The following is a 72,089-nucleotide window of genomic DNA, read 5'->3' on the forward strand; positions in this document are numbered from 1 at the left end:
CATCCAGGAGTTGCGGACGCAGCCGCCGGTCAGTCTTTACTCTCAACAATGCCCATAACAACCACAACGACATAACCCCCAAACCCAACACACATTCAAAACATATCAACCTTAGCATCATACTCGAGCTGTCCACGAGGAACGCGGCCCGGCAAACTCGTGGCCAGTTAACACGCGGCTCAGCTCGAGACACAACACAGAGCTCCGGTTTCAACAGTAACGGTATACTTAGGACAGTATTCGGCAGGTCTGTTAATCAGACAGCGACCCGACCCTGCTTCCACCCATCTTGGTAAATCTTGCTTTCTCTCCCATGTACAATATACCACAGCAAAGCCTCCACACTAGTGTCAATACTATCAATACAATCTTCCTGATTCTAAGCACAGCATTAGTTGAAAAGTTCGTGCACATGCAGCACCAGATCAGGGGTTGTGCACACAGAGCACCGGATCACACAAAGTCACAGACCCTTACGGAATTTACACAGATTGGTGCTCTTTATCTTTCTATGTGCCTTTGGTCCCGACTGGATTCTGTTTCTTTGTATGTGTTCCTGATACATACAGCTTTTTTTGTTTTCTCTGGCAGAACAGTTCCGTTATGGCTGGGCGAGTCCAGTCTCCTCTTATGATATTCTCGCACAGAAGCACGTTCTTGGCCAAAAAGTATCTGGTGCACAGGAACAAAGGCACCGATGACTGTTCAAACAGTCATCATCGTCTAGGGGTTAACTGGATGCAGAAAGCAGCATCTCATAATCAGTTTGCCCTCAGGGAAATACATCCCATCCTCGTCGCCACTTTTAAATGTCACAGACACGATATTTCAAGAAGGAATTTTATTGAAGTTCATAGGAACAACCCCTAGACACGTCCTGTCTCCAGCAACTGTCTCCTCCTCTCCCAGGTCCAGCTCTAGAACTCCGGGATGCTGGTAACCATGGAAGAATGCAGGACATGTTGCTAGGATATATTACTAGAATACAACAGGGATGATCAGTTCCATTTCTCATCCAGAAAACACACTTGGACTGTCTTTTTTGTGGTAAACATTTAAGACTCTTTGCAAAGCCCGTTTGTATCCCACAGAGCTTGACCTTGTGGAAATGCTAAAAAAACATTTCCTGGACTCACCTCCTCTCCTTCCCACATTCCACCCCTTTTTCGTATCAGTTCCAATCCTTACCTAAACAGAAACATCTGCTAGGTAGGAATGATTTGCCACTTCCTGCAAATCCTTCATTTGTGAATTTGTATGCGCATAGATAAACTGGCAGGTACAAACTCCAACTGTGGATCAGACACCATGGCTCTGAATATGATTGGGTCAGTGTTTTCTGACGTACACACAAACTCCTGTTTGTGTGGGGTTGGAATTATGAGTTGGGTGGTATTTACTGCATCAGATAATTAACAGGTGCTTTAAATATCTCACCTTGCTTATATTTCAGCAGGTCAAACCTGACACAATTTAATAGGGGGAAAGTTTACAGTATTTATTTTTACCAAGTGGATGTTGATGCAGTAAGCATTAAAGTATGCATGCTATAGCCCAGAAACCCGTAATAGGTGATATTTATTGTACTCGATAAATAACATATTTCCAGTATATTGTTATTTATCTGGTGCAACAAAAGGCACCTGGATACCGACAAACTTGAAATCAGGGTCTATCTGTGCCAAAAACTGAAATGAAAGAAATGGCTAGCTTCCAAAGCTTCCACTAGACCAATTTTACTCCTTTGGTACCCCTCAAAGAAGCGAAACACCCACATTCATAGTAATCACTACCTATAATTATTTTGGCAATGGTACTAGGCCAGGGCAGAATTTTACTTCCATTTGCTGAATTGACAGAATTTGGAAACTTCGCGTTACTCTTGTAATGCAAAGTTCATGACAAATTCCCCCAATTGCCCTGTAGCAGAATTTTACTCCCATTCAAGCAACGTGATGACAAGGGAAAAAACGCAAGACCCCATCAAGCTAGCTAGCAAACGCAAGAAAGATTTTGCCAGACCCTGACGTAATTTATGGTCACCAGAGAGCCGTCCAGTGCCATTTCTTTAACGTGGGTAGTCGTGAGCAGTCAGGGCTGCTTCTCTGGTAGATTTTGCACTTGAGAAGCAGCTAAATCAACATGAACATACCTTCCTGGGTGAATCTGCTGCCTGAAAGGATGGTTCAAGTGGTTTCTTTAGTGTGAAACACCCTTTATTTATTAACTTTACTTTATTTTAAAAGGAAGGAAGTGACACAGATACTCTAACTTCCTCTTCCTGTCCAGAAAGCTCCTCCCAGGACTTTGACATCCCCTGGTCCCTTTTCATTTTGATTCTGAGGTGAAAGGATCGCTTTCTTTGTCCGCAATTCCTGCTGCATATGCCATTGGAATTTAAGGACTTTGGTTCTGTGTCATAACAATCAAGTACGTTAAAAAAACATTTGTTTAAGGATGTTGTTTGATAGAGGGCATGCACCAGTATATATTTGTAGCTTTTTAGTTTTTTTATTCAATTTGTATATTTGATTGTGGCTGGCTTGGAGTTGCAATAGGGGCTATTTTTGCATTCACCTCTTCAGTTTTTATAAGAGAAATGGTTGCATAGTTAAGTACTTTTTCTCCATATTTGTGAAATTTGCACTGTTCGTGTCCGATGTGGCCTAGTCTGCCCATGGACCATCCAGCCAGAACTAGGAACTGGATATATAAAACAACTGTATCTATTGTATATGCTGTTTTAAAACATCTATGATTTAGGGATGGCCTTGGAGGAAATGCAAAATGTGTTTGTTTTGTAGTTCACATTTTTCTACAGTGTTAAAGTTGATTTTTGTTTGGCCAGTGTAAGTTCGTGTTTGTGGGTGTGTATGTGTGTTTTCCATAGGCCACCATTTTGTATTTGTTCTCCATGCCCTGTGGCCGCAGCCATTTTGTGTATTCACTGTTCACAGGCCTGCATGGGTACTTTGTTGTCCATGCCACTTTGCCTGTTGTTTCAACATGTGTCTGGTGGCCATTTTGTGCAGTAGTCAGTGTGCTTTTCACTTTAGGCCTACATGTGTACTTTGTTGTCCATTCCCTCTTACGTGTTGCTGTTTGATAATGTGTCTGGCAGCCATTTTGTACTACTCAGTGTGCTTTTGCAATTGACCTGCATGTGTTCTTTGTTGTTAATGCCTCCTTGCTTGTTGTTTGTAGCTGCCTACCATTTTATGTAGTAGTCAGTATGCTTTTACCATAGGCCTGCATGATTTATTTGTTGTCCATGCCTTCTTGCTTGTTGTTGTTTGCACATGTGGCCGGCAGCCATTTTACAGAGTAGTCAGTGTGCTTTTGACTGAGGCCTGCATGTGTTATTTGTTGTCCATGCATTTTTGGTTGTTGGTATTTGAACATGTGGCCAGTGACCATTTTGTGTAGCCAGCAAGTATTTTAAACCCTTTTCTTACAGTTTTCAAAACCATTTTTGGGGGAAATTGATAAAAGAGGGCTATGCCATTTTCTTATTTGCTTGAGGATGATTGTAGTTTGTATGTGCAATGTTTACATATAACATGCTTTTTTAACATATTTGCCTACACCTCCTTGCATCCCATAGGATTTCTCCTAGTCCCTAGTGAGACACCAGTCATTTTTCTTTTACATAATTTGATTTTTCCCTGCACTCCCTGCCTGCCATAATTCTCTTAGGCCATAGGTGCCCACCATTAATAATTTCTTTAAGGATTATGTCATTTTCCAATGCACCCCCTAACTGCTACACATGCACATCAGCGTTAACTTTTTAAGGATTATTCCATTTTCCCATGCAACCCCTGCCTGCCATACGGGCACACCCAGCATTAAATGTTTTAAGGATTATTCAGTTTTTTTCGGCACTCCCTGCCTGCCATAGGCACACACCAGCGGAGCACACCAGCAATAATTCTTTTATGGATTATTCCATTTTCTCCTGGACCCCTCACCTACTGAGTGTCTCGTAGGCCTTAAAGGCACATAAAGTAAACCTTTAAATCTGTATGTTATTGAAATACTATGTTATGGTTTGGATCGGAATGGATACACTAATGTAAATTATTTGTGATGCCCTCACTAAATTACATTGTCCATATGTACATTCAATCTGTAAATGCCATGTTTTACTGAATGTTTTTCTTATTTGTTTGATTTTAGGTATTCAAGAGACATCACACAGAGTACTGTCAGACATAAGTCAGGCGCCTACTGCCATCACTTGAGTCCTTGTGCAGCTATGGGCTAATTGCCATAGCTAAGAACTTGAAGATTGCCCCAAAGAAAGGTGTTCCTGCCAAAATGTAGCTAGTGAGGAGGATAAGATGGAGATTGCCACCATTGGAGTGTCACCCTCCACCTTTTCAGGAAATGTGGTGTGCCTCCCACACCCTCTTTCAGGCATCAAAACGGTGGGAGGACCACTCCTGCATCACCGTCCCAACCCCACCTAAGCTCAAGCCCATGTCTCTCAGTGAGGCAGCCACTGTAGTCATGACAATGAGCCTTGAGCCTGAATTGGATTTGTCTCAGCCAAATTGTTGCAGGAAACTTGGCAAAGTAGACAACAGGAACCACAACCAGCAACAGTTCTTCTTAAAGTAGGAGCAGAACAGAGGTTGAGTTTTCTGCTGAGCAAGATGTATCTATTGGTTTTATGATCTCCAGCAAGAAAAAGAAAGGTTACTCCACCATCTTTTCCAAGCCCCTCTTCTGAGGATAGGGACATGAATAGGACCCCGGATAAGTCCAAGATCCGCCATGAGACACAATTGGAAACGAAAAGTTACAATTATGGAAAGTTACAGAGATGACAAGCCAGGGATTGTTGTCAGTATGGAGATGACTCAGGGATACCAAAATTACACCTCCTATTCAGCCTGCTCAGAGGGATTTGGTTCCACCACAACCACCGCCAGCTTCCATATTTGTAAGGCCCTCACTTAAACCGGCATTCACCACTACCTCAGTTGAAGTATGCACCGCAGAGAGGCAGATGACGCATCCACCTACCTCCAGTTCATCAGGCACTGGCAGTGGCACACTAAAAAAGTTATCCTCCCCTGTTTGGGACTTCTTTACAGTTAGCAAGTGGTACAATAGCAGAAGGGTAACATTGCAATATGCTCCCATTGCCAAACTAGTGTTCATAAAGGTAAGCTGGGTTCCCATTGTGGTACTGGAAAGAAAATGTCTCGTATGAAAAAACAACACATAATCCGGTGGGAAGAGCACCTTACAAAGACAGTTACCGATATGGGTAGTAATATTCAGAATATAAACTTTGTATCCTGTAGGAACTAATCACATAACCAGCTTTAGCCACAATGAACTATTCAGTTTGACACTGGGTTATTAGGCTTATTCAAAACAGACAGTTTATTTACTTACATATGATAGTCCTTGTAGTGATTACCACTTCACATACAAGTCCCTCGAGCTCCTTTAAAATCACAGATATATTTTCAAACCCACCACCAATAAACAAAACTACAAAATCAGAGCTAAAATATTTTTTCAAATATGGCACCTTTCTTCCTTATATTTTAAGTGGTTGCACCATTTAGTCAGTGTGCAATCCACATGGAGGTAGTCATAACACAAATCACGTTTGTGGGCAGAAGCTCCCTCTCCTTTTTTAGAAGTCTGCATAATTCTTTCACTCCTTAGACTTTTACAAGTGAAAATTAATCAGCACTATGAGCTTATTGTCCTTCTTTTAGGTCTACGCCCTTCAGAAGTTAGTTTTGTGGACCATTTCCTGTGTTTATAGGCAGGGCTCATTAGAGTAGTTTAGAGGGAAAAGAAATGCAGGTGGCACTCACTTCTGTCAGCAGTGCTAGTCTGCTTCTAAACAAAGTGTGATCGCTGGTTGCCTCATGGGAAAAATATAACCTTTATGATAAGCTACAATGTGGACATGCAGCAGCTGGAGTGCTATTCTAGTGAACCCAAGATGCAGAGGCTAGCTTGGCACTGACATAGGAGTTGAAAGTTTAGAAGAATGCTGCAGAGTCATGATGGGACCCGGGCAACGAGCGTGTGGCCCGGTGGGGTGGAGGAGGCATGACGGAGACCAAGGTGAATTTGCGAGAGGACCAGTCTTTGAATTAACCTCATCATCATCAGAGTTCCGCCTCTGCCCCATGGAGTGAAGTGTTACCTCTCATGCGAGCCTCAGAGCCCCTCTTAGATTGGGTTAACACTTTACAGCTAGTAGAGGTTCAATCTAGGGTCCGGCAGACAAAATATATATTTATATTTTATTCTTATTTCTTTCTTGTAGAACTTGTAGTTTGTTTAGGTACTTGTTCACACATGACAGATTGATTTTTAAGAGTGATAAGACTAAAAATAACATATGCAAGATTTATCTGATGGGAAATATGCAAATACTAAGAAATAAGAGTTAATTCACACAGTAATTCGGTTGCTCTCATGAAAAAGCTGACTCTGACAAACAAAATATACAAGAATGGAAAACAGATGATTTATCTTCCATGTCTGGTGTAGCAGATCAAAGAAATGGCTAAATATTATTTGATTAGTCAAGGCTCCATTTAAAGAAGCTGAAAAAAGAGATAAAGTGATAGTTCGGGAAATAAGGTACGATACCTGTAACGATACAACTAAGGATTCATTAGTGCTGACACTCAATGAGCGGGATATGTAGTTTATTTTTTATATTGTATACATATGAACCTGGTGACATCTATATATAAAGTATTGTTTTCTTGCCTCATTTAAGTTGGAGGCATCAAGTTAAGAGAACTGTGCAATAAGAGAGGAGATGGCCTAATGGCTAGGGCGGTCGACCTCGAATCTGGGAAACTGGGTTCGAGTCTCCCCAGTGACGTTGAACATCCTGTGATTCTGGGCAAATCACTTTATCTTCCTGTGCCTAACAAAAATGTATGTGTCCTCATATAATGCAACTAGTGCTATGTAAAGCGCTCTGATACCCGGCTCGGGTCAAGTTTGCTCTATATAAAACTCTGTAAAAAGAAATAATAATAAAGAGTAGGAATAAGCATAAAAAAGGCGAGCAATGGTAATTTTGTCTCAAATTCAAGAAGCAAACATAGGAGCATGTGATAGCAATTATATATAAATTCATATTAAAAACCATAGGTTTCAGGGACGTTATAGCATTTAAAAAACCTTAGAAATTCACTGAAAAAACAACAGGTTTCAGGGACGTTATAGTTAGTTGGACATTTCACTTGTACAAAACCAAAGAAATTCGGCTGTTACAGTTAGTTCAACTAACTATAACGTGTGCCCCCTCAATGCATTGCTGATGATGTCACTTATTACATAATTCATGACATGGAAAGTGACATCACTGATGACATCACTGATGACATTTCAAATGACATCACTGATTTCATCACCCAGTGACTGTGTGTTTCTATAAAGTTTAAATATGTTTTTTATATATGCCAAGGTGTAATGAATAATGAGTGGGTGTATACGTGGCTGAATGGATAATTTAGTAGGTGCGTGACTGACTGTATAAGTGAGTGATTAAATGTATCTTACTGAATGCATGGGTTAGTGACTGATAGAGACATTCACACAGTTTAGTTTGTCAGTTGGTGTGTAAACGGGTGCATGGGTTGGTGAGTAGCTAAATGAGGATCTATATGGGTTATTGATTGGTTGTCTGAGTATCTGTATGGGTGCCTGTCTGTATGGGTGGGACTCTGTGCATAGATGTGTGAGTGGATGATTCACTGTGTGTATGGGTTCAAGAGTGCATCTGTGAATGGCTGCATGGGTGGGTGAGTCTGTGTATGGGTGTGTTAGGGAGTGAATTGATGCCTCAGTGGTACATGCATATGTGAAAGGCAGTATATATGAGTGTTGGAGTGTATAAATGACTATATGTGAGAGTGAGTGATTGTGAGAAAGGCTGTATGGATCAGTGTGTGCTTGTATCAGTTATTGTTTAAGAGTGTAAGTATGTGTTAGTATATGTTTGAATAAGTGAAGTGGTGTGTGTATAACTGAATAGGTGAGTAAATGGGAGTGTGATTGATTCTTTGCATGACTGACTAGGTGTGTGAGTAACTGTATGGATGAGTGGCGGTGTGTGAGTGTCTGTATAGCTATGTGAGTGCATAGGATAGTGCTGTATTGATGGTTGACTGCATGTATGAGTGACTGTATGGGTGAATGAGTGGATGTGTATGTAGACATAGGAATTAGTGAGTGGGTATGTACAAACTGGTATTGGTGTGTCTACGGTTTCGAAAATGGTAGTCTGTATTTCAGAGTGGATGTATCAAAGGTTTTATTAGGGTATGAGGAGGTGCATCAGATTATCAGGTGGATGATGTCATCAGGGATGTCATTTGAGATGTCATCAGTGATGTCATGAATGATGTAATATGTGAAGCAAGAGATGTGCAGAAAGAACCAACAGAAGAACCGAAAGTCCTCCTGTGCCCCCAACTTTTTGCTGATGGGTACTGGTGGTAACTGACCCTTTCTAACCAGGTCTAGAGCCAGTGTTATACTAAAATACACTTAGAATACAGTGAAAACACCTACACACACACACAAGAGGACACTATGTGTTGGGATACCCTTGTGATTAGCATGACCTCCTCTGTATTTGCCATGAGTTAATGCCTGGGTCATTGCATTAGTACATGAGTAGTGACCAGATGATTAGAGTGCTACAAGAAGAGTGCATGGTGATTTTATAGGTGCTTGGATTTTGGAAGAGTGATGGGATAAGTACATGGTGATGGCTTGGTGATTGGAAGACTGCAGGGCAGTGCACAGGTAATTGTACCACTGCATGTGTTAGTGCCTGGGCCATTGCATGAGTACATGGGTAGTGACAAGATAATTAGAGTACTGCAAGGAGAGTGCATGGTGAATTTATAAGTGCTTGGGTTTTGGCAGAGTGATTGTATAAGTACCCCATGTGTCACATCAGGCCCCACCCCCTCCCTTCACCACTCTGTAAACACACCACCTGGAGGGTTTTACGTTGGAGGATTAATTCCCCTTGAATCCTGAGGGCCCCTGGGTCCCAACTAGCCCACCAGGTATTTCCAGTAACCACCACAGAGCTGCATTGCAGAGAAGTGGTCCAAGGCCATGCCCCTTTTTACACCTCTCTACAACGCAACATGTGGCATTTACTGGACATACCTTCATGGGCAAGTTGGCCCCCAGGTACCCTCAGGATTCAAGGGAACTTAATGCATTTAAGGTGGGGGATTAATTTCCCTTCAGTCCTGAAGGTTCCTGGGAGCCAACTAGCCCACCAGGTACCTCTGGTAAGTGCCACAGGGCTGTGTTGCAGAGAGGTGGTCCGAGGCCATGCCCCTTTATATACCTCTCAGCTCTGAGATGATGAGGACAGAAGGGAGTGGTGTTCTACTGGGCAGCAGTGAACCGGTTGCAGGCAGTGCCAGAAATTATGTGACCAGTATGGACGGTGGCCAGGCTGGTGGCCCAAAGAAATGGAGGCATGTGCCTTCTCCTCCTCCAATGCCACCAGCTGACGGTATTCAGCCACAAGGGTGTCCAGCCCCTGCAAGGATGGGTGACCTCCAGCAGCAGGAAAGTAACCTCTGGCAGTAGAAGTAGCTATATTAAGAAAGAAAAACTGAACAGGCACATGTGTGTGTTATGAATTATCTCTCATTAATGAGTAAGACATATATGCTGAACAATATATTGTATAGTTGACTATAGTAATGTGCAGCATTAATGGAGGAATGTGGTGGGTCTGCTACTCTGCAGCATGTTTTTGGGGCAACTGTAATGACATGATAATGTATTACCCTTCTTATAACAAATTTCAAGTGCCCTGCTGCTCCCCAACTGTCTCTACAATTCTACCCTGACTCCAAACTTAGGTACAGATTGGACACTTTTTCACACACATGACATATAACAGATATAGCATCTGCAAAATTTAGACAGTGCACAGATTCTTATAAATGATGCACTATAGTACAGCGAATAGGATATATTTTATTAGGCACGTTTGTCAGAGAGGGTCTAATTACATGTCTGGTGGTTTGAGGTCTGCCAGCCCAGTGGTGGTGCAGCAGTGGCTGTCCAGGCAGTCTGACTGACTTATTACAATTTGGGTGGTCGGACCATAATTGGACCAGTGGCTGGATGGCTGGGGCTATGTAATATGCAGGTAGTGCCGCTGTCGCTCCACTATATATATTACAAATTTCAGGACTACCAGCAGTTTCATGGAGGTCTTTAATACAGGGCCCCCTGTGCCCCCACAGTCTGGGGATGCATGCAAGGGGGTACAACATATGCCCCTCTTTGTGCATGCAACCAGGTTCCTTTATAGCATGGTCTTTTGACTCCATGCCGTGCAGGAACTCTGTGGGGTGTTCCCATTGTGGTGCCTTTTTCAAAGGCACTGCCACCTTTGAAATGGTGCACCGGAGCGGGACCGCCACACCGCTTGCCTATCAGACCACAAAATTGATTGTAATCTGCTATAGGGCACCAGCGATCTTCAGCAGAGCTGTTGCACAGCGGTGGGCCCCGCCTTGCTATGGCCCTGCTAAAAGTCATAATTAGTTCCAGAGTATCCCATCCACCAAACTCTAAATTGGGAACACATTGCATTCTAGCCCCGACCATAAATTATTTTCAACAAATACTTTCACTTGGCAGTAGAGAAAGTAACTCTACAGAAAGGTAAATTAGAGGGATTAAGCTAGTTAGAGGTTTAGCTACAGAATGCTAAGGTATCACTGATCATGTGCTATGCTTTTGCTTAGTCACATTGGTTGACGAATGACAACTTAATGGAAGGCAAAAATTGGAACAGGGGTAAAGTCGCCGTGAAAGCCATGAAATATAAGTCACTTGGGCAGAAAAATGTGGTAGATGCTGAGATGAAATTTACAATTTTTGGTAGGCTGGGACACAAGGAAAGAATGATGAAGTGAAGTACTAGTAATAGGTGATTGAGTGGGCACTGAGAAATACACCTTGTTTTGGGTTTGTAATGTATTGTATACTTTGCAATGCCATGCCGGCCTGGGCCTCATCCATCCCTGCCTTCCCACTAACGCAGTCTGCAGTACTGGTAGTCTGTACACCTAGAAAACGAACATTGTTTGCTCATTTTAGATACCAGATTAGCCACTTAAGTAATTACTTCTCACAAAGTACATCAATACCTCACTACAGTTCGGCTAGCAATATTGTCTATCAAAACTATCACTTTTGGATGGTTGGTGGTTGACAACATGTTAAAAAAAGCCAGGTAGTCAAGTCAACCAAAAATATTTTTCCCCTAATGGAGTGATAAGTCTAAGAAATAATTACAATAAAGCTCAATGAATGGGGGAAGGTAATGGTGAATGAAGGAGATATGGTATTGGTTGGCAATGGATCCAATTCCTCTGCTGCCATGCTGCCCTGTGAAGGAAACTGCTAGTGTACTGTATAAATAAGACATTTTTGGGGTCCATGACCAGGCCACACTATTTCTCTGTCCCTGCACCTTTTGATTGTTTGATCAAGAAAGCCTTCTCAAACAAAATGCTTGGTGAATAGTTTACTTGGGCAAAGGATCCTCTTCACAGTACTAAAATCTATTGTCTTAACCGTACTACACAAGATATATATAACAAAGAGACGATAGAAAGATTACTAAAAAAGAATCCAGAAGAAATCTACAGACAGGGGAAGGTCCGCTGCAGAAAAATGAAATCTAGAAAATCAGGGTAATGCAGGGATAACAAAAAAGTAGACAGTGGAAATACATAAGTGTGGAGATGTAAAAATAAGAAATAATATTAAAGATGACTTACTGGTGCCAGCAGAACTGTCTGCTTCGGGACTGGTGGTGGTGTTAGTCCCCCCGTCGCCGTGATGGTGGTAGAAGCTGCTTGGCCCTTGGATGCCCTCTTGCCCTTGGTTACCTATGAAAGGAATAAAGAAGATTAAAAAAATGATCAGTGGCACAGCATTGTACTATCTAAATCAGATAGCTTATTCCTAGTTTCCTAAACCTAAAATTACATGTTTATCTACTCATGCATTGCAAAGAATGGTCTTTGCTTCTCTGCCCCTTTGATGGGTCAAGTCAGTCTCCCTTTGCAATGCATACAACACATCAGGCAGATTGGAACTGTAGGAGCTAACTAAAGGCACAGAGGAGAATACTAACACCTTGATTTACTACTATCTTAATAGTGCCAGGACAGGAGTCTGCATCCCTGGAACAGTGTTTTGCACACCCATAGTTTTCACCCAATAGAGAAGGCTCTTTTCTTGACAAAAAGAAAAGTGAGAGGAACAATGATCATGTCTTCATTACCACCAACAACATAGCACACATGAAAGTGAAGGGTTGCTTTCAGTAGCCACTGGTATCTCACAAGGAATGGCTTATCATTGGTCAAAAAGTATCTAGACATCCATTTATAAGTTTTAGATAGGTCAAATCAGTGATGGACCATCTAATCAAAAGAGATTATAGGTCATAAAGAAAGAAAACATGGCCCACCCTATGGAAGGATTTGTGAAATGTTATAGGTGTAAGGCGTGCCAACATGGGGTTAATATTATTCATCTCAAGACACCTTTTGACAACAACATACAAGTAAGTGGGAGGCTTAATTGTAAAAGTAGGTTTACTGTGTACATATTAAATTGCCCCCTACCCGAAAGTATATGTAGGCTGCACTGCATTACAGGTGCATAAAAGAATCCTCCAGCACATTAGGGAGATCAAGAATTATGACTGGAGTTATCCAGAGGCTAGACATGTTGATAAATATCATGAAGTGCATGACGCCTTGTGAGTTATAGCTGAAATCCACAAATTCTGAAAGATGTAAGAGGAGATCGAAAGGGAGTATTGAGGAAACTGTAGACCAGGTTGATTCTGGAGATGGATAGCAAAGAACCACATGGTTTAAACGTGGATGAGGAATTGTACACATGTTTAGATTAACTGACAGTAAGAGTCTAGGTACACCCTGTGGTGCGTTTTAAGTTGGGGAAATAATTCTTCTTCAATCCTGAGGCCCCCTGGGGGACAACTAGCCCACCAGGTACCTGCAGTAACCGCCACGGAGCTGTGTTGCAGAGTGTTGTTAAAAGGGGTGTAATTAATTACCACCAACAGAGGCTGTCCAATACCCCTGAACCAGGGACAATTGATAATAACACCAAACAAGAGGTTCAGGTACCAAAATTAGATAACAAAATACAGATTTACATGAAAGGAAATTCATAGAGCCAAAGAAGGAAAGTAAAGAAAGAAGCCTATATTCCCAAATTAGTTTCAGAAAAATGCTCTTAATTTATTAAACATGTAAATTCAGATAAAACGCATTGCAGATAAAACAAACGCTCAAAGAAAAGTGTTGGCAAAAAACAAAGACAATCAACTCATATTACCAAACACGTGGCTATCATACAAACATTACATGTACAAAAGGAACAACAGCAACACATATAGTATGTCCTTCACAAATTATGGCCACAAGAAGCGTCGACGGCGTTTCAACAGCTGGTTAACTATGCGGTCATCATCAGGACGAACAGTGATTGGAGCGTTTTGGATAACAGCATAAGAAGCAGCCCATTCAGAATTTGAACGGCATGTGCAATACGTTAAAATTAAATAAGTAAGTCAACTGTCCTCATATCTGGGGTTCGAGGAATAATATAACGTTTTTTTTCGGATTATCTCGGCACGAAAGGAAAGTCAGTGAAGACCATTTAATTGTGGCCCAACGATAGCTAAATCAATCAGCATGAATCCGTTGGTTATGCCAGGAAAATTCGCAGCACTGCTAGACTCGGCGCACAAAAGGGGTGTGGCCTCTGAACACCTCTCTGCAAGGCAGCTCCCTGGCGCATATTGGAGGTACCTGGTGGGCTAGTTGGGCCCCAGGGGACCTCAGGATTGAAGAGGAATTAATTTAAAATGCCCCACAGGGTGTGTTTGCAGACATATCACCTCAGGCCATGCCCCCTTCCTTCACCATTGTGCAAACGCACCCTGTGGTTCGTTTTAAGTTGAGGAATTAATTCCTCTTCATTCTTGAGGGTCCCTGGGGCGACTAGCCCACCAGGTAACAGTATGCGCCGGGAGCTGCGTTGCAGAGAGGTGTTCAGAGGCCACACCCCTTTTTACACCTCTTTGCAATGCAGCTCTGTGGCACTTACTGGAGGTACCTAGTGGGCTAGTTGGACCCTAGGAACCCTCAGGATTCAAGGGGACTTAATCTCCCAACTTAGAACGACCACAGGGCACCTTTCAACAGTGGTGAAGGGAGGGGACGGGGCAACAGGTGACGTGTGCAAACACGCCCTGCGGTGCGTTTTAAGTTGGGGAAAAAATTCACCTTCAATTCTGAGGGACCCTGGGGGGCAATTAGCCCACCAGGTGCTTCCAGTAAGCACAACTGTGCTGCATTGCAGAGAGGTGGTCTAGGCCATGTCCCTTTTAACATCTCTCTGCTACGCAGCTCTGTGGCACTTACTGGAGGTACTTAGTGGACTAGTTGGACCCTTGGGACCCTCAGGATTGAAGGGGAATTATTTCCCCAACTTAAAACGTGCCGCAGGGCATGTTTGCACAGTGGTGAAGGGAGGGGATGGTGTAAGAAAGTGGCTCTTTATATACTGGACCGAAGTAAAATCAGCCGAAATACGAATTCCGATTTACTCACCTGTTATCAGGAGAGACTTCAGTGCTGCATCTTTGAGCGCAGTACTGATCCTGAAAAGTAATTCTAACCGTACTTACCAGTAACTTGAATTTTCTTCCTTAGGCTAACATTAACTGGTTTGACATTGGAAATTCTTCTAAGCGTGGAGTTTTGGAACTTTAAAATATTCCTCCAAATCAGCCGAACTACGAATTCCAATTTACTCACCTGCTATCAGGAGAGATCTCAGGGCTGCATCTTTGAGCCCAGTACTGACCCTGAAAAGTAATTCTAACCGTACTTATCAGTAACTTGAATTTCCTTCCATAGGCTTACATTGAATGGCTTCACTTGGAAATTCTTCTAAGTGTGGAGTTTTGGAAGTTTAAAATATTTCTATAAAATCAGCCGAACTACGAATTTCGATTTACTCACCTGTTATCAGGAGAGACCTCAGTGCTACATCTTTGAACCCAGTACTGATCCTGAAAAGTAATTCTAACTGTACTTACCAGTAACTTGAATTTCCTTCCATTTGCTAACATTGACTGGCTTCCCTTGGAAATTCTTCTAAGTGTGGAGTTTTGGAACTTTAAAATATTTCTATAAAATCAGCCGAACTACGAATTACGATTTACTCACTTGTTATCAGGAGAGACCTCAGTGTTGCATCTTTGAGCCCAGTACTGATCCTGAAAAGTAATTCTAACTGTACTTACCAGTAACTTGAATTTCCTTCCATAGGCTAACATTGACTGGCTTCACTTGGAAATTCTTCTAAGTATGGAGTTTTGGAACTTTAAAATATTCACCTAAAATCATCGGAAAAATGAATTCCGATTTACTCACCTGTTATCAGGAGAGAGCCCAGTGCTGCATCTTTTAGCCCAGCACTGACCCTGAAAAGTAATTCTAACCGTACTTACCAGTAACTTGTATTTCCTTCCATAGGAATCCATTGTCGGTTTTCACCAGAAAAGTTTCTAAGTGTCTATTTTCACAAACTACAAATTTTCCTTAAAAATCGACTGTATGACTTAAATGCATTCTTTCAACTGTTTACAGGAGATGCACCAGTGCTGGATCCAGGAGCCACCACTGAGTAAGAAAAAGTAATGTTAAAAAAGGCCACTTCCGGGTGTACTCGCAATGGAAATGTGGCGGAACGACTGCAGAATCCAGCTGAAAACAATAAGGTGAGCTTGCTCCTTGCTCCCAATTTTTAATAACAGGCTAGTTGCGGGATTAATAAGCTAACCGTAGTGTTTAATTTTGCAGCGTGATACATCGAACGCGGACGCAATCTCATTAATGGAGACGCACCCAAACATAAACAACGAAGACAATCAAAACCCTGCTTTCGCCTTCATTAAGAAAAACGAGATGTTACCCCCGGACAACGTTCGTACGTGTGATCCAGTTGTAGTGCAAGGCACTGCAATATTAAGTAAGTGTAAATAGTGAGAACGGCACTAATGAAGAAATGCCCATGTTTCTATAATACAAGGAGACAATCTAATGTCCCTTTTTCTTTATGCAGACAAAAGGTTACGCGATTGAGCACACAGACGACATCGCGTCTTTGGAACATTAAGGTACTTTATGTTCTATAATGCGCGAATAGTGACACAACAAGAAGGAAGGAGTAGACACTAAAATTATGATTTTTTAAATTTATCAGGTACCCAGGCTTGCCCTGAGGAAAAACCCGAACAATTGGACCGGGTTTGGAAACGCGTCGGCATTTCCAACGAGATCTACCTCTCGAACTCACTAAAAGGCAAAAAACCAAAAGGGTGTCCCGCACTGCTGGACACACTTGAACTCTTTCTACATAAAAAATGCCTATAGTGATAGCAGTCCTAAAATTACAAAAGGAATGACGAGAAAGGACTGAACCTTAATTGTCTCTGGTGTACCTTCACATAAATTTGTTGCATGTTGATGTCTAAATATCAATATATTGATTGTTTCATGTTAATGAATTCATGATTACTTTTTTGATTCGTTTTGTTATAATTTGATTCAGGATGTGTTAGAACCTCCTACTGATTTGTACAAAGTAGCAAAGCCACAAAAAATAAGTGAAATGACACATGAGCTTTATAATTAATGAATGAGCTCACAATTTGCTGAAAATTAAAAACAGCGTTGAATTCGAGACCAGGCACTTGTGTCTTATTATTATTAATCTGTCCTGCCTGGTCCTGTAGGACAATAACAAGTGAGTAAATTGGAATTCGTAGTTCTGCTGAGAGCCCCCCCACCAAAATTGAATAAGCCCCGGGGGTGGCGGTCCCTGGGGCTGGGGCCCCCTTTGGGCCCCCCATAACAATTAAAACATTGGCCCACGATCTGGCCCACCCGGGGGCTAAATAGCAACGAAGCGGGAGCCCGCAGTTAGTTTTAAAAAAATATTGCGGCTGAAATTCACGCTGGGTGTGCAAATCTCACAGTTTTATTTTTAAGAAAATGCTTTTTTGGGCCCTGGGGGTCCTTATGGGACCCCCTGAGCAGGTCTAGGGTGTCAGGGTGTGTTTACCCTGCCCCATTTTCACGTTTTGCGGCGTTTGTTTTTGGTTTATTGTGCCTGGGTTCTACCGAGGCACAAGATGGCTGCCAACACTTCCTGTTATTGACAGTTGTCAGCCAATTAGCAATCAGCTCGTGCACGGCAGGGTGCTTGTAGGCTGCGCTTAAGGTACACGGATAGATACGCGGATCCACTGCGCCCATAGATATATAAATTACTTTAACTGTCACTTTCTCAGGAACTACTGAACGGATTTACACCAAAGAGGCAAAAGGCACGAGACTGGACCAAGGACTACATCTTTGAGAATTTGGTGTAATTCCGTTCAGCCGTTCGGGCTGTAGGTCCTAAGGGAAATTGCATGGGGAAAACACGTTTTGGGACCCCCCTTTTTTCTCGGCCCCCGCTCGATGAATCACCCCCAAACTTTCAGGGAAGGAGCAGAACTGAGCTGGCCAAAGGTTTGGAAAATTTCATGCACATTCATCAACCAGCGCTAAAGTTATTCCAAATAGTATGTTGCGGACTTCCAATGGATAATAGGTCCTAACTATAACTATCTACTGGTGACCGCCAGTAGATACTATATATATATATATATATATATATATATATATATATATATATATATATATATTATTAACAAGCATGGCAATGAATTTTGATTTATCCACATAAGTAACCATATGTGAACAGTATATCTGTATTTTGCAGTCATTATGCACTGTTCAGGGCTGTACTGCTTTAAATATAATTTTTAGGCAGATCTTTTATCAATTCGGGTTTGTTAAGAATCAAAAAATTAGATTTTTAGGAAATATTGATTTATGCATGAATTTTAAATATCATATTTATATTTATTTAAATATTTATGAACAAGCCCAATGTATCTTAAAAGCAGGAGGTCATCAATTGCTACAGGATAGTATGTTTTTTATGTCATTGCCTGCTAAGCTATGAGTGACTTGAACTTGCACTTTAAATAATGTTCCATTCCTAACGCAAAATGTCATGTGATCAAGCTTCAGGGGAAGCGAAACGCATTATGGCGGACAGGCTGGGCGAAATAAAAGGACTCTAAATTTGCACTGATTTTGGGGTCTGGTCTTCATCATTGTTTGAGTCAGGAGCATTTGTGGGTGACGACTTACTTCATATTTGCGTACCAAAGAGCTTCCAAGGTATGAGCAGAACCCCTCCTTGTGTTTTGGGCAGCGAAGCAGGAAGCATCATCCTCTCTGGTAACCCGGAACAGGAAATACAAACTCCAGCTAGGAGCAAGCCGCAAGAGCCCCCGGACGCCGCTGACTGATCTACCCATTTGCCAAAGCCGGCGTGTTCCCTATCGGCTGACAGGACGAAGCCCAGGTAGTCTGGCCGAGGCAGGATCCACGCGGAGGTGCCGGTAAGGAGTGTGCACGGCGGTCTGGCAGTAGAAACTTGCAGCGTGCCAGAGGCCGTTTGTTTGAGTGCAAAGCCATCATTGCTTAAAGCCAAATTGCCTAAATGTCCGCAAACGTGTTGCGAGACCGTGAGGAGGCGGCGAAGACTATGTTTTTGGATTCCCTGGCGGGGGGCCATTATCCGCAATACATACAAGTACAGTTACCGGCAATCCCACCACTTGGGACTTGTTCAAGAGGTTGGAAAAACTAATGCGCTCTGAACAGTCCAAGTGGTGGGAGCATCGGTCTTTGTCCCAATATCTGCAGGTTGGGAGAGTGCCTCGAGGGTTATGAATCACCTTGGCTCCCAGCTATGACAAACCTGACCCAGCAATGATGAAGGAATGGGCTAAATCAAATCTTTAATCCTCCACAAAATTGATGGCTATTTTGATAAAGTATGCCGAAAGTGATCGGGCAAAAATCCAAATAGAAATAGAGATACTTGAAGTTGAGATTGGGATATTGGAAATAAAGGACCAAGTGAGAAAATTAAGAGAAGACATGATGGCCAGATTAAAAAAGGATGATGAAGTCATTAAAAAAAGAAAGACTTTTAAATTTGAGGGAGACCCTCTGGACTACCTCAATGGGCAAGTTTTTACTTTTGCACACCGCTATGACAAGTTTAAGGCCAGAGCCAACAATCTGCAACAAAGAGCCACAAGAGAAATCATGGCAATGTCTATATCAGCTTCGGACCTCAGCTCAGCAGCTGAAAGTGATCCGGAAGGGGATGCGGCCACATCACAACAGCTGGGGTTTTTCAAACTATCCCTGGCAGAGGAAGTAAATTGCCTCTGCCAGGATCGGAGAGATACCTGGCGTCCTCGGGTGCCGGCTGGAAACCAAGACAAAGAAAAAACTACAAGCGCAGTCAAAGGCGCAGAAGGAGCAAAAGAAGGTGGAATCAGGGGAAAGAATCCTGCAAGGGGGCGCTGGAACAGATACCAAAAACGCTTGGTGGCCAAGACAGCAACCCGATCGCAATAATTATTTTGACAGATTTGAAGTTAACTCCAGGAGAGGAATCAGTCCTAGGCTTAGGACTATCGTATTGTCCCCCATGTAACTTTAATTATGCGGACACAAGAATGGATACTTTCAGATTTATTAGAAAACTAAAATTTAGCAAGTTTCATCGCCAGGTGCCAAAGAAAAAGGTACCATCTGAAACCATCAAAAGTCCATTTTTATTAAGTATGGAGGATCGGGAAGCATTTGAAGAGATCTGGTCATTACAGAATGAAAATGGGGGTGAAAATAACGTGGCAGGAAGCATGATGAATGAGAAAATGAGCAAGTGTAAAACCCCTGTCAAGCCAACATCGATTTTTCAGCCAGTAATGTTACACGATAATATAGATGTGTACCAGGACTTGGTCATACAGGACCTCAAAAAATTATATATTTCCACGAACAAAAAGAGGTATGCCATCGGCAATCAAAATCGGTGCTAATCTCAGCTGGTTGGTAAGCTTCAGTCAAACTGCAATATTTTAGTGCGGCAAGCGGACAAGGGTGGGAATATAATTTTATGGCTGCGTCAACTTTACCTGGCTGAGTCTGAATCACAATTGGGCAATTCCTTATGCTACAGGAAAAGCAATATCCAGATTGTCAAAGCCACGTGGATGGATCAACATGCTAAACTCCAGGCCTGGAGGAGTGGGGGATTGATATCGGAAGATGAATTTCTTTTTTAAAAAAAAGAACATCCGGTCATCCCCACTTTTTATCTGATCCCCAAAATTCATAAAGACTCCAAGATACCCCGCGGGAGACCAATCATTTCGGCCATAAATAGCTCATTGGAGAATGTGTCTAAATACATTGATTATTTTCTTAAGGACTGGGTCGGAGGACTATATTCGGGATACCTCGGATTTTATTCGGAAGATAGAACATGTGAACTGAGGCCCATGGATATTTTTGATGACTTTGGATGTGTCGACCCTATATATTTCTATTTAACACCATGATGGGTTGAGAGCTATCGAACATTTCCTTGACAGACAACCAATGAACTTTGCTGTACGCAATAAGATGTTACTGTCTATGATACAAATGTGCTTCGAACAGAATTTTTGTTTTTGTTTTCAACAATCAGATTTTTTTTTTAAACTAGGGGAGTTGCAATGGGGGCCTGTTTCTCCCCCAGTTACGCATGGTTACACATGGGACTGTGGGAGGAACGGGTCTTCATGCATCACTGAGAAGCACTATGGAGCAGAATAGCGTTTTGTACCTCCGTTACACAGATGATTTATTTTTTGTTTGGAGAGGTACAGAAGATGGAGCAAGGGCATTTGTCAGGGAAGTGAATGATAAACACCCTGAATTTAGAATTTACATCCAATATTCATGCAACCTCCATCTGTTTTCTAGACATGCAGGTTTATATGGACTACAATACCTTAGCCACTAAACTCTATAGAAAACCACCAGATCTTGCATGCGGCTAGTCATCATCCGCACGACCTGATTCGTAGCATCCCCTATGGGTAGATGCTACGCATCAGGGGGATATGCAGTTCAGAGGCCGAATATGCGGCTGCACAGGAGGCTAACAGATTGAGATTTTTAGTCAGGGGATATTCTAATGATATTATAGAGTCTGCCTTTACCCGGACTCAAAATATGCCCGACAACAAGCATTATTTACAACAAGGGGTGGTGAGGGACAGAGTCTCTGAATTAAGCAGAAAGCTCTCACCCAGTCAAGAGATCAGGGCTAGATCCAACACCGTTTTTTAGCTCACTGCACCATCCCAGTTTCAGAACCTGGCTGTATGCAAATTAGTCTGTTCCTGTCCCAGTGCATGATGGGAACAGGGCAAACCAAACTACAAAAGCCAATTCTTACACTGGGAAGGAAACAAGCTCCCGGGGACCGGTTTCTGGCATTACAGCCGTCTTCGGCCCGGTTTGCTTGAATCCTGATGGTGCAATGAGCAAGGGTCTCACATCTGAGAATACCCTTCCACGCTTAGGGTGGACAAAAATATTTACAACAAGGGGTGGTGAGGGACAGTCTCTGAATTAAGCAGAAAGCTCTCACCCAGTCAAGAGATCAGGGCTAGATCCAACACCGTTTTTTAGCTCACTGCACCATCCCAGTTTCAGAACCTGGCTGTATGCAAATTAGTCTGTTCCTGTCCCAGTGCATGATGGGAACAGGGCAAACCAAACTACAAAAGCCAATTCTTACACTGGGAAGGAAACAAGCTCCCGGGGACCGGTTTCTGGCATTACAGCCGTCTTCGGCCCGGTTTGCTTGAATCCTGATGGTGCAATGAGCAAGGGTCTCACATCTGAGAATACCATTCCACGCTTAGGGTGGACAAAAATATTTACAACAAGGGGTGGTGAGGGACAGAGTCTCTGAATTAAGCAGAAAGCTCTCACCCAGTCAAGAGATCAGGGCTAGATCCAACACCGTTTTTTAGCTCACTGCACCATCCCAGTTTCAGAACCTGGCTGTATGCAAATTAGTCTGTTCCTGTCCCAGTGCATGATGGGAACAGGGCAAACCAAACTACAAAAGCCAATTCTTACACTGGGAAGGAAACAAGCTCCCGGGGACCGGTTTCTGGCATTACAGCCGTCTTCGGCCCGGTTTGCTTGAATCCTGATGGTGCAATGAGCAAGGGTCTCACATCTGAGAATACCCTTCCACGCTTAGGGTGGACAAAAATATTTACAACAAGGGGTGGTGAGGGACAGAGTCTCTGAATTAAGCAGAAAGCTCTCACCCAGTCAAGAGATCAGGGCTAGATCCAACACCGTTTTTTAGCTCACTGCACCATCCCAGTTTCAGAACCTGGCTGTATGCAAATTAGTCTGTTCCTGTCCCAGTGCATGATGGGAACAGGGCAAACCAAACTACAAAAGCCAATTCTTACACTGGGAAGGAAACAAGCTCCCGGGGACCGGTTTCTGGCATTACAGCCGTCTTCGGCCCGGTTTGCTTGAATCCTGATGGTGCAATGAGCAAGGGTCTCACATCTGAGAATACCCTTCCACCCTTAGGGTGGACAAAAATATTTACAACAAGGGTGGTGAGGGACAGAGTCTCTGAATTAAGCAGAAAGCTCTCACCCAGTCAAGAGATCAGGGCTAGATCCAACACCGTTTTTTAGCTCACTGCACCATCCCAGTTTCAGAACCTGGCTGTATGCAAATTAGTCTGTTCCTGTCCCAGTGCATGATGGGAACAGGGCAAACCAAACGGAGTGGTCTGCTCAATTCAGACACTCTGTACATCACCACCCCCTTTTGTAAATCGATTTTGGCCACTATAGGTGTGGCAGGGTATACTCAGACATGAGTCCCTTTCTCACTGCTCCATCAGGATTCAAGCAAGCCGGGCCGAAGACGGCTGAAATGCCAGAAACCGGTCCCCGGTAGCTTGTCTCCTTTCTGGTTAAGAATTGGCTTGGTAGTTTAGTCTGCCCTGTTCCCATGATGCACTGGGCCAGGGACAGACTGATTTGCATATAGCCAGGTTCTGAGCTGGGATGGGGCAGTGAGATAAATAACGGTGATGGATCAAGCCCTGATCTTTGGACTGGGTAAGAGTGGTCTGCTCAATTCAGACACTCTGTTCATCACCACCCCCTTTTGTAAATCGATTTTGGCCACTATAGGTGTGGCAGGGTATACTCAGACATGAGTCCCTTTCTCACTGCTCCATCAGGATTCAAGCAAGCCGGGCCGAAGACGGCTGAAATGCCAGAAACCGGTCCCCGGTAGCTTGTCTCCTTTCTGGTTAAGAATTGGCTTGGTAGTTTAGTCTGCCCTGTTCCCATGATGCACTGGGCCAGGGACAGACTGATTTGCATATAGCCAGGTTCTGAGCTGGGATGGGGCAGTGAGATAAATAACGGTGATGGATCAAGCCCTGATCTTTGGACTGGGTAAGAGTGGTCTGCTCAATTCAGACACTCTGTTCATCACCACCCCCTTTTGTAAATCGACAACAAGCATTAACATCCAAATCTAAGGACAAACAAATGTTCACAAAGATGATGGTATACAATCTCGCATTATTCTATCCTACAGTAGGCAACACTCGGACTTAGGCAAATCTTTTACCATAATTGGAATCTCATTAAAGGAGATCCAATCATTGGTCCGAGTGTCCCAGATAAATCTTTGCTTACTTTTAGGAGGTGTGCCTCTATGGCAAAGGCTTTGGTCAAGAATAGTTTAGAACCTCTTATCTCTAACACATGGATGGCCCTAAGTAAAGGGTTTAAGAAGTGTTCCCAGTGCAAGGCCTGTCGTTATGGATGCAACAAAACCAGCTATAACAGCCCTTTTAAAAAATGTCCGCTGGAAATACCCAAGAGACTTACATGTAAAACAGATTTTGCGGTCTATATGCTGGAGTGTCCGTGTGGGTTGAGGTATGTTGCCAGTACCAGGTTGCCCGCCCACAAACTGATACTCCAGGACATAAGGGCGATAACAGGCAAAGATCAAGCCTATCTGTTGGCTAGACACTTCGAAACAACTCATGAAGCCAATCCAGCCCATCTCCAGTACTATGTTATAGATACAGTGTTGCCTTTAAGACGAGGAGGGGATAGGGAGGCTAGGCTTCACCTCCTCGAAACGCGATACATATTAGAACTGGACAGCAAGAATCCAAACGGGCTGAATGCGAGTGAAGACCTATATACTTGTCTGTGAGATGCTAGAGATGTGAGGGTTAATTGGCTACCAACTGTGTTTTTATCTAGGGGCTCTGTTTTGTAACTGTGTATAATGATAATCAATAGGATTAATTATAATATTCTTATAATGTTTGAATAATTGCGCCTTTGGTCGTTTTTTAGGATTTTTAATGGTTGATGTATTTTGAATATGCACTTTAGTTGTCACATATTTGCACTTTCACTAGGGCAATTTTCTGATCAAGATTTCACACATTGATCCCTCAGGACCAGTTCCAGGGGTATGGCTTATGGACAGAATAGAGAGACGATGTGATTTTGTCTTAGCCCACCGGGGCATTATTAACAAGCATGGCAATGGATTTTGATTTATCCACATAAGTAGCCATATGTGAACAGTATATCTGTATTTTGCAATCATTATGCACTGTTCAGGGCTGTACTGCTTTAAATATCATTTTTAGGCAGATCTTTTATCAATTCTGGTTTGTTAAGAATCAGAAAATGTGATTTTTAGGAAATATTGATTTAAGCATGAATTTTAAATATCATATTTATATTTATTTAAATATTTATGTACAAGCCCGATGTATCTTAAAAACATGAGGTCATTAATTGCTACAGGATAGTACGTTTTTTATGTCCTTGCCTGCTAAGCTCTGAGTGATTTGCACTTGCACTTTAAATACTGGTCCATTCCTAATGTAACATGTCATGTGATCAAGCTTCAGGGGAAGCGAAACGCGTTATGGCGGACAGGCTGGGCGAAATAAAAGCACTCTAAATTTGCACAGATGTTTGGGTCTGCTCTTCGTCATTCTTCGAGTCAGGAGCATTTGTGGGTGACGACTTACTTGATATATGAGCAAGCCATACAGGCGAAACGCGTTGTTTTCCACTTGCCAGAAGAATAAACTTATTTTGCAAGTCAACCCGGGTGTTCGAGCCTTATCTCTGCATTGGAGGTAGTTTGGAGAAAAGATATTGGTATACCAGTACAAGACTCGGACCGCCCGTGACAGCCCAGGATCTTGTTCCCGGTAATGGGGTAAAGAATATATATATATATATATATATATATATATATATATATATATATATATATATATATATATATATATATATATATATATATATATATATATATATATATATATATATCCTTTCTCCAGCAGGCTGGTTCCAGGCTTTGTTGGGCGCTCTTTCGACGGTGCAAAGCGAGCTATGGCAGGGCCCCGCCGTTACAACATGTATTACTGTTCTCCGCAGAGATTTGCTCGTGCACTCCAGATAGTGTAATTACAACGATCAACTCACAATTTGTGGCTAAGTTTTCTTTAATTCGCTCTTTAACTAAGACCTTGCACACGAGACTGACAGTCTCGTCAGCCAGGTCTTAGTAAAGACCGAAATGCGTAGAGTTGCTGCTGGCTGAGCTGTAATGAATTTCAGAAAACTTAACCACAATTTGCGAGTTGATCGTTGTAATTACCCTATCTGGAGTGCACAAGCAAATCTCTGCGGAGAACAGGAATACATACAAATATATATATATATATATATATATATATATATATACATATATAATACACTTAAGGACATGAGTGGGTTTTACCCATGTGGCCGCTGCAAAGCCTGCGCAGCCAGTAAGAGAGTCCTCCGGTATGAAAATCAGGTGACAGGTAGATCCATGGTAATCCAGAAATTTTTGACTTGCAGTACTGTTTATGCAGTGTATTGTTTGGTGTGCCCGTGTGGCCTTCGCTACATCGGGAGCACCATCAATCAACTAAAATTGAGGGTGTTAGAACATCTTAGGGCCGTTGATAAGGTAGATCCTTCCTACCCAATAGCCCGCCACTTTTCTGAGTATCATAATGAAGACCGTAGCAAACTGCAATACTTTGGACTGGACTGTATACCTAGTAACATCAGGGGCGGAGATAAGTTGAGACGACTCAGACGGCTGGAATCGAGGTATATTATCGATTTAGCTACTAAACATCCTGGAGGTCTCAACAGTGGGGAGGAGATGGCCGTCCACTTAGGGAAATAATTTACTCAGGGGAAATAGCAGTATGGCTGTTGAAGCTCATGTTTAGTGTTTAGGACAAATCTGTAAGACGACCTTGGTATAATGAATTAGGATGTTTCATGATGATGAATTTTTGTTATGACCGCACACAGTTTATTCACCTTTTTAATAATTGTGTATATATGTATATATATATATATATTGAATTGTTATTTCCATCTCTTCCATTGTTTCTTTCTATCCCCCTTTTTTACTTTCCCTCCCCTCCCCTTCCCCCCACCCCCTCCCCCTCCTCTTTTTCTTTCTTTTTTCTTTCCTTTTACTTTATCTCTCTCATATGGATGAGATGGTTGTAGGGGTATATCGATTAACCCCGTCATGGTTATAATGTGGTATGTAATGGTCATCACATTTTTGTTGGCTCCTGGGAGCACAGGATGTAGAAATATCAGAGTTAACATGGCCATTCATAATATTTCTATATATGTATATTTGTGTATTTGCTCTTAATGATTGTCTCGCTGATCCATGCTTTACTCCTACAGGGACAGACTGATTGTCAAAGGACTTATGCCGATCCACAGCTAGATGTTGTTACATTTTATATTTTGTATAATTATCATTTTATGCCCATACCTCTTGCTTTTTCACCGATGTACAGTATTAGTTTCTTGCATGGGGTACAGATGCATATGTTATGTATCGCACTCTATCCGTCACAAGATGGCGTTTACATTTAACTTTGGGCTGGTCCTTTGCTTATGTCTGTGACCATGAAGGAGCTTTAAAATTAAGTCATGTGCTTAGTGTCATTGACACTGACGAAGGCTAGCGCCGAAAAGCGTTTGTTGACTTTTCATTAAAGACCGCTGTGAGTTTCACCACCCCCCGGAGTGCTGTTGTTCCTTTTTTTGGGAAAGGACTTTGAGCGTCATATCTATACTACTATATTAAAGGAAGAACTTTGCACCTTTGAGGTGGGTAAACTCGGGAACCACAGCGCCAATCCACATACCCGATACATCATTGTAATCGTCAGGGTGTGCAGATGGACATAGGCTATATAAATAAAAAAAATATACGTTATTTAAAAAATTGACGATAAAAAAAAGTAGTCCCTTGCAAGTAGCGCCGGCGCGACCTGCGTCGTGACATCAGGAGCGCGGGGAGGAGCGGCGTGCAGGAGCGCAAGAGGAGCGGTGGACATGGCGCGGCGGAGGAGCAGTGCCGAACCGCGGAATGGCAGTGAGGACCAGCGGACAGGCGGGAGGAGCGGTAAGCGGCGAGGAGCGGCGGAGCGGTGAAATGAGGAGCGTGTTGGAGGAGCGGCGGCTGAGGTAAGGCTCCGGGCAGGTGGGGGACGGGCGAGCAGGGGCCCGAGCTGCTTGACAATGTCAGGACTGGCGGGGGGCCGGGCTGCTGCACAATAATGTCGGGGCGGGCCGGGGTCCGGGAAGCCTGATTGCTCCCGGACAAGGTCGGGACGGGCTGCTAGTATATATATATATGTATATGTATATATATATATATATATATATATATATATATATATATATATATATATGTATATATATATATATATATATATATATACATACATCCATATATATATATATATATATACATATATATATATATATATATATATATATATATATATATATATATATATATATATATATATATATATATATATATATATATATATATATATATTATATCCAGTGTCTCCAGACAGAGACAATTCCACTTCCACTATTTAATATCAAGCGTCTACAAATTGGTGATTTTGAAGTTGTAATTTATACAAGCATACCACTATCCCTCTCAGCGTTTCGATCTTGACAAAGATCTTGTTCACGAGGTTGATAGTTACAGAGGTATCTCATTTTTTTCTTTTTTTAAAACCTGTAACAATCAGTAACATCACTTCCTGTCATCTGATGTAGGGCATTCTGGTTGTTGTAGTTCATATTACTACGATCACATCTTAAGCTTAAATTGCTCCACCCAACTTTTGATAACAAATACGGTAACCAATTTACTACTCATCCATTTTTAACCATTGTATGCTATATTTATACACATTTACAAATATATTTTCATCCTCGTAACTTGTTCGGAAATATCTTTCTCTGAGAAATAGGTTGGAAAGCCAATTAAGAACTGAGAAAGCTGCACTGTATATAATTTTTGTAACTATGGGTTTTTATGTACTATGGATAATTGAAATTTACTCAATAGAAAAATGATGAATAACAGAGGGGGGAAAAATAAATGAAAAGTTGGCATTAGTAAGATCACGCAGTATAATCACAAGATTCACCCACTGGGGGGAATGAATGAGAAGGAAAAGTACCCACTAGAGGGTAGAATTGATGTAGAAATAGAAAGTGAATGCGTGCGCCCTTCTCTGTATTAAAAGAATTGCGCGTTTCAATCATACGGAAGCAACGCTTCAACTGATCGCGTGAAATTGAGGAATTAAGAGACGGTCAAACTAGAAAGGAAAAAATATTAATAATAACGCATGCTGAACAATTTACGAGGATGTAAATACATTTGTAAATATGTATATATCTAGCGTACAATGTTTAAAAATGGATGAGTAGTGAATTGGTTACCGTATCTGTTATCACGAGTTGGGTGGAGCACTTTAAACTTAAGATGTGATTGTAGTAATATGAACTACGACAACCAGAATGCCCTACATCAGGTGGCAGGAAGCGGTGTTACTGATTTTAACAGGTTTTAAAAAAAGAAAGAAATGAGATACCTGTGTAACCATCTTTGTCAAGATCGAAATGCGTAGAGGAATACTGGTATGCTGACTAATGCTTAAATAAATTACAACTTCAAAATCACCAAGTTGGGGATGCTTGATATTTATGAGTGCGAGGGGCATTGTCTATACATATGCGAGAAAATACTCCCAAAGCCACCTTAAATCACGCTGACCGGCGAAGCAAACAGGAGACGAACCACAGGATCTGGCCACAGATGCATTTTACTGGCGCAGGTTAACAACAACAGCAATTATATATATATATATATATATATATATATATATATATATATATATATATATATATATATATATATATATATATATATATATATATATGTATGTATGTATGTATGTATGTATGTATGTATGTATGTATGTATGTATATATATATATATATATATATATATGTATGTATGTATGTATGTATGTATGTATGTATGTATGTATATATATATATATATATATATATATATATATATATATATATATATATATATATATATATATATATATATATATATGGATATGTGTTCTCCTCCAAAGGTTTCTGGTGCTGGCGTGCTTCCCAACAACCACCGGTGCTCGAAAAATCAACGCGCCTGATATATATATATATATACATATTCTCCTCCAAAACTTGCTGGTATATATATATATATATATATATATATATATATATATATATATATATATATATATATATATATATACCTACTGGCGGTCGCCAGTAGGTAGTTATAGTTAGGATTTTTTTCAATGTTAAATCTCAAAATTCTATTTGGAATAACTTTTGCGCCGGTTGACGAATCTGCCTGAAAATTTCCTGAAAATGGCCTCGCGGCGTTCCGGTCCTTCCCTGAAAGTTTGGGGGGGATTTGTCAAGCGGGGGCCGAGATAAAAGGGGGGTCCCAAAACGCGTTTTCCCCATGTTAATTTCCATAGGGCGGTCGATTTCACTTTTAGCCCGAACGGCTGAATGGATTTCCACCAAACTTGGCAAAATTGTAGGGAATGGTAGCCCGATGTGCCTTTGCTATGTCTCAAGATATGTGCTCCAGTGGATTTTGAGTAATTTAGGTTCAAAAAAATATATATATCTATAGCAGCGCACCGGTGCGCGCACCGGGGAGCGCTCCAGGCGCGCCACGCGAGGTGCGCATGGAAAGCTGATTGGCTCTCGGGTGTCTGTAAACATTCGAAACAGTCCAGAGCGGTCGCCATCTTGTGTCTCGGTAAAATCGAGACATAAGAGGTGGCTAAAACAAAGTGGGAACTGACCATAAGGCGTCAGGGATAGACCCCTTTGACCCCCTAGGTTTGATGTGGGGGCTATAAAAGGGCCCCGCGGGGCATTTAAAATATTTTTTTTTTTTCGTTTTGCGCGGGGGAAGCGCACGGTGCGCGCACCGGGGAGCGGCCCTGGGAGCGCACTATGATGAAAAAAGGTGACAGAGTGTTTAAAAAATGAAGTTTTGATTTAGAAATTGGAGGTAGTTCTAAAAAGAACTTTTTTTTTTCTTCTTTTTGTTGTTTTATATTTTTTTTGTGTTTTTTGAACTTTTTGTACTTTTTTTGGCTTTTCAAAACAGTTTTATATATTTTTTTGTATTTTTTTGGGGGAGAAACAAAAAAAGGGAATTGAAACTGGCTCAACTGGAGCAAAAAAACAAAAAACCCAAAAAATTACTTCTTTTTGGGGCACTTGTGATTATCACCTGCAAGGACGATGAGTTTCACACTTTGTTCCCCATAGGAGATAAGTTTGCCACAAGCTTTGCAAGTAATTTTAAAATCAGCAAACCTCGGCTGAATGCAAGGCATCACCTCAGATGTTTCTGGTTGCGAGGAAGTGGGTTGGTTTCTTTGGGAGGGGGTCCTTGATGAATGGGGGAGGTTACTGGCCAGTTCCCGGAACTCTGCACGAGAGTAGTTGTTTGGATGCTTTCTTGTCATGTGCCGAATCATGGTATAGTTACCAAAAGAATATTTCTTATTTGGGTTGCCCCGTGAAAGTTCATCATTGCAGATGAGGCAAGTGACTTTTGGCGCATTCACCTTTTTTTTCCCCTCTGGAATTGAAAAAAACTCCCAAATGAAGTGTGGTTTGGGTTTATAAGGTGTGTTTTCTTCAGGCAGCCATCTTCTTCTCCCCTCCTCCTCTTCCTCTTCCTCTTCCTCCTCCTGTTCTTGACCACCAACATAATTTGGAGCTGGTCCTCTTGGTGGTTGTGGTGGTGGTGGTGGGGCAGATGCACCAGCTGATGCTACTAATGAAGCCATTTTATAGTACAAAATATTACTCAAAGAGCAAAAAAGTAGACAGAGCAACAAACAGGTCTTCCTCAGTCAAAGGACAAAGTCAGAATAAGGAAAAAAGGTGGGGTCTTTCATCATTTAGAAAAAAAAACTGTCCTGAACCAATGAGAAGTGTTATTTTCAGGTCACAAGACCAGGGGCTTCATCATTATGAAACCAAAACTGTTATGAACCAATGAAAAGTGTTATTTTCTGCTCACATGACCCGACGCGCTTACGCTACGCGCCCGGGGCGCGCCCGGGGGCGCGCCCCGGGTCGCGCAGCGTAAGCGCGTCGGAAGTTTACGTTGTGCGATCGTATTCGCTCGAGTACTTCCGGGTGCGCTTACGCCGTGCGTATCACGCGGTCGCGGCTACGCGATACGTCACGATCATGTTTTCGTTTGCGATATTGGCGCTCACGGGACGCTCCCCGGAGCGCGCCCCGGGGCGCTTTGTAAAAATACGCTTTTCGGGGCGCTCCCCGGGGCGCGCTCCGGGAGCGCTCCCCAAAATAATTTTTTACAAAAAAATTGGGAAAATTGTAGGGACAGGTAGCTCTATTCTGAAGTGGTTTGTAAAAAACATTAACTTTAGAAAAATATGTATTGTGCTACATTGGGCTTAATATATGTTAGAGCCAAAATGTAGCCCAAATGTAGCCCAAAGTAGCCCAATGTAGCCCAAAGATGGCCACCAGAGATCAAAAATTGAAAATGTAGCCCAAAATTCAACTAGATGTAGCCCAACTGTAGCCCAATGAGAAAATGTACCAGAGTGTTAAAAAGAACAACTAGAGTGCTAACAGTCTTATTTATAAAGTGAAACTTATAGTTAGGAATTAGCATTAAAAAAACCTTTGAAATTCACTGAAAAAACCATAGGTTTCACACCAGTTATAGTTAGGAATTAGCATTTAAAAAACCTATTAAATTCACTGAAAAAAACATAGGTTTCACACCAGTTATAGTTAGCTGGAAATTTTACTGATATAAAACCATTGAAATTCCCACGTTATAGTTAGTCGGACTCACTATAACTTGCGCGTGCAATGCACTGCTGATGACATCACATATTACATCACTCATGACATGGTCAGTGACATCACTCATGACATCACTGATGACACCATCCTTGTGACACAGTCACAGACCTCCTCTCAGTGTAAAGTAACCCTTGAGACACATATTCAAAAATAGAAACTGAAATTTTTAAAAAATGGACATACCTATATCAGTTACAACAAGCAATTCTGTACTTCCACTATCTATATACACATCCACTCATTCACCAACAGTTCTATATAGTCACTCATACATATACTCACTCATCATATGAAGAGATACACCTATACATCCTGTTACACACCGACATTCATCCAAAAGTTACTCACACACATATTCACACGTGCAAATAAACTATTGAACAACCATTTATTTGAATATAGAGTTATACACACACTTCCACCTTACTTTTATTGAAAATTACACATATTTATTCTCTTAAACAATCACTTATAGAAACACATACTTATTTAAACAGGAAATCTTACAATCTCTTACTCTCACATATACTCACTTATATACATCAATATTCATATATACTAGATTAAAACATATGTAGTTACTGATAAAGACACTAGTGAGACAGTCATTCACTCACTAACAAACACATATAGACACTCATCCACCCATACAGTCCTGTACATATGCTGTCTTCAAAACACATACAAACAAAGAGTCAGTCACTCATGCATCTATGTGCTAAGTAATACCCCCACCAAACCATATAGACACTCATAGTGATACTAATAAAAATATCAAATAACCCATATACATACGCATGTAGCTACTTATCAACACATGTAGTCACTTATACACAAAGTGAAACACTAATATATGTATTTAAATATTTAAACATAACTCACTAATATTTATTTTTCAGAAAGACACATATTCACTGGATGGTGTCATCAGTGATGTCATGAGTGATGTCACTGACCATGTCATGAGTGATGTAATATGTGATGTCATCAGCAGTGCATTGCACGCGCAAGTTATAGTGAGTCCGACTAACTATAACGTGGGAATTTCAATGGTTTTATATCAGTAAAATTTCCAGCTAACTATAACTGGTGTGAAACCTATGGTTTTTTCAGTGAATTTAATAGGTTTTTTAAATGCTAATTCCTAACTATAACTGGTGTGAAACCTATGGTTTTTTCAGTGAATATATATATATATATATATATATATATATATATATATATATATATTCACCTCCAAAACTTGCTGGTACTGGTGTGCTTCCCAACTGTCAGTGGAGCTCGTAAACTCAAGCGGCCGCTATGGACGTTACTAAATCAGTGGCCTCATATACAAGTAATCAGTCAATCAACTTTTTTCGGCCATAAAAGCACACATATGCATATTAAAGCAGATAAAATAAAATTAAAATATGTACAATCAATATCATGCTATCTCTAAAACATATTTGGTCATCAAACAAAGATCATAAAAAGAGGTATCCTATAGGAGACACAATTTAGCTGTATTAGTATCAATTTCTCATCTCTAAAACAGTTTTACAATAAAAATAAAATGTAAAACTGTGAAAACTTCAGACAATATATCTAAAAACACTGTAAGTCAATTTGCCTCAATATCTCTTCCTTTTCGCTAAAGAGTATTTTATATAATTAATTACCGCATGACAAACTCGCGGACTGCACAGTTGTAAAAAATATATATATATATTTATAATGTCTAACATTACCATCATGGAAGAGTGTGACTAGGAAACATTTCCAATGAGAAAGATAAAGAGTACAAAATACCATGAAATGAATAGTGCTTGGCCTAGAAGAATCATCAAAAGGGCATAGTGGAAGATTTGGAAATCATGGATCCTGATTAGGAAAAGCTAACAGAAAGTGGACCAAATTAAAACAAAACCTGATAAGAATGAATCTTGACCAGGCCTCGGATATATGTGTTAAATTTGCCTCTGGTGCTAATGTGCCTTTTAAAGGCCGATATCGGGCACCAAGTTGAAATTATTGCCTGGCCTCAAGTCATGCCTTCCGGCACACATAATAAAAACTCCCTTTTGCAATAGCAATTTATTGTATGGACATACTATCTGGCAGTGTATAAAAATGTTGAATTTACAATTAAGTCATTGCAAATTATTTTGATGTACATCAGCCATGGAATATCAAGGGCACAATTCAAGGCTAGGCAGTCAGAGATAATTTGCCTGGTGTGTTTGGCTTCCATAAAGGTAAATGTTTAATTTTAATAACATATTCCATGAAATCAAAGCCAACTTCAGCTTGGCATGATAAAGTGGATGCAGATTTGGGTAGAGCCTTTTGAATCTGTACTAAAGTGGCATACCCCAAATTCCAAAACCATAAATCCCGATTACGATTCATGATGCCTAGTCTCGTTGGAAAATGGAAGATTGAGTCAATAGTTTTCTGAGGTTGAAGGGACCTGACATTTAATAGGAACTACCAATTATTTGTTGCATCTGGAGGGATGCCAATATAGGTATATTGCTAGACTTTGGTCACTTCCACCCCTGCTACACTAAACATTTTGTAAATAGCATTCTTCGGGCCAAATTTCATAATGAAAGATTTAGTCAAATTAATTTTAAGCCCTAGACTGTCCATAAAAGTATGGAATCAAAAAGAATTTGCAGCCCATTTGCAGGTCTCAACCTTGTCTGCATATAGCAGGACCTGGTCCGAACAGCAACCCACTTTGGGCAAATCTGTGCCGAATGCACACAGCAAGCTTTCCAGGCTATTAATATCAAGCAAAACTAGGATACAAGCCATAACACAGACTTGACGAACCCCCAGAGTTGAGTTTATTTATGGTGTGAGTTGCTCATTATTCCCAAAGCAAACTTTTGCAGATGGTTGTTGTATATCATACTGTATGGGGCGAGGTTTCGTTAGTATGTTTTCTAGTTCTATTTAGCAGCGTCACATACACGTCACATTGGAATGTTAGGAATGTATTTATGTGACGTCATCTGTGCTAGCTGACAGATGACAGCTGCCGTTGTTGACATCAGTTGTTCCCCGCTACCGCGGGCCCTTGTGATTTAATAAATACTTATTGAACTCTTCATCCATCTCTGTGTCTTGAACACTACAATTGGCGACGAGGGTCTTGTCACCACAAGGGTCGGCGGAGGTAACTGACGAAGTGACCGATGATTGAGGATCGAGTCATCCAGGAAAGGTGAAAGCGGGAGACAAACAGAAGCTACACGGAGTGAGTGCTAAGCGTTGGATTTAGGCGCAGTTTAAGGAAAACTCACGTGAATAAGCAAGCGGCAGCGTGTAAAGTAAAGCAGCAAAGGAACTTCTTTAACAAAATAATATTGAGGTGCAGCGCTAATTGTAAGCGGCCACGCTGTGTGATCTGACGCTAAGGAGAGGATACAAAGCAGGCGGCGGTGGAGTGTAATATTGACGAAAATGTTTTCGCGCGTTACCATGGCAGCGCTCAGCTGAGGCGTCAGTCTGTTACCTCAGCTGAGACGCGTGAAGCATGCCGGGAGCGCGCTGATTGGAGCGCTGCATAACGTAAACAACGTGCGGCCATTTTGAGAAAAGTACCGAACATCGGCTGTTCGAGCAAAACAGCTGAGGCATTTGTCACACGCGCAGTAAAGCGAAAGAAAGGAAATAACGAAGCGTGTGGAAAATAAAACAAGTAAGCCACGGACTAATAAATCGGAAGCAGTAAAGACATATTTAAAGTGAAAAACCAAGTGAGAATATCCTTTAAAAAATAAGTAACATGGCAGAATGCAATAATATTTGTGCTCCTCCACGTTTCTTAGATGAGCCCGGTAAACCCACCATGAAGTGGAAGAAATGGGTGAGGGCTTTTGAAAACTATATTGTCTCTATAGATGGAAAAAATTTTGATGCAGAAAGAAAATGTTCTTTATTATTCGGACTGTTGGGCAAAGCAGGTCAAGATATCTTTGATAGCCTGCCTGAATATGAAAGTCCACCTGGAACATTTATTCCCCTGAATGAATATCAGGAAGCATTAAAGAGATTGGAGAGGCAATTTGATGAGGAGAACAACATTATGGTTGCAAGGCATAAGTTTGCTCAGAGGAGACAACAAGAAGGGGAATCTGTAGAAGACTATGTTGCATGTTTAAGAGTCTTAGCAGTGGAATGCGAGTATGAGGAAATGACTGATATATACATCAGAGATCAAATTGTATTTTATTGTTACACTAAAAAAGTACAAGAAAGACTATTGGCATGCAAAAGACCAACTTTACAGGAGGTCATAGATATTGCTAGAGGTATAGAGAGGTCCTTGACTTCCACTAAAGAAATATCTTCTACAGGAAATAATTCTAATGTATTGTATTTGCAGGAAAAGAAGAGGGGTGATGGTAAGACTATTGAAAGGAACATGAATGAGAGAAAAATGGGAGGTAAGCAGCTATGCTGTTTTAGATGTGGATCGAGTGACCATTTAGCAGATTTTAAAAATTGCCCTGCTACAGGAAAAAAATGCATTAAATGCAAGAGATATGGCCATTATTCTACATTGTGTAAGACTAAGAGGAGCAGCGGTAACACTAGTATTAACACAGTAGGAAATTTTGATGAGGAAATGTGTGCGAATATTGTTTTATACATAGAAATGGAAGATGGTAAAATAAAGGGTCCTATTAGCGATGTCAAGATTGGGGAAGTAGAACTTAAATTTACAGCTGATTCAGGTGCCCCAATCACTACTATATCAGATACCCTTTTTGAGGACAAATGGAAGGGTGTGGAATTGATAGAGTCCGACATGAACCCGAAGGCATTTGGAGAAAAAGATATAAATATGTTGGGGTATTTCATCGACACGGTAACCTTCAAGGGGAGAGTGATTGAGACAAAGGTCTATGTTGCAGAAAAGGGAAGGATACTGGTGGGATGGAGAGACTTAGCCCAACTGGGAGTGGTTTTGGTCCCGGGGGCAAAAGATCCTGTAATATTGAGGGAAGAATGGGTGAATAGTATTAATGAGGAGAGTGAAGGCATGGATTTAAATACTGTTTTTCAAAAGTATGAGGATGTGTTCAAAAATGTAATTGGATGTGTAAAGGGGTTCAGTCACGACATAAAATTGAAAGGGAATGCTATTCCGTGTAAGCACAAGGTAAGAACAGTGCCCTTATCTGTAAGAAATGAGCTAAGGGAGGCGCTAGAAAAATTAAAAGAAGAAGGTGTGATTGAGGAAGCAGAAGAATCTGAATGGGTTTCTGCTATTGTGGTGTCCAAGAAAAAGAAAACAGGGGACATCAGAATATGTGTGGACCTGAGGTCGCTCAATAAGAACATTATAATAAATTGTCACCCCCTACCAAAAATACAGGACATCCTTCAGTCAACAGCTGGGTCAAAGTATTTTTCACTCATAGATTTGAGGGCCGCGTACCATCAGGTGTGCCTATCAGAGAAATCTAAATCACTAACAACTTTCATCACGCCGTTTGGAGCATTTAGATACATAAGACTTCCATTTGGCCTGGCATCATCTTCAGGAGTTTTTCAAAAACTCATGGATGTTTTGTTTGGAAAGGTGAAAGGGGTAGAAGCCTTTCAAGATGACATTTTATTACATTCTAAAACTGAAAGTGAGCACATAAAATTGATAGGAACTGTTCTGAGGATCTTGAGAGACAAAGGCATGACAGTTGCTAGAGACAAATGCAAATTCATGACGAAAGAAGTGGAATATCTGGGACACGTTTTAAATGCCGATGGGATTTTGCCCAAGGATGATTTGGTTCGGGCAATAAGGGAAGCTCCAGAACCAAGGAACAAGGATACACTCAGATCATTCCTTGGCCTGAGTGAGTATTATGCTAAGTTCGTCAAAAAGTACGCAGAAATGGTGAGTCCACTCAGGAAGCTACTCAAGAAAAACATGAAATATGAATGGAATGACGATCAGGTTGAAGCCTTCAGATTGATCAAGGAAGAAATAGCCAGAGCGCCAGCGCTGAAACCGTACGATCCACAACTAGAGAATATAGTGACTGTGGATGCAAGCAACGAAGGGATAGGAGCTGTGTTTTGTCAGAAAAAAGGTCATGAAGAAAACACAATAGCTTTTATTTCAAGACAACTAAATGAAACAGAGAGGCATTACAGCACTATTGAAAGGGAGACGTTGGCTTGTGTGTGGGCTGTACACAAGCTCAAAGACTATCTATGGGGCAAGAGTTTCAAACTGGTAACTGATCATAAACCACTTGTGCACATGATGGACGGCAAGGGTCGAGGCAATGGCAATGCAAGTTCCAGACTAATCAGACTAATGTCGAAACTTCAAGAATTCAACTTCGAAATAGAGCACATAAAGGGAGGAAAGAACAGCAGAGCAGATTGCTTGTCCAGACTGCCAGTGAGAGAGGTGAAAGATGTAGAACAGGACGACAACGAGTGCATAGTTGCGCACATCGATGCAACGGTAATGTGCGAAGGATCAATAAGTAAAAAGGAATGGGAAGATACTGAGAAAGAAGATAATGTGTTGATAAAAGTAAAAGAATATGTGCAGTCCAAATGGCCACATGTGAGAAACATACCTAATGAACTGAGAAGTTATCAACAAGTGAGCGATGAGTTGACACTTGAAAATGGGTTTTTGAAGAGAGGTGAAGTCTTCATACCACCATTTGGGCTCAGACAGAAAATTATTTTAATGGCTCACAGAGGGCACCCTGGCACCACGGCCACTAGGAATGTCCTGAGAATGCACTATTGGTGGCCGGGGGTGGACAGCGAAGTCAGGAATCTTATTGACAAATGTGAGCAATGCTTGAGGTCTGACAAACACTGGAGAATGGAAAAAAATGAATTGCAGATGGTACAAATCCCAGATGGCCCCTGGGCTAAGGTGGCAATAGATTTTGCTGGTCCTTTTAATATTTTGCCAAATGAATGCAAACATCTGATTGTCCTAATAGACTACTACACCAAGTGGGTGTGTTACAAATTCGTGGAAGCAGTTACTACAGAAGTAGTGATAAAGTTCTTAGATAAGATTTTTGAAAGAGGACAACCAAAGGTCATTGTATCTGATAATGGGTCACAGTTGATATCACGAGCTATGGTCGAATTTCTGGATAAGCGCGGAATAAAACAGGAAAAAACTCCTCTATACAGTCCCAAGAGCAATGGCCAAGTAGAAAGGGTAAACAGGTTTTTCAAAGAAGGAATCCAAATGGCTGTGGCAAATGGCGTGAATGTGAAAGACTTTATTAAAACCAAGATCAATGCGTACAACAATACGCCAAAGGAAGCAACGGGGTTTACCCCGTTTTTCTTAATGAGGGGAAGGTCATGCAACAATGCAATGACACCAAAAATAGGTGTATGGGAGAAAACAGCTGTTGAGGCAAGACAAATATGCGACAAAGAACTAAATGTGAGGGAAAACATAATATACAAGCAAGCACAGAATAAATCGTATGCTGACAAGGTAAACAGAGCTAAGGATAAGATCATCACACCAGGTGATTGGGTACTAATGAAAAAACCTGGGTTAGCAAACAAAGGTGAGTCGAGACTCAGCAAACCTATGAAGGTTGATAAAGCGTCAGGAGGTGCGGTGTTCATTGAAGGAGAAGGATGGCGCAGTAAAGATGACATGGTAAAACTGAAACCAGGCCAAGAAGAAATCATTATGAGAGAAGCTGAAGAGGGAGACAGAGGTCTTGATGAGAGTATCCTAGAATGGGATGATGTGTCCAGTTGTTCAGAGGTGTTACATTCTAGTGCAAGTCGAGGACAGATGTTAGATACTAATAAGAGCTTCACCAGGCTCTCCTCTACCAGGGAGGATGCTACTTTTGCTCAGGAGGATTCAATGATAGACATTGAAACAGAGAGGAATGGAAATGCAGTAGCCGGTATGAGCGATGTTGGTAACCACCCTGGGGGGGAGCGTACTTCTAGAACGGGCAGAGTAATAAGAATGCCCGCCAGACTGAAGGACTATGTTATGGAATAAATTCTGATTTTTGTTTTCATGGAGGAAGGGAGATGTTGTATATCATACTGTATGGGGCGAGGTTTCGTTAGTATGTTTTCTAGTTCTATTTAGCAGCGTCACATACACGTCACATTGGAATGTTAGGAATGTATTTATGTGACGTCATCTGTGCTAGCTGACAGATGACAGCTGCCGTTGTTGACATCAGTTGTTCCCCGCTACCGCGGGCCCTTGTGATTTAATAAATACTTATTGAACTCTTCATCCATCTCTGTGTCTTGAACACTACAATGGTTGACAATATAATCAGCTAAGCAGAACAATTGGGGCCTTTTCAATACCCAAACACCCCATAAGGTCCCAGAGTCTAGTTCCCTGAACAGTATCAAAGGCACAAGAGAGAGGTCCATGAAAGCCAGGTTCATGGATCCTCTCTTTGATGTATTTTTCTCTGTTCAGATGTAAATTCCACCACTGTTCAGTCGTACCCAAACCAGGTCAGAAACCGAATTGCACTTCAAGTATGATATTATTACTGGCCGTCCATTTTTCCACTGTTACCCTGACCAAGATCTTGACTGTACGGACTAAAAACATATTTGTTTGTTGTTACAATAAAGAAAGATCCATGGTCTGTAGGTGTATTCAGGATCTTAACTTTATTACATCTTCAGATCCATGAGATAGTGTAGAGATAGACTAGAGACCAAGTAGAGACCCCACCAGGAGCAATTCCTCTGCTCAGCCCTTCATGCCAACTGACATCTCCTTACTGTTCAACCCTCCCAACATTCCAATGACATCATCAAGGGCCAAGCAGTACAGCAGGGGAAAAGCACAGGGAGGATGGACAAGACATGTTACATTACAACATTTGTTCAAAACTAGGTTAGGACTTATACCTTTTCCTAAACATTGGGCTAATGATAGCCTCTTGCCACATATTCACCAATGGACCTGCAATTGCTGCTCTCAGCACAATGGTGACTATAGGGCTCAAAGCAAAAGATGTTCTTTAAATAAGTCCATCGGGCTGCCATCCATGCAGGGTGTTTTGCCTGATGTGCTACCATTGATTTCTTAGACCGCAACCTTGATGTCAGTGGTCTCACTGAAATAAATGACAGCTTCCTGGTCATAGGTGACCTCAACACTATCCATTTGTCAAGATTCCAGGTTTGCTCTATCAATATTTGTGGTAAAGTGCTCTACCCAAGTATGAGAAGAAATAGACTTACTCTTCGGTTTTTCATAGTCTGAAAAAAACGGAGGGTTTACAACTTTCCAAAATGACTTGCTATATTTTAACTGTCTTGCTGTGAGCAATTCTTACCACGCTTTTGCTCTAATTTATGCCTTTCTTGTTTCCAAGATGTCGTTATTTGCAAGACCAGCCAGAACATGGCCTACGGGGTCACTACTTACTCTTAAAAAATATTGTTTTAAACTTTCATTAAGGGGAAGGGGTCCTTTGGGGACAACATCCCTTTTGCTAATGCCTTGCTCTGATTAGACCTAATCCTTTGTTGTTAGTATGATGATTTTTTTTGTTCAAATCTGTTTTTATTGTGAACACAGCGATAAGCCTACAACCCCTGATCGGGGCCGGCCGCGCAGAAAAAAAGTCAGCAGGCATAGGCAACTAGGGGAGATGGAGTCTTTAACACAGCGTACTGCCCACAACCCCCGGAGGGGGCCGGCTGCGTGATTTAGGGGAAAGATATAGCAAGAGGAGGCCATATGCTGACAATGTGTCGCTGTACGGGGGAGGCGCGCAGGGGAAAGGGAGTAGTGGTGTCACATTTTCAAAGGTCCAACAGGGACCGAACTGTTCCAAAAAGGGGCGAAAGCCAGAGTGGCAAGTAGGAAAGAAGAAAAAGTCGGAGGAGGAGGAGCAAGGGCGAGGCGGAGAGGGGCTAGGAAGGAGTGGCTGAGGATGCCTATAGGGGGGTCAAAACGCAGGGTAGCACAGGGGGAAGCGATTAAGAGCCTAGTCTGTTTGGATCCGCAGGGAGGAGGGCGTCCTCGAACAACTGCAGAGCGCGGAGCCTGGGGGGCATTTGGCGGGCATAGGTAATGGAGCACAGGTGACGCACCAGAGGTTCCCACACCGCCTTGAAGCGTACCCCCCTCAACTGTATCCGCGCCGTGAGCAGCTCCATGGTCAGGACCTGCCAGAGGCGCACGAACCAGGAAGCTATCGGCGGAGCCTCAGCCCGCTTCCAATATAGAGCAATGAGTTGCTTGGCAGCTCCTAGCATGTGAAGGGTGAGGATCCAGTCGCTGCGCGTGAGGGCTCGAAGTGTGGGGGGTCGAATGCCCAGCAGGAGTGTGCAAACCTCTTCGGGGATGGGGAAACCCAACACCTTCTTAATGTGGCTGAGGACCTCCTTCCAAAAAACAGCCAGGGCAGGACACGACCACCAGATATGTATGAAGTCGCCAGTCGCAGTACCACATCTCCAACACAGCGGCGAGGAAGCGGGGAACATTTTGCTAAGCCGCAGGGGGGTGTAGTACCATTGCGATAGCAGCTTATAAGCGTTTTCCCTCTGTGGGATGCTGCGGTATGTTTTGGGGATGTCGTTCCAGAGCCTAGTCCACTGGGAGGGCGTGATGTCGGTGCCAGTCGCCTCCTGCCACTGCCTCTGGTAGGGATGTGCGGGCGGAGTGGAGGGATGCTGCAAGATGTCGTAGATTTGGGAGATGAGTCGTTTCAGACCCCCTAGGGAGCGTGCCAACTTTTCAAAAGGGGTAAATGCCCTGGAAGCAGCTTGGTACATGTCGTCTCCCGAGATCCAGTGGCGCAGCTGTGCATACTGTAAGCTAGCGGTTAAAGGGAGGCCAAATTCTTCCCTGCAGTCCGTCCAGGACTTAGGTGACCCACCGAGAAAGAGGTCTCCTGCAACCCTGCAGTCTCCATGCGTCCAGTTCTCAAAGGCGCGGGTCTGGGCAGCCGGGGGAAAGTGTGGGTTGCCCGCAATGGGGGTATGCGGAGAGGGGAACGTGGTTAATCCCTTAGACACTGCCACTCGGTCCCATACCTCAAGCACCGTCCTCGTGGGGACTGCCATATATGCGCTTCTGGAACGCGCCACCCGCGGTAACCAAGGCAGGTCCCATATGGTGCGCCCCGTGACCACTCGGTCCATATGGAACCAGTGTTTGTCGCTCTCGCGCGCACCCCACTCGATCACGAACCTTAGGTGTGCCGCCCAGTAGTAGTGGAGGAGATTCGGGCAGGCGAGACCACCCCTGTCTCTCGGTTCCATGAGGACTTTCTGCGAGAACCGGGGTCGTTTACCCCCCCATATGAAGGACGTGAGGTCGCGTTGAAGGGTCCTGATGCAGTGGATCGGGATCGGAGTGGGGAGGCACTGGAAGACATAGAGGATGCGGGGGAGGACCGACATCTTGACCGCGTTGAGCCGCCCCAGCCAGGATATCATCAAGGGCTTCCATTTCCGCAGGTCTGCCAGGACGTCCTTGCGGCAAGAGGCCCAGTTTCTGGAGGACCACGAGTCAAGGTGGGGTGTAATGTCCAGACCCAGGTATCTAATGTGGTCATCCGCCCAGCGGTAGGGCGTGACCCCCTTCAGGAAGGTGACCTCCTCTTCAGGGATGGTGAGGTTGAGGGCCCAAGATTTGGTGTGGTTAATTTTAAGGCCGGACGCCTGCTCAAACAGTGTGAGGGCTTCGTGCACCGCTGGGAGGGAGACCCGAGGGTTCGTGAGAGTAAGAATCAAATCGTCCGCGAACAGCACCACCTTGTTGGAGCGTCCCCCGTGGGGGATACCGTGTACGTCAGGGGCGCGCCTAATCAGCTCCGCCAGCGGCTCAACCGCCAAGGCGAACAGGAGCGGCGAGAGCGGGCACCCCTGTCGCGTGCCCCTGTGGATGGAAAGCGGCGACGTCAGTTGGCCGTTGACTCGAATTCTGGCCTGCGGCCCGAGGTAAGGGGCCATGCACCTGGATATCATGTTAGGACCAAGACCAAGTTTCTTAAGGACCGCACGGAGGAAGGTCCAATCGACTCGGTCGAAGGCCTTTTTCGCGTCCAGTGAGAGGAGGCAGGCCGGGATTTTCCAGTGGTGCACTTTCCCCACGAGGTGTGCCAGTCTGCGAACATTGTCAGCCCCCTGGCGATCCCGTATAAAGCCCACCTGGTCCGGGTTCACCAATCCCGGCATGAGCGGATCCAGCCGTTTGGCCAGGATTTTAGTGTAGATCTTGAGATCGGTATTAAGAAGGGCGATGGGGCGATATGAGGCACAGAGGTCGGGAGCCTTCCCTGGCTTGGGGATCAGGGCGATTTCCGCCAGACCCATATCGGGGGACGGGCCAGTGGTATCGGAGAAGGAGCTATAGAGCCGCAGCAGATGCGGGCGAAGCTGGGTCAGGAACAGGCGATAGAAGGCCAACGGCAGGCCGTCCGGCCCCGGGGTTTTCCCCACGGGGAGGTCTTTGACAGCCTCCGTCACTTCCTCCTCTAGCAGCGGACCCTCCAACGCGGCAGCACACGCCGGGGACAGTGGGGATCCCTCGAAATCCGCGAGGACGGCCTCCCGTGCCTCCGCAGAGGTGGGCTCTTCGGCGTATAGAGAGGTGTAATAATCGAAGAATGCAGCCTGCTTGGCCTTTTCAGCGGTGGCACTGGTGCCATCCTGCCTCTTAACAGTGGCGATGTGGGCCCTAGCGGCGCGTGCCCGCAGCCTGCCGGCCAGCAGGCGGCCAACCTTGTCCCCCCCTCGTAATACCGCTGTTTTAGCGCCAGCAGGGAGCGTTCCGCCTTGTTAGTTCGCAGAGTGCGGAGTTGTCCCCTTAGAGTGGCAAGAGTCCTCTTTGACGCCCTCGAAGGGGAGTCCCGGTCGCGGGCCTCCGCTAATTTGATTTCAGCCGCCAGGTCGGCTTCTATCTTGAACGCTTCCTTCCTCCGCGCCGCCGCCAGGGAGGTGATGTGGCCCCGAATGGTGGCCTTGAAGGCATCCCAGACCGTGTGGAAGGGCACGTCAGTGGTGTCATTGACAGCAAAATACGAGTCTATGGCGTCGCGGATGCTGGCAACGTCATCCGGGTCCCGAAGGATCCTCGGCGGGAGCACCCACCTGCGTTCACGAGGGGCGCGGGTCAGGGGATCCTGCAGTAAGAGCTCCACATGAGCGTGGTCCGACAGGGAAATGTCGGACATGGCGGCAGCTAAGGAGTCTCGGGCCAGTTCAAGGGAGGCGAAAAGATAGTCGATCCGGGAGTATGTTCGATGGGAATGCGAGTAGAAGGAGTAGTCTCGGGTCCCCGGGTTGTGGTAACACCACATATCTACGAGCCCCAGGTCAGTAAGTTGTGTTCTAAGGGTAGAGGACATTGCTCCCGCACCATTGAAGGGGGCTCCCGCACGATCTAACTCGGGGTCCCAAACAAGATTGAAGTCGCCGCCCAGGATCACGTTGGCGTCGCCCGGTGGGAGCTGATCCCGAATAAGCGCCTGGAGGTATTTGTCCTGCGACTGGTTGAGCGCATACACACATCCTAGAGTGAGCCGTGTACCGCCCATCTGCACCGTGGCTCGGAGGAATCGCCCATCCGCACTCTTGAAGGGTTTCAAGGGTCCCCGCCTAATGCCAGCCCTGCAAAGGATTGCCACCCCCGCTGTCTTGGTGTCAGAGGATGCCCAGTATTGTGTGGGGTATCTAGGGTGTGCCATGCGTGTGGTGTCCCCCCTGAGAAGGTGCGTCTCCTGGAGGAAGATAATGTCAGGGGAGTGATGCAGGAGGTAGCGCCATACTTGCCTCCGTTTGTTAGGGGAGTTGAGCCCTTTAACGTTGAGGGAGAGGACCTTCAGGGGCGCAGGGATGTTCGCTGTCATAGCACTAAGGGGGATGGGAGTCGCGCAGGACCCAGCGCAGCAGACCCCCCCGCAGGGAGGACAGTGGCAGCCTCGTCTAGCCGCCGGCGCGCCAACCCCCGCCAGGCCCACCACGCCACCCCTCCGCAAGCGCAGGGAGGGAGTAGGCAGAGAGGAAAGCGTGAGAGAGAAGTAGGAAGAGGAAAGAGAGGAAAAGGAGAAGAAGAGCAGAGAAGAAACAAAACCAGAACAGGCCAACAGGGCCGGTGCACAATGTCCCAGGTACCGGGCATCCTCTACCCGAGGGTTTGGATGGACTCAGGAATGTCACTTCCTACGGGACAAAGGGAGGGAGCAGAGAGTCTGGTAGAAAAATTGGAATCAGGTTGTCTCGGAGTCCGCCCACCCCGCTGCCTCCAGGTAGTCCGGGGGTGTGTCGATCTGTCGGGTCCACTTAGTCCACGCAAGTGTCTGTACGGCACTGGGGCTCCGTGACGCGGCACATGGCCTGGCACAGGCAAAGGGCGTTGTCCAGTCCCTCTGACCCCCGCCAATGAGAGAGGGGAGGACCCCATCCCCGAGAACAGTGGGGCGAGTTACCATGGTGCATGGGGACGGGTCGAAGTGCCCAGAGGGCCAGCGTGCATGCAGGGCAGCCTGAGTCCCAGCGGTAAAGGTCAGCAGCCGTCCGGGGTCGAGGGGCGATCTCCACCCTCCGAGCCGGAGGCGATGGGCTGGGAGGTCTGCTCCTCGCGGTCGCCCTCAAGGGAGCGGATGTGGGCGATGATGTCCTGCTTGGCCTGCGAGACAGAGAGTGCGTCCACCGGAGGAGATCGTCGACTTCTGCGCACAGTGGACCATTCCGGATGTGGAGGTGCCTTCCCTGAGCGGGGAGGGCGAGTCGGACTGTGGTCCGGGGATTCCGGCATGCCTAGTAGTTGTGCCGCCTCTCGGTAGGACCGGAGGGCCCTGCGCTTGCCCTCCCACCTGAAGATGAGCGCGAAGGGATGGCCCCACTGGTACGAGATGTTCAGGGACCGGAGCTTCTCTGTGACCGGACGGAAGACCCTCCGCCTGTGGAGTGTGGTGGGGGCCAAATCCTGGAAAATCTGGATCTTGTGACCCTCATACTGCAAATCAGGGTTGTCTCTAGCCGCCTTCAAAATGGCCTCCTTCTCAGTAAAGTAATGCAGTCTAGTGACGATGTCGGGAAGGAGGCCCGCTTTCCCTCCCGCTCCAAAGACTCGGTGCGCGCGGTCAAGGCGCGGCGGGGGGGCGTCCTCCTCGCCCCATACCGCTTGCAGGAGTAGGGCCACGTAGGCCATGGTATTAGTCCCCTCTTCTCCGAGTGGCACACCCCGAATGCGGAGGTTGTTGCGGCGTCCTCTGTTTTCCAAGTCCTCCTGCTTGATCTGGAGCTGGATGTGCTGCTCTTCAAGGGTCGCCACTCTCTGCCAGATCTGCTCTAGGTCCTCGGTGCGGGAATCTACCGTTTTTTCCAGGCCGTCGACCCGGTCGCCAAGGTCGGTGACTTCTCTGCGTAGCTCTTTGACGCATGTATGGACCTCCGTTCTGAGGGACCCAATCTCAGTTTTTAGATCAGCCATGAAGGAGGACATGAAGGCCTGCGTCACCGGTGGAGAGTCAGCCTGTGGTGGGGGTTTCCCCCCGGATGTCGACGGGGGGCCCCCGGAGGATGATGGCGAGCCCGCCTTGCCCCACATGGAGGCCACCGACGCTCCCCTGGTCGTCGTGGGCGGGGGGTCCGGCTTGTTCCCCTTGCCGCGGGTCATGGTCCACTCAGGGCGTCGAAGGGCAGCGGGAGGCTGCGTCGGTCGCTGCGCACAACTCCTGGTCGGCGGCGTAGGACAGTCCGGGGGAGGGTGCGCTGGCGCCTCGGCGATCAAGCCCGGGTCCCACGGTCAGGAGCACAAGACCGCGGGGCAGGGGTTGGCAGTGCGCTCGCCGACAGAGCACGGGGCGCGTGCAAGCAGTAGTAGTCCAGCAGTAATCCAGACCTTGATGGGGCCACTGGAGCGGAGGCAGGCGGCTCAGCCTGGAGGACAAGGTGGCGCGTAGGCCGGGGAGGCGTCAAGGTGGTGATGGCCGCGGGTGCTCCACGGCAGGTCGGGTTCAGGTTCCACAAGCGAAGGGCCCCCGAAGAGTCGCGGCCTGGCACAATCTCGCGGTCCCGCCTGGGCTAGGACCCACCCCCAGCGCGATGTCCAGGCGGCCGTGTCCAGGAGGGTTCCCCCGGGGCGTCCAGCAGCGAAGAGCCCAGGGCCAGGGGAGGCAGATGGCGGGGACCCCTAGTGTCCTCGTAGGCGCACAGCCGGATCGTCAAGGCTGCAGCGCACCAGGGTCGGGCTGGAGTGGCGGGGTGGCCAGGGGATGGGTCCAGTAAAGTCAGGGCCCTCCAGGGTGCAAGTCCGACCCACACGCAGCTTCGGGTCCTCTCCCCAGGCCTCCGCCCGCGCGCCCCAGGCTGCAGGGAGCGCTCAAGCAGGGGCCGCCAAAGCGCGGGAGCCGGCCCCCCACCAGAAGGGCAAAATGGCGGGCAGTTCAGTAGTCAGGCCCCGCAGTCACCGGGCCCCTCAGAGAGGCGGCAGGGGAGGGGGGACGGTTCACCTCAGCTCACCGGGGTATCCAGCGATGGGCGGGGGAGCCGTGGTCCAGGCTCGCGGGCAGGGGGATCTCCAGCAACCCCTCCGGTCGGGGCCTGTTGTCACCTCCAAAGCCGGGGGCTCGCGTAGGTGCGGTGCCCAGGCCGCTGTTGTCGTGGGTCCCGCTGGCGATCGCCCAACCCCGGCAGCTTATTCATAGGGCAGGGTGAAGGGTGTTTAAAAAACAGGAAATGTGATTTCAAATTTTACAATTTCATGGTGGTTAAAACTCTTAAATTAATTTTTCGCTACTGCAAGGCCATATTGGACATGTACATTTAAGTTTTACATGACCTGGTAGAGAGAAACTCCTTAATTAGTTTTACACTATTGGTCTACCTCTCCCAAAGGATAACTTTAGGGTACCATATTACATGTAATAAGTGCTACATTTTGATTTGGAAGATAGAAAAGTCAAGATTGGTCTCAAACAAATTGTAATTTAAACTCCTCTTTTATGGTAAAGTCAAATTCTAAGTCACAAATCTAAAAATGCCTCTTTTGGAAAGTTTGTGTCTGGGTCACATGACAGTTTCTTTGTATTTTCCTCCCAGACAGGTAGACAGAGGGGGATTAGATGATGGCAGGATTGGCCATCCTGACAGGATGGTAGTGCAGAGCTGTTTCCTCCTCTACTAACATTTCAAAGGGGTTTCATCCAGCACACTTGCACCAGTAGCTGCTTGTGGTGGGAGGGCTGCCGGCGCTGGTGTGGGGTGGGGGATAGTAAGCTACATATTACAGCTGATTAAAGGTAAGTGAACGTATAAATAGATAAAACAAATTTCGTTGCACGCGCTGCATCGCAGCACGCGCAACGACATTTATTTTATTTATTTATATGTTTACTTACCTCTAATCGGCTGTAATCAGTACTTTACTACCCCCCACCCCACATCAGCGCCCGGCAACACTCCCACTACGGGCCGCTACTGACTTGCACAAAACTTGACACCAGTTCTTTGTCACCCTAGACCTCTTGGAGCGTGGGCAGGGAAGGAAGGAAAATTCCAGAACCAGTTTTTGAGGGGAGTCAAAAGGTTTCTCCCACTTCAAAGGCTGGCACCAGGTATAAATATTGGACCCGCAGACCAACTCTTCAGTTCATTCCTAGACCTGCAGTGTACCCCCAGAAGGACTGCTGTGTACTTCAGAGAACTGCCCTGCTGCAACAGAGAACAGCCAACCTGCTGTTTGAGGCTTGCCTTTCTAGTTGATCCAAGGACTACCACCAGAGTGACTCCAATGGTTATTTGTTTGGCTTCCTGATCTGTCCTACAAGGAACCAAAAGCTACAGCTCTATCACATTCAGCCATAAAGTTTTGACATGCCCGGGTCTTGCATGACTAGATGTCCGCAGTTCAAGCTGAGACCTTTTAGATACGGTTTTAAACTAAATACTTAATTCATTATGCTTGACATATTGATTGGATTGCATTTGTTTTGATGTCAAAGTATTTATTACATGTTATTCTATTTTTCTAAATTGGTGTAGAATTGTCTTTTTTCCACATAATTTATGTTTGTGTGCTGCATAAATAAATTAAGCTTGATTGACTTTCTACCAGGGATTTAAGCACAGGTTAATTCAGTGACTTTTGTGGTGCACCCTGACAGGAATTGTAGTTGTTGCTTGAAAAGGGACTGAACCCCCCCTAGTCAAAAGCCCAATTTCCTATGGAGCACTTACAAAAGATTTCCATTGCTGTGAATATACGTGCACCATATTTATACTCATGAATGCACAAATTTCATCCCCCTATATCATCAGTTCAACAATTCAGTGCACAGCGTGACACAGACCCGCTTCTCAGCCTCATCCTGAAAAACAGCCTTTAGAAAATATTGATTCCAAAATGTTAGTTCCTAGGCCTTCTTTTTTCTGTTTTTGAGCACAGATTGGAGTGTTTAGAGCCATGTGTGTATGCATGCCATTGATTCAGCCTTGCTTAGTTAAGTCAGTTGGTCAGTGTCTGGTTTGTTCTACCTCTCTTTTGTCAAGAACCAGATATAAACTGTTAAGGCTCCAATTTACATATTGGCCTATAGGTCGTCCACAATTTGTAAGTATGCAATCATGGGAAACAGAGTAAGGGGACACCGCACAACTTTGGAAAGAGTGGCTGCAACCCAGACCAGGGTTTATGGATGACATCACACCACCGAATTGGATATAAGAAATCACCTTCAACAAAAGGAAGTTATTTCAAAAAACTCTATCTGACCTGGCAGTGAAATAATAATATGAAGAGTTGAACAACTGCTTTTAGAACAACGCAGTGAGCTGCAAGCTCAAAACTTAACAAGACCAATCCAATCTGCCGAAAGACTGAAGCTTGGGAAATAATACAATCTGTTAAGTACAAAACCTAGGAATGGTAGAGGTGCTGCACGGAGCGCTATATATCGCTTTATTAATAAACTGTTTTGATTTTAACAACGGAAAAATCCCAACTGGTTTAAATGCTTGAAATTAACTAATTTTACTGAAAAATCCCGAGTCTGTTTGAAGCTATGATTAGCCAGCTCAGAAAGAGGCAAACTATGCTCACTGCTTCAGACCCTCACTGCATGAAAATAAAATCAAGTTCTTCACTGGAGAAATGTTGGGTGACATGAATACATTTTACACTCTGCAGGCATATAATAAAAACAAGAGCTCTCAGTGCAGACCATCATGATATGGTCTCTGATTCACAGAGGGAGGCGCTGCGATCTGACCTCCGGCAGTCATGAACCCCTGCAGCCTGCCACGGGAGAAGGCGCAATGCAGACGCGGAACAGTCATATATGCCTGCTCTTATTGGCTCCATCTCTACTCCAATGCTCGGCAAGCCATTAACAGAGGTAAAACAATTGCATTTCTACTCGTAACCTAGAAACAGAAATGCAAATGAATGCATTGACGTGTCTATGCCATGTATGGGCGGTGAGTGTCAATACTGTTTCATATGTAACGTCGTTGAAGGGACAAAAGCTTGCTAGCATCAGCATGCCACATCCCACCAATCCATAGCTTCGCGGATCCAGGTCATATTAACACTTCCAAAAGGAATGTGACTGAACGTTCGACTGGGACATTTGCCTTTCAAAATGCACAGCCTAATTTGTATGAAATGGACTACAAGTCATATACGCGTCCCATTCTGGTGGACTTCTAAAAGTTTACATATCCGTGAAAAAGGGACTGCAAACGGCTATGCTTGTGTGTGCGTTCACTTGACACGCATTGTGTTCACCTGACCACCTTTGGACACACCTGCAACTATTCTTATGCATACCAGGTGTGAATGGGGAACATGCCGAAGAGATACCACTGGATGCACAAATGCTGTTATGGATTATTTTTAAGTTTTGCTTAGTGTTTCAGACATGTCATATACATGCGAAATGCCGTGCGAATATCCACATTGAATCACGAATAGACTCACCTTTCTCCTAGAAACACATGTTTTTTGAAGAAGAAAACAAGGTTTTGCACATTTTCACCCAAAAGTTGATGGAAAAAAGTTTCACATAGGTATGTTGTAAAAGAGATATGCTGCTTTAGTCTCGGAACTAAGAACACATTTTAAGCGCCTACATATTCCAAATGTGACATTTCTAAATATGTGAAGATTTAAAAGTTTGATTTGGACTGAATGTGCTCAATGTAAGGTGATTTAGACATTGGTGATAAGGCTCAGCTGAAGGATAGAGCAGTGAATTACACTGAAACAGGCTCAGCATCATCACATAGAGACCAAGAGACCTGTAGGTGAATGTGCGCTTTAGAAATGTAATAACAAAACAAATCATTCCTCATCAACTCTGATAACGGCACCAGTACATTCAGTACTCCATCATCTGCCATAACTTTGCTTCTCTAATTACCATTCATGCTATTCATGCCTTTTCCTTTATTAATCTTTATTTCGGCGGTTGCCATAAAAGATACACATAAAATTGATACAAGCAAAAATAGACATCAATATTACATCAAATTTACAAAGCACATAAGCACATAAGTACAGAAAGTAATGTGTCACCTATTCTATATAACAATCCAATGAGCCACCGGTGATTCCTTAAAACAATCTAAAATGTTACTATTTTTCAGTTAAAAACAATAAATCAAGTAAAACTTGAATCTTAAAGTAACATAACACATAATTTTTTAAAGCAAAATAGCACGAACAGGGGCTCAAGAATGCAATACCCTTGGAATTAGGAGCAATCTCTTATGCCATACCGCTTCTAGAAATTTGGCCATTGCAAACACGGTTGCTTTTGATAGGTCAGTTTTAAGAATTCTAAAGGCCTCAGAGCATTTGCGAAACCCTAGATTTTTACATAAGGGGATAACCCAATACCTTCTGGCCACAGTGTAGGCAGGACAGAAGAAGACTAGATGCAGTTCGTCTTCAAGCCTACAATTGCAGCCAGGGCAGTTTTCCGGGGACTGCTGTTTCCATTTACTTGTAAATGCTCTTAGTGGGAGAGTACTGTACCGCCATTGGAGGTATAACTTCCTGGCCAAATTTGGAAAAATGTCATCAAACACTGACTCAAAGTTATAAGAATTTTTCACCCCGAGAAAAGTAGTAACCAGAGAATCTGGACGTGTACCCTGTATACAAGATGCCAGGTTACATGCATAGAAGGTTGCCACCAGATGTTTACGGGACAGACCTTGGCATGCCACTTCAGGGTCGGTCCACAGGGACGAAAGGCCCAGCCGGGCAAATTCGGGTTTTATGTATTTAAACCACGGAATGTTCTCTGTAGCAGGAAGAGCAAGAATTTCCTGCATTTCCTGTCTATAATTGACTAACTCAGGAGTGGACCATAATCTTCTCCAAAAAGTTAAAGGTTTTACACCCACCACTTCATCCAAAGGCTTCAAATCCATGTCCAGCCAAAGGGGCAGTAGTGGTGTGCTTACCGGCAACTTTAGGAGTTGTCTCAGAAACTTATTTTCTAGAGTGACCAAGTCTTTTCTACAAGCGTATCCCCTAAGTTCACTACCATGGAGGATTGCTCCTCTGGCCTGGAGTCTATAGATCTCCAACGAGGGGGCTAATGGCCTAATAGATGATCGGTTGGAATTTACTAGCCTGATTATTACCCCTGTTAGTTGCGCCAATCTGAGCTGTGACTTAACCTGGTGATCACCCCATTCCAGTTTATCATTAATAGTCACGCCCAGGTACTCGAACGTAAAGACACTTTCAAGTCTGTTCAGGCCTATAGAAGGATTGGGTTGTGTTTTTTGGGGGGGATTAAAGATCATAAACTTAGTTTTCATGGCATTTATTTCGAGACCATGTTCTCCACAAAAAGCCTCAAATCCCTCCAGAATGCGCTAAATCCCCATAGGGGATTTGGACAGCAGCAGGGTGTCATCCGCAAACATGATTGCGGGCACCCTGTTGCCGCCGAGCCTGGGTGCATCTGTGTTGGTGACATTGTTTAAAAAGTCGATTACCCCGTTGACAAAGAGGCAGAACAGGGTCGGTGCGAGAACACAGCCCTGCCTTACCCCTTTGCCAACTGGAAATCTTTTGGAAAGGCAGCCCATCCTTCCGCACCTTACCTGTGCATAATTATGTGTGTGTAAACGGATGATGATATCTAGGAGAGCGGGGGGGATGCCAAGTTTAGCAAGTACCGTCTAAAGTTTGCCTCTCGGGACCAAATCAAATGCCGCACGGAGGTCGACAAAGACGGTATATAGTGTACCCCCCTCCACCCGCACCGTCTTCCAAAAGAGGAGGACCAGCCGGAAGAGTTGGTCCGTGGGTGACACCTTACTCCTAAACCCCGCCTGGAATGTACTTAAGATTGAATGATCCGTCATCCATTCCTGGAGGCGGTCAAGAATCAGCCTCGCAAAAAGTTTTTGCGAAACATCAATGAGGCTGATTGGCCTATAGTTGGCTTAGAGCAGAGGAGAGCCCTTCTTGAAGATAGGTACTATCTCGCTCGCAGCCAAGTGCTGGGGACCGCCATTCCCGCAAGGATTGCATTAAACACTAGTAGCAAATAGGGAGCCCAAACCCTAGGTTGGTGCTTAAATAGATCACCCGGGATCTTTTCTAATCCCGGGGCTTTTCCTGGTGGTAGTTTGGATATTGCATTAGAGACCTCCCTTAAGGAAAATTGCAAACGCTCGGCGCCTTCCAAAGATAAAGGTTGGGCGGTTGGCCCACTCGGGGGGAAAAAGTGTTCAAACGAAGAACTGGCTTGGGGCTTGAGCAGACCCAGGCCGACCCCTTCGTAAAGACAGCGGAAATGATCTTCCCACACCGAAGCCGCTATGTTGGCCTCAACCACTTGAGTCGGCTCGGCAGATCCTGGTCTCACTATCTGCCAAAATTTACGAGTGTCTCTAGCCTGCAAGGAGGTCAGCATATTTTCCCAGTTAGAATGGTCCCAATCCACCTTTGCATGGTGTGTGGCTTGCTTCAGCTCCGCCCTCCTTGTCTTGATTACCTCTGTATCCCTAGGGTGCTTCAGTGCAGCGAGCAGTTTGGCCTTTGCCTTCCTACAAGTTGGATTAAACCATGAAGGTCTTTGCGCTCTGCGGATCTCTTTCCTCACAACTGGATTCAAAAGTTCCACAAGGGTATCCACCAAATCCATATGGAGGGTACCCAACTTAGGGATAAGTTCTTCTGGAGAGAATTGATTAATAGCTGTCCCTACGGATTCTAATGTGGGAAGTATCCAGGCATAAAGCTCGGAAATGCAGGCAGGATTATCCAAGAGCTTAGTCCAACGGACTCTACGCCTGTCGTTGTTTTAAATTAGATTATGATCTGGGGCTGCCTTGACCAGCTGGTCTTCCTTGAAGCCACAGAATGAAACCAGCGAGAGAGTCAACGCATTGTGATCGCTGTCACTTCTTTGGACTACTTCGAAGTCCAGAACCTTATTCCAGTCCACAGTCTGAACCAAGATGTAATCCAGATGGGACTCCTGCCTAGGTTTGTTAAAAGTAGGCTTTGAAGGGATATCACTCCTAGATCTACCATTGCAGGCCCTCAGAGAATTGTTGAGGGTAATTGCCAGAATTTGTGTTGCACGGGGAGTCCATGACTTAGCAGGAGGACCAACTAGTTGCGGTAATCCCCACTGTTCATCCTCCTCCATAAGTGCTCCCTCCATAATCAGAGATAACGGCTCGAACTGACAATTAAAGTCTCCCCCCACCAAGATCACAGCACCCTTTGGTAGTTTAGGGAGAAATGCAGAGAGCTCCTCAAAGGTGGGTGATGGCCTTGTTATACCCACCGGTCTGGAGTATACATTTATCAGGGTGAATTGTGTATGGTTCGGCCATTCCAGCAATACGCACTGGACATCCAGTGAGTTGGTGTTAAGGGCCCTGGCCTTGCAACCCAGATGTACTGCCACCCAAATGCAAAGACCCCCGGAGGGCCATCCTCTCCCCTCCCATTTGGCTGGAATTGAAAAGGTTGCATGGCCTGAGCGCCATGTGTCCTCCCACACCCATGTCTCCTGAAACATACAAACATCTTGGGTATCAATGAAAGCCCCCCAATCTGGGCAGTCTATTTTGCCCTGGAGACCGGCTAAATTCCAGGAGAGAAAAGACAAAGAGGATATACGCTTGCCGGAACACAACACAAGGGGATCAGCTAACAGAGCCACAGTGGTGGCAGATGACTCAGAAAGGGTTTCAGTAGATTGAACCTCACCATTGGTCAAACCCTCACCCAATACATTTATTTGACCACCTGTGCAGTGGCCAGACTGTGATCTTCAGTCGCAGTTATCCAGACCAGAGAAGACAACCGCTCGCAACTATACTCCCAGAGCGGGGGGCGCAGTCAGCGGGAAGAGTCACCAGGTGCGGCTGGTTAGCATGCCGCTTTGGGCCCCGGGGCTCGAAGTCCCGCAGCTACGCCGGTGTTCTCTCCGCCCTTAACGAATCCTGCAAGCCCCTTGGAACAGGAGAGGCACAGCAAGCTCCACCCAAACTCCACGCAACAAGTAAGGGTCAGGAAACTCCACAATGCTCTTCGCAACTTTGAGCGGCACCCGCGGAGCGGGGGCCGTGAGTCGCGGTGTTATACTCCCAGAGCGGGGGGCGCGGTCAGCGGGAAGAGTCACAAGGTGCGGCTGGTCAGCATGTCGCTTGGGGTCCTGGGACTCGCAGTCCCGCAGCAACGCCGGTGTTCTCTCCGCCCTTAATGAATCCTGCAAGCCCCTTGGAACAGGAGAGGCACAGCAAGCTCCACGCAAACTCCACGCAACAAGTAAGGGTCAGGAAACTCCACAATGCTCTTCGCAACTTTGAGCGGCACCCGCGGAGCAGGGGCCGTGAGTCACGGTGTTATACTCCCAGAGTGGGGGGCGCGGTCAGCGGGAAGAGTCACCAGGTGCGGCTGGTCTGCATGCCGCTTTGGGTCCTGGGACTCGCAGTCCCGCAGCTACGCCGGTGTTCTCTCCGCCCTTAACGAATCCTACAAGCCCCTTGGAACAGGAGAGGCACAGCAAGCTCCACGCAAACTCCACGCAACAAGTAAGGGTCAGGAAACTCCACAATGCTCTTCGCAACTTCGAGCGGCTCCCACAGACCGGGGGCCGAGAGTCGCGGGGTTATACTCCCAGAGCGGGGGCGTGGTCAGCGGGAAGAGTCACCAGGTGCGGCTGGTCAGCATTCCGCTTTGGGTCCTGGGACACGCAGTCCCGCAGCTACGCCGGTGTTCTCTCCGCCCTTAACGAATCCTGCAAGCCCCTTGGAACAGGAGAGGCACAGCAAGCTCCACGCAAACTCCACGCAACAAGTAAGGGTCAGGAGACTCCACAATGCTCTTCGCAACTTCGAGAAGACAACCATTCATGCACGACAAGCTGCTATCAACAGAAGCGTCTTCCCTCTTGTGTTGTAAGTTGATCTCTAAAAAAATCAAAAAGGAGTTACCCCTCAAACTAATAAAGAACAGGGCAAAACAAACAAGAACACACCATAAATTCCCTACTGCCCAAAATTGATTTATGATTATAAGTCAACATTTCATGCTGAAATTATATATATTTATTTCAGAAAAAATGATAATTCTTTCCATAAAATAATCTTTAAAAAAAATATATACACGTTATCACATCAACATGATTTTTATGACAATTTTAGTATATGATATTTTAGATAAGATGCATCCTTTAAAAAAAATCGGAATCTGGAATTATTTATGCATCATTCAGTAATTGCTCAAGGATATGTTTTATAAAATGTAATGGTTTTCTGTATTCATTTTTATGTAAAGAATTACAAATGTGTTCTCTAATAAAACAAATCTGTGTTATTTTTAAGATATTTATTTTGTGTATGGCGATCTAGTTTATAATCACAACCAGGTTTTGTACAATAGGGAATTGACTGCGCGCTTGTAAGTTCATCTCCATATGCTGCCATCCTTCTGTGGATATGGTTTTTAAACATTTTTGAAAGGTCAGTTTCCTAAAATAAGTCATTATAATTCCATAAGGCTTGTCCAGCTTTCCATTAAACATCCCCACCACATGCCAGTGTTTCTGCGCGCCCATTCTAGGGAGGCCAGGAATACACAAGATAATGTGGTGGCAATTAACGGACATAATGTAGGATAAACTTAATTTAAACACGAGGGGGCTTATTTATGAGACCGATTGTTTCTCTCCTGCACCAGGCAACGTGGTGCAAGAGTGACACAAACCATAAGAAGCCACGCAAACCCACTTTGCGTGGCTCTACAAATCTGGAGTAACACAATGCAGCGTAAATAGCTGCATTGCGCTACCCTGCTCGTGGTAGGTGTTTCATGGGTGTTGCGTGGGTGTCCCCACGCAACTCCTATGGATTTGGGAAACCACCCTTACAATGCAGTCATAACCATGGATGACCATTACCACGCATCGTTTTACAACAAACATGCCTTTACCACACATATCCGTTACCACAAATCATTAACCACAAAAATGCCTTTCCACCGCATGCCTTTACTACAAAATCAGGCATGCGTGCTAAAGGCGTGTTCGTTGTCAAGGATGTATGGTTATGACCGGTTTAGGTTTCAGAGCTAGGCAGAGGGCTATGGCAGGGGGCATGGGTTTTAAGACTCAGGTCCAGGAAAAGGGGCAGTTTTAGGGTTCAGGCTGAGCAGGGGGCTGCATCAGAAGGCGGTTTTAGGGATCAGTGGTCAGAAAAAGGGGTAGTGTTAGGGTTCAGGGCCAGGCAGGGGGCAGTTTTAAGGCTCAGGGCCAGGTAAAGGCATATCAATGGCAACACACAGCGTTCTAGACAACTCTGCCCCTCGGTACCATTCTGGCACTCTCTTAAACTCCTCTCTGTTCAATTTTTGGGCCAGATTTGGTTCTCTTTATCCCGGTTCTGGTTCTCTCTCTATGGTTCTCTTTCTCCTGTTCTGGCGTCTCTGTGCCAGTATTCTGTCAATAGATAGATAGATAGTCCAGCCACAATGTCTATTTTCCTCCATGAGTGTATCAGGTGGGGATAAATACTTTAAAACTAGAATCCTCATTCTGCAACTAAACACATGCCATTACCAAGCATACCAAATTTTGACCACCTATATCCCCTTACAAACCCTGCTTTCATGGTAAAGGCATGCGTTGTAACGGCATATACAATGTAAAAATATTTGTATTAAATGCATGTGAGGTAATGATGCATGGGTCATACTCATGGCGTGGTAAAAACATGCCAATTGCATGCATGGTTCTGTCATACAACCATGGATTTTGATGCATCCCCATATTTACAAGAACTTGAAAAACTGGGGATGTCCCAAAAACGTACACCTTCCCTGGGGAGGCGTAACGAGGAGAAATATCTCTATTTTTCCACGTTTCTTCCTCTTTCTGTGTGTGCTGCATCCTACAGCACACATAGAGGAATATGCCCCCTAGGATTGTTTGTGTGCAGGAAGGTGCTCTTTCCTGCACAAAAACAATCCTGCCTGCAATGCAGGAATAACCTTGCACCAGGGTGCAAGTAGGCATGGGTTGGCTCTAGGCAGCCCATTACGCGTGAGTGCATGGGAAAGGACCGAAATGCACCATATTCCATTAAGCACAAAATATTCATGCCCTTTGCCTGTCAGAGAGTGCAGCATGGTGACTTGCTGCACTGCATCACAAAGCTCATAAATGAACCCCTACCTCTAAGTATCAGCAAGCATTTTACCATTGGTCTAGTCTGAACACAATACAGCACATACTTGCTGTTGGTGGCTAACTATATATCCTGCTTAAAATACATAGTCCTGGGCAGAACCCATCACTGGCCATAATGTAATCTGGGCAAGATGCACTGGGTAAATCACTTTAGTGACAACTTCACCTTTGAGTGCAGTGAAGAGGACCGGCCTCTTCATTGTTTTTTTTAGTTTTATACAGCGCAAACTCAGCCCGGGGGTATTGGAGAGCTTTCCCTAAGCACCAGTTATATTGCACAAGTTCGCATTCAACTTTTTTAGGCACGGGGAGACTTGCCCCGATCACAAGATGTTGAGCCGACAGGAGAGTCCAACCTGGTTCTCCGTTTCAAAGTCAGCAGCTCTAGCCCTAACGCCACACCCTATACACTTCATTAATTCTGTTCTGAGCACATTCAAAGCGTTTTTTTTTTAGAGATAATAAACAGTACATTTTATTCAACTCATCCTTATAAGCACCTGAGCAGAACACATAACTGGGCCGCACGGACTGCGCCAGACATTGCATCACTCTGGTGCACTCAGGAGGAGGGGACAATAACTATCTGTGATAATGAGCAGAGTACCTTGTTGCCAATTCTTAATTTCACTAAACTGAGCTGCACTAGCAAATCCTATACTTATTTCTTAAAATGTATTGGTGGACCTCTCCATACCACTACAGATATCTTAGACTGGTGGAGAGAACACATACATCACTATACACACACGTCGGAATGAACATACCACAACAATTACTTTCTTATCAAAGGTCATTCATATATGAACTGAAAAGGTCATTGACACATATCATTCTGAGGGGCTTGGAATAGGCAAACACCAAGCGCTGGAATCTGAAAGTACCTACTTCTGTAGGGTGGAGAAAATGCATCCCCCAGGTAACAAAATGAGAACATCAAAGAGTATTTTATTTGTGGAACAGAAGGGACCTCACCTATGGAGTTCATGTAGCAAAGGCAATGCAGGATCTTGCGTCACTACACTGTACATATGTATAGTGATATTTGGCCTGATTTACAAATATGTATCTCTGACTGACTCTTAGGGAGCCCAGGTGTGTTGTTTTATCCCAGGAGTGAGCTGGGAGTACAGCTAAATTACTCTTGGAATTCGGAAGTAAGCCAGGAGAACAAGAAGGGTTCGTTCCACTGACCCTTGCCAAGATATTTGTAGAGCAGGCCGGTATTGCTGGCATTACTTTGTCCTGTTAATTTGAACCTGTTGATAAGCCTGCCGGTCTGCCCATGCCTTAATTGTGACCATCTCTCGTACTCTGGGCTTAAGCAACAAGCATAGAACCAACAGTTGCCATATTATTTATTAATGTTAATCAGTTGTCAAAAGTGCATTTCTGAAACCCGTCTCTCACTGCTCTTATTGTTAGTCCTTCCCATGTCCACTCTCGCGTTACCCCTGTGTACTTTTCCCCTACAAAAAACATACTATCAAGAGTTGCACCAAGCACCCATTACTTATATTTTGCAGAAAAATGAAGTAAATTAGAAAGGGCGTTAGATTTACGTAGAAAATGGTTTGGAAAATAGAGGCAAAACTAGAAATTGTATATGAAATCTCAAGAAAGAAATATAATGGTATTTTATCTGTATTAGGAAGGAAATCAAAGTGTCACACATGTACCTTGATGAATAATTTTCTACCAATCCATATGTCTTTTTTCTAATGTGGATTACATTGATTAGCAATTCTGTGATTGTGCTAGTAGATTGGATTTGAAGTATGCAAGATATACTTATTATCAATGTCCATGCACAGTTTACAACGTCGGCCAAGCGAGAATGGATCAGGCTTAGAATGTCTGTTCCTCTTTGTCCATTGACAATTGGTAGCAGGTCAATATCCTAATAGGTTTTTGTTCTTCCTCTGTAAATAATTCCGACATTTATATTTGTCTGGATGTCTACAAGTGAGAATATTATTGAGTTACAGTGAGCTTTAAAAAGGACAAAAGAAATAAATGTCATTTAAGAAGAGTGCAATCTGTCTGATCCGGCAGGGTGCCAATGCTACAGAACGTTTATCATCATCAGTACTGAATTTATAATCATTGTAAAAATTACAGTTGGCTATTAGAATGTGAGCAGGAGAGTGTTTATTCTGTTGAACAGTATTAAAAACAATTTAGGATCTATTTTGTGGGCTGTACATATTTATATCTGGCTACCTTATTCATCTTTGGTGATTTAATCTTTAATTCAGTGAAGCACTGCAGTATGTCATCTACATTGATAAGCATTTATTGTTGCTCGGAGTATAAGTTTTTTCACATTACCAATCCATTATAATGTATTGCCTTTTCCAAAGATTATATAGCTGGATCAACCACCATGGATGCCCTCATGTACATAGGAATGTATGTATGTATGATACTGATATTGTGCAGATCTAACTACATACAATGGAGCACTTTAACATGGTAAATGAGGGAATGGACTCATATTAAAAATAGTTGTACACAAAAAGAAGGTTATCACTAGTCCTACACAAAAGGAAGAAGTGGAAAAAAGGGAGGTACACGGTGGGGGGGGGGAGGGAGGGGGAGGTCCTATCCTTGTGAATCAGCTAGGGAGGTTAACCAAAGCAGAGGTTTTAAGTATAGAGGTGTCTTTGGTTCATTCTGAGAAGAGGAAGAGAGACAGAGTTTCCTGGAGCTAGACCAGGATGGTATTACAGGTCTTTGGTGCAATGCAGAAGATAGTCTGTCATCTCTTCTTCTCGTTCATGGGCTCTCTGATCTCAAGACTAGCAATGTGGTTGCAGTAGGTGTCATGGAGTCCATGCTACTGTGTGCTTTCAGTTACTTGTAATAAGATAGTGCACGAGTTTACCTACTTGTAGATGACACATTAAAGTTTAAAGGTGAAGTGGTCTGGTAGAGGAAGCCAATGGAGGAATCATCAAATGTGTTTAGTTATGTGATCACTCGTGCTGCAGCATGGAGTGTGCTTTTCAAGCAGCCACAGGACACTCTTAACAACACTTTTATTCAGATCACAATGCTACTATGTTTCTTCATTAGCATTCACAATTAGAAGAAAACCTGCACACTCATCATGGTACTCCAATTTGTGAATAGATAATCAAAATTCCACTGGTTAGTGTGCTCATGGGTATCACCCTCCGCTCATGGGTCATGCAAAGTCAAACACTATATGTACATACAGACAACTACACATGTCCTTTTAAGCACAACTTCAGGTACCGAAAGGAGTCTTCACTTCAAATATTATCTTAGTTTCATTTCATCCCACTTAATAACCACAAAGTTCAGATTTTCATAAATCATTCATTTTAATGGTATTTGATCTCCACAGCATGACACATTTTTAGGTGTTTAACCACTTCGTTCTTTAAATTTAATTATTCACAGATGGCTTTAGAAACCCGTGCCCCTTGATCCTCAATGCATTTCAGGCTTGAGTGGTTTTTAGTCAGGAGTAACGTGCACTAAAATCTGAAGAAAACAATAACACAATTAAATATCTTACATGTAGTACATTTCAACAATAATTTCTAATCGTAAACTTAGATAAGCACATAAATTAGATAATCAAAATCCATGCTTAGTATCAAAAGCATTTGCTTATTTCTTTCATGCTAGCATTATTTCTAATCATCAACTTAAAACAATCTGACATAAATCAATATGTACGTAAATCAGGTGCTATCCTGCAACCGAAAGTATGTGTCCATGAAGGGAGCCTAATATCGAAAGAGCTGTATAAATATAAGCTAATTTTCATAATAGTAACTGGTTAATAATCAATAATGAAGCATTCTTAAAACACGGTTCTCTTTAACCCCTTCCACGCTCATGACGAGCTGGGCTCGTCATGGCGTAGCCTCCTCGCATGCTGATGACGAGCCCAGCTCGTCATGTAAAGTGCGTTTTCGCAAATCTCAGCGTGCGAGCAGAATAACGCTAGCGTGCATGGTGTTAAACATTGTGTTAATGCCCTGGTCCGTCCTTCACAAGTGCAAAACTAACCAAGAGATGTAAAACCACATAGAAAAATATGGTTATGTGAGAACCTTGTGGCATATTACCAAGCCCGCGAAAAATGCGTTAGCGACATTTTAAAGTCGCTAACGCATTTTTTTCACATCGCACTATTCCCAATACGTCTCTAACCAGAGTTAGAGACGTATTCTTGACGTTATCTATCGCCCCGCGCTGGGGGCGATAGATAGCGCTAATGGGATGCAGGGTGGACGTTGCCACGTCCAACCACATGTAAAATGTGGCTGGAGGTGTGAACACCCTATTATCAAGGCTGGCGTTGGGAGAAGGAGACCTGCGATAAACGAGTTTAAGGCAGGTCTCCCAACGCCTGCTTTGATCAGGTTTCAAAGAATGGACCAGGTACTTAACTGAAGGGGAACTTTGCGCACCACCGGATATTTGGTTTGGTTTATGCAATGGTTAAACTGGAGTGGTGCTACTAGGAAAAGGGGTGACCTGTACAACCCCTTGACAATGCAATGTGCCAAGCACTTACATATAATTTAGTGAAGAAAAAAACCTGAGCACACACAAGTTAATACAGAATTGTAATAAATTCTTTGGTCTTGGCTAGACCAATATCAACCCCAGTGGTAAATCTGCACATGCATGTAAGCAAGCGGGAAATCCTCCCATTCCCGGGACAGTCAGGCTTACCCAGGGGTACCCCTAATTTCACTTACCCCAGCTAGTAGGTTTCAAGTTATCTCCTCAAACTCCAGTGTCCAAATACATACTTCTTGCTAGGAGACCTCGCTACATTTCATCTCTCTCGAGATAGAAATAGGACTAGCCTCATTTGTGTGAAGTATCAAAAAGTATTGGCCCTATTGGAATGGAGCGTCTGGGGAAAAAATGTGTTTCTCAGCATTAGAGTGTTCTGTCTACTTGCTATAAATATGAAAACAAAAACTACCACTACTTATTGACCATGTTGATAACCCTAGTCAAATGATTATGTTCCCAGGTTTAATCCCGGAAATATTTGTTTTCTGTTTGGCACTATTCAATTGTTTTTTTATGAGTACACATGTTCCTTTCAAAATAGACACATTCATTTTAGGATGTCTTGAACTCATTTACCTAGAGACATCAAAACCATAAAACAGCAGTTTTTTTTTCATATTTTGATTTATTGTTGATTAAAAATAAGGCTGATATAAAAGAAATAAGCATATTCTTTTGATACAAAGCATAAAACTTGATTTTTGTATTTATGTGCTAATCTAATTTTACGATTGGAAATTATTGTTGAAATGTGCACGGGATTGTAAACCCATCTGTTAATGATGTATTTTAAGGAAGGAAGTGGTTAAACACCAGGAAGTTTGTCATACTGTGGAAATTAAATACTAATAAAAGGAATGATTTATGAAAATCTGAACTGTCTGGTTATTAAGACGGATAAAAGGAAACTAAGATAATATTGATTAAGAAAGTGGAGACTCCTCGAGTACCTAAAGGGAACACGTGTAATTGTCTTTACGAGTACTTGGTGTTCTTTATTAACATAGGATAATGTAATCATTTATTTAGAATGATGTGCTCTGAACAGAAACTAAATCATCTGACCTCGATCTGTATTTCTAGTAACAAAATTCAAAGGCTGACATATGTGATTATTCTTTACAAGAAAAAATAAAGTCAAATACAAAGTGTCTTAAAAAATTAATTGGCATTAGATACACAATTAGTTTATCTCTGTGCTCATTTTAGGCAAGTTATGATATAGTGGATGCATTTACATATGTTGCAAACACTATATTGCCAAGGGTACATAAGGTAGTCCCCATTACACTCAGTTACTCTCCCTAATCATATTCAGTATATTGGTACAATATGTAGACCCCAGACAGGCTTCCTTAACACAGTTTACTTCTACTCACAACCTCTCCTGAAGGCAATACTCCCTTCTCTTTACTCAAACCTCTCCTTATTGCCTAAAAATAGAACTTCATCTTTTAATCATTGTGTCATGTCTAAAAAGAGCTCAAGCATTACAAACTGCCCCAACTAGGAGAGAAGGAAGACAGCAGTGAATGTGATGAGGAAGAGAAACACAAGGGGCTTAATTCAAATAGGTAGACTTACTGTTTTGTGTAAGTTCACAACAATTTTTTTCACAAAGGTATTTCACATATCTTTCAGACTACAGAGTCTCTGCATATAAAAAGATAGAATAGTTTAGATCTTTATCCCTGATGTGGATTACCATAACTCATACAACCATGATACCTCTTCTTTCACTTCCTGTTAAAACCAACCTTGAAGGATCCTCTTAAAACACCAATCAAAACTTATGACCTATTTCTAATAGAACATTAAAGTGACTGATCGTTAACACTGCAGCATCTGTGAATGTTATTATCTAAGCCTTCAGGTGCCCTCAAAATAATGCTGCAGCAAATTCAGACCTAAACTCTCATTGTCACTTTTGTAAATCATAGTTTAAACAATATCACACACATTTAAGCTGCTTCTAATGTCACTTCATATCAAATATTTAATATTGGACACTTTCTGACCCATTCAGGAGGCTGTGGTCCATCTTGTTAAACCTATGTTAGTAGCTAACAGTGGCTACTCCTGGCCACTTCATGACCAATAGGGTAAAAGGTCCCATGGGTAACTCTACCCATGTTTGCAGCATATGCTGCGTGCCCTACTGCAAATAATCACACAGTGTCCCTCTCTACTTAAATCCAAGATGGCAGAACATTTTATCTCCTATGCAGAGCTCCTGCACCCATCTCAGAGGTGATGACAGGGTAATAAGCAACAACTCTTCTATCATCATTCTAAACCAGATCTGTGGGCAGCAGCTTCTCTAGCACTGGGATTGGTGCCTGGCTTACTGAGGGAAGAAAGGTGGGTCCTGACCAGGTGTCAGCCAACGTTTGCCTGTGACAAAGTAGACCTCTTTGAAATGAATTAACCTTCTGGGTGCAGCCCAGATGCTCATCCTTTGAGAGAAACAAAACACGTGCCCACACCCAATGCCTTTGTCTCAGATCAGGGAGCAAGTTCACACCTCATTAAGGAGGCTATTCAGCTGTGAGGTGGCAGTTGAAGCACATGCAAATGGGCCTGTAGAAGCTTTAGGCAATAAAAAGGTACCTTTCTAAAAGTACTTTTTTCCAAAATATTTATATTTCTGTGATTGGGCTTGTTATAAGTATTTCAGAAAGTCTAAAAATGAAATGTCTAGTAGTTTCGTAGCTAGAGATAACATTATTAAATGTATTAGTGTATCTAAATGCTTCCCTATAGAAGAGCCAACCTCACTACAATGAAAATTCCTTTCAGGGCATTTTCAAAGTAAGAACATGTTTAGTATTAAATGTTTACATGTCCGACATTTAAATATCATCCACCCTGCCTTATGGGTTACATCATTAATATTTAAAAGAGAGCTTTAGGTCTGTCTAAAGGGTTTACTTTGATTGGTTGGCTTTGAAGTAATAGTACTGCTTTGAAGTGATAGTACTGGATACCAAGGTTACAGAGAGTAGGCATGCAGTCATGTTTACACTATCACTGTAGCGGATGGCACAAATAATGCTGCAGTCCACTTGTGACATTTAACTTACAGGCCCAGGGTACACTTTGCGCTATATACTAACAACTTGTAGGTACTTAATATATGTCACCTAGGGGCATGCCAACTCCATCATATTGAAAGGGTAAGCACAGGCTATTTACCAATGTTTAGCAGGGATAAAGTGAGTAGAATACCACAGCCAGCTAAAACAGTGAAGGTAAAAATCTGGGGTTCCGACACCAAACAAAATATGGTCATTTTCCTAAATCCCAAAAAGAAAATACCAGAGGTATTTGGATTTGGATTTAGTATTTATTAAGTGATGTACTTTAAAGCTTCATGACACTAAAAGGCAATACCACTGGCTAATGGGCTAAATGAAAAGAAGAGAACAGTTGGGTAACTGACCAGATTTTACTGGGTAGTTTATTTCATTCTCTGGCAGCTATCACTGTTAATGTTATGTCTCTGAATGCCTTAGTTCGAGCATTGAGGATGTATAGTGTCATGTGCAGCATAATCATAAAGGTCTAGCTAATGCATAAAGAACATGTAACCTTTAAGAAACAGCAGCTCTATACCATGGAGAACATTGGTGTGGTATTACCATGGAATTTAAATAAATGTGAATCCTTATCGGCAGCCAGTGTATCTGACTTAGGATTGACAAGGTGTGCTGAAATTGTAAACTGACTATTATCAAATGGGCGGCAGAATTCCACACCACTTCAAACTGTTTCAAAGACTTTTCTGCCATCCCCAAGTTACAAGAATTTCGGTAGCCAAGATCCGACAGAGCTAGTGCTCGAATCACAGACACATAGTAAGTGGCAGAATCTGTTTTAGATATCAGAAACAAAGTTTGGCTACCAGTGCTACCTTATATTCGAAGGACAGCTCTGCATCGAGATGGACAACTAAAAGGCACACTGTAATGGTGGGGGTTAGATAGAGGCCAGTGATTGATGCCTAGGCATAAGGATTGAGTTTACAGCTGTTATATCTGGTGAACAGAAGCTTGTTCTTCACCAGGATTAACCTCAAAAGGTTAATATACATCCATTGTATGACTACTATGAACTGATTTAGAATATAAAGCTGAGGTGAGGATGGGTGCAATTTTAATATAAGCTACGTGTCATCTGCATGTATATTAAATTGAACATCCAGTTTATGTAACAACACTACTAGCAGGGCCATATAAACAACAAAAAGTACAGCACCAAAATTGCCTCCTAGAGAACACCTCAGCAAGTAGACCTTAGTTCACCTGTAAATGGTTACATGAATGTGTCTTGTGAACATGCATGCTGAAAGGAGTAAACAAAATCATGGTGATGTCAGTGGGTCACAGGCAGGTTCTTTAGTCTCTGCATCAGTATAGAGTGGTCAATGGTTTGATGGCGTTGTTGTTTCTCTCTCTCTCTCTCTCTCTGGAATTGATACAGCAAGTGGGACCGTTTCAAAGTGGAGAAAGTGGGAATAATCTCTCTATCTATTACAATGGTCATTGCATGAAGGGATGGAAGATGGAATGTAATGAAAAATTCACTGTGTTGTCCACAAGGGCAGTGGGCAAATCTTCTTGAGAATGAGGGGGACAATATATCAATAATATGTTAATCTGAGCAAGCCATTTGCCATACTGACATGCCAAGATGTCTTATTTAAATACAAAATGTGGATTTTCAAAATGGTTTGATGGGCAGAAAATCAGGATTTTATTAAAGACGCAGAGGCTAATATTAAGCAATATTTCCTTTTTTGCCACCACTCAGCAGCATATTCAAAGCTTCTAGACTTAAGAACTTAGAACATTCAAAACATTCCAAATAGCATTAAACCCTCCAGCAACCAATCCACTTCCTTCTTTTATAGAACTGCGAACTTAGGAAGTAAGAATTTGCCAGTCATAAAATTCTTTTAACCCCTTCGACGCTGATGACGAGTTGGGCTCGTCATGGCGTAGCCCGCTCGCACGCTGATGACGAGCCCAGCTCGTCACGTAACATGCGTTTTCGCAAAACCCAGCGTGCGAGCGGAATTCCGCTAGCGCGCATGCGGTTAAAATATGCAATAACCTCTTGAAAATCACAAATACTACAAAGAAAACATCCCACAATGATCGCTGAGTCCTCTTAGACTTGACAAGCTGTAAAAAGACAAAAACAACATCAGGGCACGGTAAACAAGCATTAGAAATGTAATACGTCTCGGATTTATTTGAGTTAGAGCTAATGGCATGGTAAATGGCAATGTCTTTTAGCCATGTGTTATGCAGTGTATGCATGTGGTGTGTAGTGGAATTATGTGGGTTGGATTGGAATTGTTAGTTGTGGAATTGTGTGGCGTGAAATTGTGTGGTGTGGATTGTATTTGTGGAGTGGAATGATGTGGCATGGTAGAATGTTGTGGGTAGTAATTACGTGGTATTGAGTTTACTGGAATTGTGTGGAGTGGGATTGTGTATTATTGATTGTAATTATGTGTAATGGTATTTTGTTTTGTGGAATGGTATGTGGTGGAGTTTAATTATGTGGTGTGCTGTAGAATTTTGTGGCATGATGTGGAATTCTGTAGTGTGGATTAGATGTATGTGGTGTGTAGTGTTATTGTGTTGTTGAGTTGAATTATGTGGATTGATGTCAAATTATGTGGAGCGTTTGTGCATGTATTTGTGTGTATGCGTGTGGTTGTGTGTATGTGTGTGATTGTGTGGTTGTGTGTCTGTGGTTGTGTAGTTGTGTGTGTGGTTGTGTGGTTGTGTGTGTGGTTGTGCATGTGGTTGTGCGTGTGGTTGCGCGCGTGATTGTGCGTGTGGTTGTGTGTGTTTGGTTAGGTGTGGTTGTGTGTATTTATGTATGTGTGGTAAACAGTTGTTTATTAATTGAATGTGCATTGAAAAAGACTACACCTCACCCAAGCCATTCTTATAGCTTCAGGGGCTGGGAACAGTATGAATTGCCACACTTTGCAGCGCTGGCAGAGGCCATGGGTGGTGCAAGCTGCATTTGCCTCATGACTAGGTCTCTGGCACTTATTTATTTACAAATTAGGCACTGAGCTACATATTACCTATCCTGTAATATGATTATCAGGAGCACTGCCTCCAGCCTGAAATTAATACTCCAGTGCCAAAAGCGAGCCCCCGTTGCACACTATAGAAATATTAAATCTAGTGCAGCTATAGCTGGGCCAGCAGGTTTTAAAAGTAAACACTGGTATCTATTCTCTGCAAGACCGCCATGTGGAAGACTGCTCTTGGTTCTAAGAAGTGGAAACCTACCAGAGTGCATGACAGCCTGATGGGGCCATCTGCCCTGCAGGATCTGTATTTTACAAGAGATGGAAAAAAGAACAGCACCGCACGGGCCAGGCTGGAGACAGATATCACTCTGACCTACTCGTTTATTATTGATTGACTCGGGTGATGACTGAGGCCACTTCGGAGTGCACACATGGGTCTTCAAAATCTCGGACACAGTTTTAGGGAAAGAGACTTGTTGGCGAAAAAATGCAAGAGGAAATCAAATAAGTGTTGTTAGAAACAGGACCCTGGCCGGCCAAGACTCGCGTCGAGGTCAGTCAGGGATCACCATTTCTAAAGTCAGGGCAAGGGAGTCACACACCAAGATAACCCCTACTCGCCCTCTAGGTAACGTGGCGCGAGCAGCAAGGCTGAACTTGGAGGCTATGTAGGTTAAGTGTTTGCGCGCGCACCCAGCAACAACACCCAAGGCCCACCACAAAGGAAACTCCACACAAGGTTATATAAAAATAGCCTTTGTATTAGATCAAAAACACATTAGATAAAACACACATATTGTTACACTGTGCCAACAGGCACGGGCAGAATTTACAGGGGGGATATTTACAAGACAGGGCCACCTGGACCACTGTCAGGAATCATCACTTTTTAGGAATAGTAATTAGCACATAGAATACTTTTAGAACCAAATAGAACATGTAGCACAAATTAGCACACAACCAGTAATTACTGGTAAAGCATAAGAACCTCCTACGCAACCCTAACCACCTTAGGAAACTATTGCGCAGGGAACAAAAGACCTCAACTAGCAACACCTGTACTAGGAGAAAAGCAACCACCTAGGAATCACCAACATCTAGGGGTATAAGCATAGGAACATTACACATGATGCATTAACATTCAGCGGTGTAGGGAAGGAAAACACATGATGTATCCAAACACATTCAGAGGTGCGAGCACAAGAAAACACATGATGCAGAACCTACATTCAGCGGTGTATGCAAGGAAAG

Source organism: Lissotriton vulgaris, chromosome 10 (genome assembly GCF_964263255.1).
Source record: "Lissotriton vulgaris chromosome 10, aLisVul1.2, whole genome shotgun sequence".
NCBI classification, from domain to species: domain Eukaryota; kingdom Metazoa; phylum Chordata; class Amphibia; order Caudata; family Salamandridae; genus Lissotriton; species Lissotriton vulgaris.